This window comes from Papio anubis, chromosome 14, assembly GCF_008728515.1.
Source record: "Papio anubis isolate 15944 chromosome 14, Panubis1.0, whole genome shotgun sequence".
NCBI classification, from domain to species: domain Eukaryota; kingdom Metazoa; phylum Chordata; class Mammalia; order Primates; family Cercopithecidae; genus Papio; species Papio anubis.
The window spans coordinates 42,997,647-43,067,814 of NC_044989.1; the positions used below are offsets into that span (position 1 = coordinate 42,997,647).

General features: G+C 47.6%; 3 protein-coding genes and 1 non-coding gene across 14 annotated transcripts in view; 2 read left to right on the forward strand and 2 right to left on the reverse strand.

Moving 5' to 3' along the window:
- MTA3 (metastasis associated 1 family member 3) overlaps positions 1-2,423 on the forward strand; it is a 267,138-nt gene extending 264,715 nt beyond the window's left edge. For all 9 annotated transcript variants that reach the window (XR_001894059.2, XM_017947467.3, XM_017947463.2 and 6 more), the window contains one exon: positions 1-2,423. This exon is cut by the window's left edge and continues 1,153 nt beyond it. The gene's annotated coding sequence lies outside the window, so the exon portion shown is untranslated.
- Positions 2,424-5,488: 3,065 nt separating this feature from the next.
- On the reverse strand, positions 5,489-12,183 carry OXER1 (oxoeicosanoid receptor 1). Its single transcript, XM_003919521.4, has one exon. It carries the CDS (start codon positions 9,954-9,956, stop codon positions 8,685-8,687), a length of 1,272 nt encoding a protein of 423 aa, XP_003919570.1. The 5' UTR covers positions 9,957-12,183; the 3' UTR covers positions 5,489-8,684.
- Positions 12,184-12,575: 392 nt separating this feature from the next.
- HAAO (3-hydroxyanthranilate 3,4-dioxygenase) lies at positions 12,576-38,208 on the reverse strand. 3 transcript variants are annotated; one of them, XM_009184093.4, is made up of 11 exons: positions 38,049-38,208; positions 34,417-34,537; positions 29,688-29,771; positions 29,212-29,318; positions 15,985-16,074; positions 15,635-15,678; positions 15,198-15,343; positions 13,350-13,418; positions 13,085-13,167; positions 12,897-13,005; positions 12,576-12,763 (listed from the first exon to the last, which is right to left on the reverse strand). In XM_009184093.4, exons 1-10 carry the CDS (start codon positions 38,126-38,128, stop codon positions 12,930-12,932), a joined length of 900 nt encoding a protein of 299 aa, XP_009182357.1. In that variant the 5' UTR covers positions 38,129-38,208; the 3' UTR covers positions 12,576-12,763; positions 12,897-12,929. The 3 variants fall into 3 exon arrangements, with proteins under 3 accessions (XP_009182357.1, XP_003908613.1, XP_009182358.1); XM_003908564.4 differs by having other exon boundaries at positions 12,576-13,005; positions 34,417-34,495; positions 38,049-38,198; XM_009184094.4 differs by lacking the exon at positions 38,049-38,208 and adding an exon at positions 37,791-37,910 and having other exon boundaries at positions 12,576-13,005; positions 34,417-34,495.
- An 18,509-nt stretch (positions 38,209-56,717) lies between these two features.
- On the forward strand, positions 56,718-56,810 carry TRNAI-UAU. The gene is given in 2 exon segments: positions 56,718-56,755; positions 56,775-56,810. It is a non-coding gene; the product is annotated as a tRNA-Ile (tRNA).
- The last annotated feature ends 13,358 nt before the right edge of the window (positions 56,811-70,168 follow it).

Genomic DNA, 70,168 nt, shown 5'->3' on the forward strand with positions numbered 1-70,168 from the left:
GTGCTGGCAACTGCAAGGATAGGAACAGCTCAGCGCCCGATGAACTCCCTGGGCAGATGTGAGGCTGGCAACTCCCCTGCCCTCTGTTTGTAGGCATAGGCCATGGGGCACAGGGTCACAGTCCCATGAAAGACAACTGGAGTCTGACCTCCCAGCCATCTATGGGGTGACTGGGAGACAGCTGGATAGCAGGTATGAGAGGCCCAGATAGCCAACTTGTTGCAAGACAGAGTGGCTACAATTGAATTGACCCCCTGGGAAGAACGAGGTAACACAGTAAGGGTAATGATGCTCTAGATGTCTGTGTCCTCGGAGGCTGGGCTCCGCTTGGCAGAGAGAGCGTGGTGTGTGAGGTGGAGGGCGGTTTTGCAGACATCTCAGCTGCTTTTCTCAGGAGGAGTTGGTTCTCATCTCAGGCTTCTGCAAGGGCGATCATGGGATGTTTCTACCACCACCCACTCTTGGAGCTGTACTGGGTCTTGGCTTGGGGCCCCGAGGGTGGGGCCTGTGTCAGAAGCGTTTGGTGAGATAGGTAGAGGTGGCAGGCAGGTGTTCTCAGGGTTCCCATTGACGGGTCCCTTCACCAGAGACCTGGGAGGAGGTCTTTGCTCTCCAAGTGCCGCACCATGTGGGATGTTTCTTCCCTAAAGAAAAAGACACAGGAAAGTTGTCTGTCTGTGCCCTGCTCTGGATTTATTGTTGTACTTGGACTCAGAAAGGGAAATGCTTCCCTCACCCTTTCACTTTCTTTCTGAACCCCTGTTAAGTGATGACTGCAGATTCTGGAAACAATTAACTACCCATGACTCAGCTGCTCTGCCTTTTGGGAGAGGCCCTCTCACCCAGGCCCAAGAGATTTGGAGACAGGAGTCAGGCCAGGTCTGAAGCAGGAGAAGGGAGGCCCCTCCTGTCTACCCAGTTGAAATTTGGCTTTGGGAAAAGCACAGCTTGTTCGAGCTACATGTGCCAAGCAGGCTTTTCCTTCCTCTTGTAAGTAAAGTTCATGGTTCTGCAGTCCCATCATCCTAGGAGGGTTATATTGACTGAGATTCAGGCTCCCCCTTTGTCTCTGGAAACTGCCCCCTGGTTCTGACAGACTCCCCCAGGCAGTGGAGGAAGGATGCTAAGGCGCCTCTAGTCCGTGCCTTTGCTGTGGGAAGCATTTGGTGCTGAGAGGGTTTCCCAACCACCCCGTCCCTTTCTGGGGCCACGGTGTCGCTGCTGTGTGTCAGTGGCATGTCACTGTGGTTCAGTGAGCACATGGGTGGACGTGCAGAGACTGTCTGCTCAGCCCCCAGCAGACATGCCCCTGGGGTGAGGACACAGGCTCTGCAGGGCATCTCCCCCTCTGGCTCAGTCATCGCCTGCCCACCCTTCACTTCTTAAAGGTGCACAAGAGAGGAGGGCTGGCTGGAGGGTGTTGTCGGAAGGTTTCAGCCTGTCCTTCACAATTCCCCTTGTGCACAGCTCAGTTTCCATCGCTCAGGGCCCACCCAGGAAAATGGATTTCAAATGGTGGTTTTCATCCAGAGATTTGTTTAACACAAAACAAGAAAAGCTGAGAGGCAAAACAGGGGAGTGAGGGGCAACCCAGAGGTGGGAACAGCAACAGCAAGCTGCCCCCATCCTGAAACTGGCTGGGCACCATGGGAGGACGCGTCACCAGAGCCTGGGGCCAAGGCCACTGGGGGACCTGCCATACCGCGGACCTGTCTGGTGGGAGCTGGAGCCTTGAGAAGCCATGGTTCTTGTCAGAAACATTTCCCCAGGCAGAGAGAGGGGGCCCCGGCCTCTCCCCTCCTCTTGGCCTCCAGAATCCTGTAAGTGCCTCACAATAGTGAAGCCCAGTTGGAAGCAGCTGCCCTGGGAGCCTGGGACAGGCAACCCACCAGGTCAGTCCCCTGCCACTCAGAGCAGAGCAGAACAGCGGGCTGAGGGCAAGCAGGTGGGGCTGTGCGTGGCCTCGGTGCACTCGGTGTCATGTCTGAGCCTGGTGTTCGTGCCCCACTGCTGTCCTAAGTCCCTGGCGAGGGGAGGCGGAGGAGCTGCCCCGTGGGTGTTTGGAGATTCTGTTTTACTCTGCCATGGAGGAAACGGTTTTGGGGAGGGAGGCGGAAGCCTTTATTCTTTACTGTTGTCCCTGTTTTCCTTTGGGGGAATTTACCCAGTTAGCAGCCCCTCCTCACCATTCCCCCCAGGAAGGCCATGTCCCAGTTTTCTGTCCACCCCTCCTGTTCCTCTGCACCATGTCTCTGATTTTCCCTGCCACGGAAGCTAACGCAGAGCACACACCCATGCTCATGAGTGTTTCCCCAGGATAATTTGTTCTGAGCATGATACCGCAGTGTGGACTGTCTGTCTGTAAGAAGATGCCATCTACTAACTAATTTGTATTGTGTTTCCAATAAATTCCTGGAAATTTTGCCTGGTTTTACGCTGTTCTTTACTAGGATGGTGACTCAGGTGTAAGACTGTGTGTGTGTACCCCTAGGCCCAGCATCAGGTGGTCCTTGTTTCAGAACCTTGAGCTCCGAGGGCCCCCGGGAGGTAACAGGCCAGGCCAGTTGGTCTGCTGTGCCCCGGCTGCACTGAGACTCTCAGATGCCTTTCCCCAGGGTCTGCATCTTATTCTGCTGTCTCATAAGCCACATCCTAGGGACATGGAAGTTTCACGAGGCCAGGTCATCCCAGTAGAAGGCCTTTGATCCTGTGCCCCCAGGCCTGGAGGTATGAGGTGCAATAGGCAGCCTTTTTCTTGTGAACTACCCTGCAGTGTGACTCGTGCCCTGCTGTGGCCAGTGCTGGGTTGTGCGGCTGGGTGCTGGGGTGTTCGGGTGGTGCGCTGAGGAAGGCTACTGTGCCCCAGCAGAGGGTTTGCTCTTTGGCTGGCTGGCTGTGTAGACTGTCTCAGCTGCTGTGCCAAGGTCATTATGGGGGTGGGGGGGTGAAGCTTGGCTCCCTTGGGACCCCTCCAGCCTGTGTTTGTGAAGTACATATATTTGTGACTCTTGTTTACTGGGCTTTCTGAAGTATTTTCTTAAAAGGAGACACTAAGCTTATTTTTTTTATTTTTTTTTTTTTGAGACGGAGTCTCGCTCTGTAGCCCAGGCTGGAGTGCAGTGGCCGGATCTCAGCTCACTGCAAGCTCCGCCTCCCGGGTTCACGCCATTCTCCGGCCTCAGCCTCCCGAGTAGCTGGGACTACAGGCACCTGCCACCTCGCCCGGCTAGTTTTTTGTATTTCTTAGTAGAGACGGGGTTTCACCGTGTTAGCCAGGATGGTCTCGATCTCCTGACCTGGTGATCCGCCCGTCTCGGCCTCCCAAAGTGCTGGGATTACAGGCTTGAGCCACCGCGCCCGGCGCTTATTTTTTTCTTTTTCTTTTTTTCAGACATGGTCTTGCTCTGTCTCCCAGACTGGAGTGCAGTGGTGTGATCTCAACTCACTGCAACCTCCTCCACCTTCTGGGTTTAAGCGATTCTCGTGTCTCAGCCTCCCAAGTAACTGGGGCTATAGGCGCACGCCACCATGCCCGGCTAATTTTTGTATTTTTAGTGGAGATGGGGGTTTCACCATGTTGGCCAGGCTGGTCTCGAACTCCTGACCTCAGGTGATTTGCCCTCCTTGGCCTCCCAAAGTGCTGGGATTACAGGCATGAGCCACTGCGCCTGGCCTTCTTAGTGTTTGTTTGGTTGGTTGTTTAATTAAGGCTTTTAATGCAAAATCAAATATCACCTCCCTTTTTCTGGAAGCTCCTCTGTAGCTTGGAGTGTTGCATGCCATACCTCCCAAGGGGGCTGACCTTAAGCTCCATACCAGGACTGGGTTTTTACCATCAGCCTTCCTAGGAGGTTTCTTCTGCCCCTCCTTGGATAAGTTTTACCCTTGGTTTCTTCTGATTCTGCTCCTGGGTGTAGAGGTTGCTGGAGGAACCACACCACCTATTCACGACCTCACAGCTTAACTCATCAGGGTGCTCAACTCACCAGGCCCCTTTGATCCACTTGCTTAGTGACCCTTTTCTATGTTCTTTGGGAGCTTGTTTTCTTCTTTCCAGAACCAACTCTTCCAATCCTTTGCCACTTTTTAAGCTCTTATCCCCTGAGAGCTACAGCTTCTAAGAATCCCTTCAGCTTTATTCCCTCTGTCCCAAGACCTACTGAAATAGTGCCATTGCTCCAGCTCAAGGAGGCAGCCTTCTATCTTCTGGGGACAGACCCTCCTGCCACCCATGAGCTGGATTCATCCTTCCGCCCCCTTAGGGCCTTGCAATAGTGTCCTGACTCAGGCCAGACTGCCACTTACTAGCTGGATGACCTTGGGCAAATTATTCAACCTCTTTGTGCCTCAGTGTTTCCATCTGTAAAATTGGATAATAATGCAATCTCCTTCATCAGGACTAAAAAAATTAGTAAGTATAAAATGCTTAGAAGAAGGCCTGGTACATACCAGTCCCCAACATCATTCCCCTCCTCCCCAATATTTTTCTTTTCTCCCTTCTCCTCCTGTATTTAAAATCTCTTCATCCAATCCACCAAATAACAGAACAGTCAAACCACCAAAACATCTGTCCTCTGCTTAGTTTCATCTAAAGCTATTATCTTCTCTCCTTTTACTGGCACATTTGTTGAAAGGGGAAGAGTTGTCTCCATTACTTCAAATCTCATTAATTCCTCAACCCATTATAGCACTTTATGGCTTCCATTCTGCCCCCACCCCCATCCACTCACTGAAATTGCTCTCAATAAAGTCATATTTAACGACCTTCTAATTGTTAAATCCAGTGCTATTCTTAAGTCATCCTCTTTGAGCTTTCTTGAGCATTTGAAACTGTTGTAGCCATATGAATTTTCTTCCTTCGTTAACACTGATCCCTTTATTCTCTACCCAAAGCAATGCTAAGTAACATGCAGATGTCACTCATCGTCGTTTTTCAGATTTTTTTTTACAAAGATAATTTCAGATCTAGTAGTAAGTCACCTGTGTGCCCCTTCCAATTTTCCTCCATCTCAGAAGTAAGTACTCTCTTTAATTTAGTGTTTATCATCCCATACATGATTTTATACCATTAATGCATATGTATGAATCCATAAATGATAGAGAACATGTTTTGCATATGATTAAATTTCATACAATGACAACCTATCACTTTTTGAAAAGCTTTTAAAAAACAGACCCAGACAGTGCATTGTTAATCCAGGTTGTCCATCCAGTGTTAATTGACCAGACAGTATCAGACATGGACACTGGTTTTCAGATCAACTCTCTTTAATATGTAATTAGGAAACACTTTTGAAAATGCTCTGTTCCTGCATGATGCTCTGTTCTTGCAGGAGGCACTTTGCAGACTGTCTGGGTATTTTATGTTTGGCTTTTACCTTCATAAAAGATGGCTTGATTCTGTTCTTTTTAGTGGGCAGTCTCTTTACTTGGGTGAAGATTGCCTTGACTTCTTTTCTTCTGCAGTCCTGTTTTTTTTCCTGCTTAAAGGTTTTTTGTGTGTTTGTTTGTTTTCTGAGCATTTCACTGGGTTTTCCTACATGCTTCCCTTACTTGCAGGGATTTTTTAAAGGATGGTTCTTGATTCTCTTCATTCTCAACAGATGACCACATTCTTTCCCAGAGCCCTGGTGAGTGGAAGATCCTTGCTCCTATCTCCAGTCCGAAGGGTGCTACTGTACATGTTTGCCTGGGTGTCTTCCAAGCCCCTACAACTTGTTTTACCTCCAAACCTGCTCCACCACCTGCATTCTCAGTGTGTCACCCACACAGCCTCCCCATCTGGACCCTCTGTGGTCTCTGCTGCTGCCTTTCTTCAGGCCTTTGCTTGGAATACAGACATTTCCTACATAGGTCATCTCCCACGTCCCCTACTCTCATGTTACTGCCAAGAGTAACTGAAGAAAATGCAAACCAATCATCATCTTCCACTTAACACCCCTCTCCTGCCATATTGTCTGCAGGATCAACCCAGACTCCCGGGCTTGGCACCAGGGCCCTTCTGGGTCTGGTCCTCTCCCTTTCCTGCCTGTCCTCTAGCTCTGTGGTAGGCCTCCTCCTCTCTTGCCTCAGTGATCTCCTCCCCACGCCCCTGCACACTGAGTCTTCTCACAGCTGCATGCCCTGGCCATGCTCTTCCAGTACCAGGGATGCCTTTCTCTTCTCTCCTTCCTCATCCTCTAAGATCCAGCTTATGTGCATCACTTACCTGACAGCCCAGGCAGAGTCAGCTCTTCAAGCCTCTGCTCTCAGGGTGCATCACCACCTAAAAGACCCTGACCTTCCCTGGGTTGCATTGCACTGGTTCCATTTGCAGGTCCGTCTCTCCCCGGCTTAGCCTGGGAGGCTCAAGGTGAAAGTACAATTGTCTGCTTTTGTAGCTTAGTGTCTGGCCCATGGCAGGTGCCCAGTAAACACTGGCAAGTTAGTGACTGCTGGCCTGTGACCCAGCCCTGCCTGCTTGCCCGTCACCCAGCCCTGCCTGCTTGTCCCCCTGCTCAGGAGTCCCTGGAGGAATGTAATGCATGCCATCTGATCCTCTCTTAGCGTGGCAGTTTATGTTAGGAGAAAGAACAGAAAAAAAGGTGGAAGACGCTGCCCAAAATTCACACTGGATAGTGCAGCCTGTCCCTGAGACCAAAATGCCATTTAGAACCCAAATGTAGGAAATGGGGCCTCAGCCTGTCCCCAGCTCCCGTTATACCACCACGGGTACTACTACATCTCTAGGAAACCCTGCACTTAAACACAGTTTTCTTTCTCTTCCCACTCCTCTTCCTTCTGCCCTCCCTGCTCCACATAACTGCCTTCCTCACCAAGTGCTCTGGGCATATAGTTACTCCCATCCCCAGCCCCTGGAGCTGGGCAAGGGCCAGGATCACTATTCCTATTCACAGATGGAGAACTAAGTCCAGAGAAGGGTACAGTGGGCTGCGGCCATGGTTAGGACCAGGGAGTCAGTCCTACCTCCATATGGGGGCAGCCTGAAGCCTGCTTCATGAGGGAGCACCCAGCCCCCTTTACAGAAGGCCTTGCAAAGGATGGAGAGGCGGGGAAGGGTGGCGTGCCCCAACATCAGCAGAGGAGCAGTCCTCAGGGTCAAGATGGGGGGCAAGGAGAATCCAGGGCAGGTTAGGAGTGCCGGCCTGAACCCTGTGACCAGCATCTACCCAGGAACTCCTCAAGGGCGGCCTCTGCTCCCTCCCTTGATGGGAAAAGACAGGACTACAGACATGCCTGTGAACCATGGGAGTATCTGCCCATTTCCCTTCCATCAGGTCATGAAGAAGTGAGTGCAGGTGCTGGGGGAGGTGGGAGGACTTGAGGGAGGAGTTGGTAGGAGAAGGGTCCAGGGAAGAGGAGATTGAGGAAATGGCCCGTGGAGCTGCCCTGAGCCCAGGTGGGCACATTCGGAGGCAGAGATGGTACCAGAGGAAAGGTGCCTGGTGTTGAGCTGGCAGCAAGTGTTGGCACCCCAGGTGGGGATCTGCCCGAAGGAACCGCTCAGTCCCCACCCCTCCAGGAGTGTGTGGGCCTTTCCTAAAAGACCTGACTCAGGCTGAGGCGGCTCACGGAGGGCGTGGAGAAGCCCCTAGGCGTGGCTCCAGGGAGTAAAAGGGAGCAGTAGGAGTTGAGGGGGCAAGAGGGGCCCCATGGGGAGCCGAGAGACAGAAGAGCAACCCTGGAGGGGGTCCAGGTGGCACCCCAGTACCTCGGTAGGTTTCTGAGTGCAGCAGGTAGATTTTCAGAACAGGGGAGTGGGCTGCAGATATACGGTGGAGGTGGGGTCCGGTACTCACCTGCCCATCCTTCCCAGGCCCGCCTCCCTCTGCCTGATACTTTTTCTCTGGCTCCCTCCCCAGCATCCACACGGACCCTTGACACCACCCTCCTGGTCTGTGTGCAACACTCCGGGGCTTTCACTTCTATTCCTGACGACTTTAGTAGCTGGGGTGCATCCTGTCCATGATATGAGAGGGTTGGGCTAAGTGGATTAAGGGAACTGGGGAGGGATGTTAGGTCCTCAGCATCAAACTGTACCTGAGGGCCTGGAGCCCTGGTGGCCTGAGGCCCTCACCCAGGAAAGCAGTTCTGCTTTTCAGGGCATGCCAGGGCGTCCCAGAAGTTCTGGGAAGGACAGAGCCCCCTGGGACGGGGCTGTGGGATGGCTTCCCCACTCTCTCCCAAGTATCCCTTCGTCTTGGGGCACTCACTTTGACGCCTACTGACAGTCCCAGGTTAGAATTAAAGACATGTATTTGGTCTTGCAAATAAATATATTTAGAAGGGAAGTTTATTCATATTGGAAGGGACAAACTGGAGAGCACAGAACATGCAGCTGTCCAATTTCTAAGGCGACTCTGCTGTGACAGTGATTGGCCTCTGGCCCCTGCAGCTGCGCAGGCCCCTGTCTGAGCTGGCATGCCCACAGCGCCCTGCCTGTCTCCTCCACCTGGCATCCTGCTCTCCCCTGCATTCTGGGAACGCCATCCTGGACACACTGAGAGTCCCAGGCGGGTTTCTCTGCCTGTCACCCACCTGAGTCCTGCCAGTGCTTTGGCCTGGACCCTGGCCTGCTGCCATCCCTTGTCCAGTTTCTTGAGGCACCGTGTGCTGGCCTTGTCCCTCCAGGCCAGAGTGCAGCAGCCCTTACCCCCACAGCACTGCAGTCCTGCAGCTGGCCCTCAGCCCTGGGAGGAGCCTTCCTTTTCCAGAGAGACCTCGGCCTGCACTTCCAGCTTTCCTATGGCCTCCGCCTTCCTAGAGGCCTCCCGGTGGCGCCACTGCCTGGAGGGTTGGTAGGAGCTCTCGTCACTCACTGGGCCCTGCCGGCCCCTCGTAAGGCCCAGCAAGGCCCGGCTCTGGTGGAGGAAGTTGGGGCTAGAGAAGCAGTAGAGCACAGGGTCCAGGACGCTGTTGAGGTAGGTGAAGGCCAGGGAGCCGTGGAAGAGCTGTGTGCAGACGTCCAGGGAGCGGCAGGCAGACAGCCAGAAGGCCACCATGGAAGCCATGCCAAAGATGATGCTGGGCAAGAAGCAGATGGTGTAGACGGCCACCACCACGGCCAGCACGCGCATGGCCCTCTGTGGACCTGCCTGCCCGCCCAGGCCACGACTCCGGATGGTGAGCCCAATGCTCACGATGGCGAAGAGGATGAGCGCCAGTGGCAGGAAGAACTCCAGCAGGTACAGCGCCTGGTGCCAGCGGAGTGAGGCCGAGGGCTTCGTGCCCACCCTGTAGCTGAGGCAGGAGGGGCCGGAGAAGGTGCCCAGGAGCAGGTGCCCGTTAAGGAGCAGGATGCCCACCCAGAGTCCCCCGGCCACCCGGGCAGCTGCCCCCACGGAAGCACGGCTCAGTGCGTGGTGGGGCTGCACCACCTTCAGGTAACGGTTGAGCGCGATGGCTGTGAGGAAGACGACGCTGGCCGTGCGGTTGGTGGACAGCATGAAAAGGTTGATTTTGCAGGCAGGAGCCCCAAAGCGCCAGGTCTCATGGAGGAGGTAGTAGTCCACGCGGAGGGGCAGGTTGCTGATCAGGAGGAAGTCAGCGGCCACCAGGCTGACCAGGAACACCGTGTTGGAGGTCCAGGGCCGCGTGTGGACACAGAAGATGAAGAAGGCCAAGCTGTTCCCCACCAGGCCCAGGACAAACTCCAGGGCCAGGATCGGTGCCAGGAAAGCAGACACCAGCGAGGAAGAGGTGGGGTGGCAGGGCCCTCCAGAGGACCCCCCCACAGTGGTAAAGGCAGAGGGAGCGGAGGAGGGTGAGGGAGGGAAGGAGGGAGGGAGGACAGAGGAGGAGGGAGAGGGAGAGGGAGAACTCAGGTTATGAAGTTCCATGGGCTGCTTGAGCCAAGGACCTGAGAGAAGGTTCTGGAGTCTTCTACCCCTGCAGGAGTGGCCAGGACAAAGTGGGATGATTGACACTATCAGCCGGCCACCACGGTGACACAACATCCGGGGGGTTTCATCAGTATTCTCACAGCCACTGAGAAACACCCTGTGTTCCTGTTTGTAGGCCAAGGGGAACCCTGCAGCCCTCCCTCCTTCCCTCCCCCTCGGGGCACTGAGTGACCACACGAGGTCTCTGAGCCCAGCCTGGGGGTTGTGCTGCTGGTAGAGGAAGAAGCAGGGCTCAGCAGGGGCAAGATGGAAGCCCAGAGACACCCTGAAGTGGGAGGAAAGTCCAGTCGGGTGAGGTGCGGGAGAGTATTTGCAGCCCTGTGTTCTGTGGCTCTCAGGATCATACAGCGCTCCCTGAACGCCCCCTCCTCCACTACATATAGAGGCTGGTGGCTGCCTCCCTGCCCCCACCAGCTCTGGCTTCAGGGACCGTGGAGCCAACAGGACATTGTCCCGGGAGAGGTGGGCAGGGAGTCAGTGAAGACCTCCACCGCCCTGCTGGTGGCCTGGAGGGAACCAGTCTTACTTGTGCTCTGCCCGCCTGCTGTGTGTCTGAAAGCCCACTGCAGTTCAGCTTTCAGTTGCTCCCAGATTCCTGATGGTTCTGAAGTCTGTGATGGTTCCAAGTCTGGGTACATGGTGAAGTAAGCCCCATAGGAGATGCCCCTGCCAATTTCTACTGCCATGGCATGGGGACCTGGGGGCATCTCCCGCAAACAGAACAATCTTGATTTCCCCTCTCTGTGCCTCCCCATGGCTCCTTGTCCACCCCTCTCCCTGCCCCCATTAGCATTGACTGTGGAATGGGGAGTGGGAGGCTGGCGCTAGCTCCATACAAGGTACAAGTCCAGCTGTCCCATGGTGAAGTATTCTCATGAACCCACGGGCTGGTCCTGTGGGTGGAGATGAGGGCTTCAGGCTCCTGATTACCCGGGACAGCAGGGCCAAGGGAGGCGGTGGTTCTAGGCTCCAGCGCCTGACCCCATCACTGCTAACTGGCTGGGGTCAGCAGTCTGCCATGTGTAGCCTGGCCTCTGTGTCTTAGACACAGTGGCCCCTGGCCTCTCTTGGCTGTCCTGGGCTCCCATTTGGTCGAGGCTGAGGACAGACATCCCTGGGAGAAGCAGGGTGGTGAGGCCCAGCCTAAGCTTCATATGCAAACGGGCCTGGGTTAGAAACAGAGTTGCCCTACTTCCAAACCTCTCTGAGCCTGATCTGTAAAATCAGGCTCTACCACCTTCTTGGAGAGTTGTGAGGATAAAATGATATCATTTATGTAAAAACTTCCAGGGGATTCCTTGGGACAGAGCAAGTGTTCACAAAAACAGATCTAATTTTCCTGACTTTCTCTCTAGATTAGGCTTGCCCTGTGTACGAGAGTAAACTGTTCTCCTCATGGCTACCTGTGTTCTGACCTGGGGCCTTCCTGGAACATTCTGTGTCCTCTTCTCAGGTCCTGCACGGAGCAGTGCATTGCTACAGGCCAGGAACGAGCCGCGCGGAGCCTCTGCCCGCACCTGTCCTGGACCATTTGTGTTTGGAGGAGGCTGATGGTGTTTTTTCTTTGCTTGCGGGAGAGGAAAGCCCTTAGGGGTGAAGAGGTGGGTGAAGGTCCCGATGTCTCTCAGGGCCAGTAGCCTTTTCAGCCAAGGCAGGTCTTTGCTCCCAGTGGAGTGTAGGAAGGCAGTGAGCCACTGGGCTAGGGCTGCGGGAGACAGGGCTCAAGTTTTCTTTTCTAGAGGAAGCTTTGAGTCCACACAGGGACCCGTTCTGTCCAGATCTGTCACTCTCATGTGCATGCCCTCATTGACTTCTCACGGAAGTCCCAGGAAACTGAACTGTGCCCACTGCAGGTTCCACGTTCTTGTCTCTGCCCACTGGTGCCTCTGAGGCCTCCAGCATCCCTAGACGCCCACAGCAGGCTCAGGGGGCCCTCTGGAGTCTTTGAACATGGCACCTGTGCATGACAGGGGAGGGCAGGGGGCACAAGGCCAGACCCCCCACCGACACTGCTGAGCTCTTGGTACAACTACCTGCCCCTCCCCAGGCTGCTCACAGTCTTTAGGTATTAACAGTGGTTAGTTCTGGGTGGGGGGTTTTGTGTATTTCTGGGTTTTCTATAGTTAGCACAGATGACTTCTGTTATTGGAAAAAAACTCAACAGATGCTAGTGTTTTAAAGTTATGTAAAAAGACAGCCTGGGCAACATGGCGAAACCCCCATCTCTACAAAAAAGAAAAACTAAAAAAAATTAGCAGGATGTGGTGGCGCATGCCTGTAGTCCCAGCTACTCAGAAGGCTGAGGTGGGAGAACCACTTGAGCCAGGAGGGTCAAGGCTGCAGTGAGCTGTGATCGCACCACTGCACTCCAGCCTGGGTGACAGAGTGAGATCCTATCTCCAAAAAAAAAAAAAAAAAGGTAGAAAGAATTAATGAGAACAGAGAAGGAAGTGGAGAGATGACATTGGCTGTGCTCCCAGGACCAGGCATGGAGCATGCGTGGATCAAGTCACACACACAGTGAGGAATGCCCATCCACAAACAGGATGCCCAGTAACAGACCCTCCAACACGTCCATGGTCACCTGGTGCCCTGATGCCCCAGACACACCACATGGTCCTGGGGGCCACATGGGAACGCCAGCGATGACTGCCTGCAGCAGACCCACAGGTGTGCGTTCACCAGGAAGCCTTTATTGAGGGCCTTCTTGGCGGGGAAGTGCTGCACTGAGTCTGCAGGGACAGAGGAATGGTCAGGAGCTGGGCCAGGAGTAGACCACCTGGTAAGACTGGCAAGGCAGTAGGCTGAGGCTGCCGGAGAAGACGGGGAGTTGCTGCCCGCTCAGGGGCGTGGCATCTGGGCTGAGAAAGGCAGGAGGGTGGGTGACGACAATGTCCAGGTCTGTGGGGGACACAGCAGCAGTACACAGAGAAGCGGTGGGGCTGGCAGAGTTGTTCGGCAGGGATGGCACTCGAGGGTGCTTGCAAGGCACACCTGTGGCTGCTTCAGGCCATGGCAACAGGGTCATCACAGGGGCTTCTTGCAGGCAGGGTCCTGGGTCACAGACAGGGCCACAGAGCCTTGTGTTCGCTCCCAGGCATACCTGTGGACAACACAGATGAGCAGGGCTCACACAGAGCTGGACCCTGAGCATCCCAGGGAAAGCCTCCCCGCGTACTCACGAGGTCCCAGCTAGCACCAGGAGGCTGTCATCAGGGGCCAGGCTCAGGTGCCGTCCCCCCATTGTCACCACCGAGGAGCCCTCCTGGAGAAGAGGAGCAGGAGAATCAAATGGAGACTGTTGGGCCTCAACACCTGGGTGAATGTCTGAGTCTGCCTGGGCACCAAGGCCCCAAGAGTGGGCCCCGTGTGGGAGTCCCAGTCCCAGGAGTGGGCTGATGCCCTCCGGCAGGGGGTTCTGCAACCCTGTCCCTGAGCCCCACTTGCCAGCTGCCACAGCCACACGTCCACATTCTGTCTCAGGCCTTCGCTGCTGCCTTGCCCATAGGCGGTCACCTGGTGGGAGGTGAAACAGAAACTTCTGGTGCCTCTTCCCCCACATGGGAGATGGTCTTGAACCTGCCCCCAGACACCAGGCTTGCTTGGAGCAGGGTTGAGGCCCATAAAACAGGCCCATCGCCATGTGCTGAGCAGAGACCAGGACTTGGAGAGGAGGGCTGCCTGGGCTGCAGGCCTCCCTGTGCCCGCCACTGCCAAAGGCAGGCATGTATTTGGGATCACACATGCCTGCCTTTCACGTGCAGTGCACCCATGGTCCCTCTGATGTGTGCTCATGCAAAGGCATGCCCACCAGGGCACACCAGAGACACATTTACATCAGCTTCCCAGAGGGTGCAACCTCCCTTTCTCCGAGAGAGGTTTTGAGTTTGGCCTCAGGAGGCGGGAGGGACCAGGAGGGTGAGGCTGAGGCCTCTCTGACATGCACCAGCCTGGAAGCACGCAGCTGCTGTGCAGGGCCATGCTCCTGCTGCCCCGGAGAGGGCGCATATTCATTAATGTAAATCGAAGCAGGTAAGAGCAGCGTATGGCAGAGGTGGGGTGCAGGGCTGAGTGGCACTGCTGTGACATGTGCGCATGTTCTCGAAGCCCTGTGTAAGCTCAGGACGTCCCTGGTACCCAGGAGCAGCAGGCCGGGCCTCTACGGGAAGCCTGTGGCCATGAGCATCCCTGCACAGACTGACTCATTCAAAGCCCACGGGACGTGCCAGTGGCAAGCCGTAAAGCACAGGTGAACACAGGTCTCCCTGCACCACTCTTGCCCTCCCAGCCTCGTCCCCACACATGGTACAGAAACACCACTCTGGCCTGTCACTCCCTGCTTCAATACTTGGATGGAGCGCTGTTGTCTTTAGGACAAGTCCTCCCACCTTGCCTAACCCAGCAGACCTACCAGGACCTGGGCCCTGCCTGCTGCTCCACAGTCCACCAGTCACACTTGTTCACACTTGTACCCCCACTCCCCAGCCCCGCCTCTGGCTAACTTCAGCTACTCCCAGTGCCAGGCTGTTTCAAGCCTCAAACAGCTCATGCTCATGCTTCTCCCTCACCTAGAATGCTCTCTCCACCTCCCTTTCTTTCTTTTACAAACTCCTACACTAGCTTTAAAATGCAATGTGCACATCTCCTCCTCCGGGAAGCCTTCCTTGACTTCCCTTTCAGCCTGGATTCCTCCTTTATCCTTCTATAGCTTCCTATAGCTTTTCTATCAGATACTTTATCACGTGATTGTGGCAATTGTTGATTAACTTGTCCATCTCGTTAACAAACTATACATTCTTTAAGGTAGCAAGTCTATCCTACTCTCCCACTAAAGCCTGAAACATAACAGGCATTTAATAAATGCGGAATGAAAGAAAGTCAGCCTTGTTTGAATCCCTCTCTCCACCCAACCCTCACTCCCAAACAATTCTCTCCCTTTTGGCTTCCAAGGCTGTGACTGGCTGAAGGCTCAGGAATTCCTAGTGAGGGGAAAACTGCAGACCCCCAGGAAGCTGCCAGTGAGTGGGGGAGCCTCCAACTCTGAAAGTGAATTCAGTTCTTAAAATTGCTTGGGACCATATAGCCTCCACAGACTTTGCCCGCAGCAAAGCCATCGCCCTCTGCGTCAGGGAGGGAGCACAAAGGCCTATGCTCATGTCTACAACCTCTGAAATGTGGCGTGTGTGTGTGTTTGTGTGAGTGTGTGTGTGAAAGAGAGAGGCAGTGAGAGAGAGACTGGTTCCCATTTTCCAGGGCTGCTGGGAGGATGCCCCGGATGTCCCAGGACTGCATTACCTGGGTCTCATAGGTGTCCCCAAACAGGCTGAGTGGTGCGCCTGCCTGCAGCTCCCTGCGGTGGCTGTCCAGCCAGGCCTCCAGGGACATGGGCTCCATGATGGATCGTGTGCTCAGAGGGAATGGTGGCTCCTTGAGAAGCTGGTCTGCACCCACAGCATGACTACAGTCGGTGTCCTCAGGACCCAGGACCCAGCCCACCCAGCCCCAGTGGGCTGAGTTCCCAGGGGCCCCAGGTCTCAATTGCGGGAACAGGCTCTGGATCCGGCTCAGTGATCAAGCAGCCATGTAGGGGGTACCATTGGCTGCCGTCTTCTCAGTACCTTGAGAACTGGGCAGAATATTCACAAAGAGACTCCCCGGTCCCCTGGACCAAAACCTATCCTATTTTGGAAGAGGAGGGAGGGAAGGAGAAGGGCAGTTCCCAGCGGCCTCACCAGGGATGGGCTTTCCTGTTCTGTACTGCTCAGAGCTGAAGAACCTGCAGGGACGAACAGGGAGGAGCAGGAGTGGCGAGCACTCCCATTGGAGTGACCAGTGACACACACATACACCATACTCACGGTCAGGTGCAGGAGCCCACAAACACTCATAGGGCCCTCACACAGCTGTGTGTTTGCCATCCTTTCCCTCCCAGCCCCGTGCTGCTGCTCCTCCTTCCCCCCAGCGGCACTGGGCTCTCTGGGCCAGGCTCCCCACCCTGGGAGGGGAGACTTTCTCCCAGGCCATCAGGTGCTGATGCAGAGCCCCAGGAAAGCAAGAGGCAGGGGCTGGGCTGGGCGCTCACTCCTGGATGATGGGGGCCAACTGCGTGCCGAGGTCCTTGCAGTAGAACCACTTCTCAAACAGAACGTCCATGGTGTCGCCCACATAGTACCTGCCAGGGCAGAGGACAGGCAACCCTGCTGTCCCCATCTGGGTGGCTTCAGGGCAGCCCCACTCAGGCCTGGCTCTGCTGCTGTCTGCTCCACCCGTGTTAGCACACCCTAGTGGTCATTGGTCACTTAACACCTTGCTCTTCAGAAGCACATGTGCGCCCCGAGAGGGGTACTATCCCCAGAATTCACACGGCTCTGTCCGGTTCCCAAAACTAGACCCAAACTAGTTCCCGAAACTCGACAAAGCAGGTAGAAGTCTGAGGCTCAGAGAAGCTGAGCAATCTGGCAAGGATTACACAGCCTGTAAGTGGTGGAAGCAGGCCAGTCTCAAGACAATCTTAGAAACTTAGAGAGCTTCTAATCGCAGTGCTTTCGTTTTTCCCAAAGAGGAAGCTAAGGCTGAGCCTGAAACCAGGGCCAGTGGCTGGACGCTCTGCTGGCTTGCAGTGCTGTAGGCCAGAGTGCACGGACACTTAATAAACCAACATGGCTGAGCACAGTGGCTCATGCCTGTAATCCCAGCACTTTGGGAGGCTGAGATGGGTAGATCACTTGAGGTCAGGAGTTCAAGACCAGCCTGGCCAACATGGTGAAACCCTGTCTCTACTTTTAAATAAATAAATAAATAAATACAAAAAATAGCCAGGCATGGTGGCAGGGGCCTGTAATCCCAGCTACTTGGGAGGCCGAGGCAGGAGAATTACTTGAACCGGGAAGCGGAGGTTGCAGTGAACTGAGATTGCACTGCTGCATTCCACCCTGGGTGACAGAACAAGACTCTGTCTCAAAAGTAAATAAATAAGTAAAAAAAAAAAAAAGAAGCCAACACGCAGAAGATGTCCCCCAGTTAAGGGGTTCTTCTCCTGTCAGCGTCATGATTGCCTTTGAGAGTTGGAGCAAAGCTTTGAACTCTTTTCTGGGGTAAGGCCCACGTGCATGTATGTATAGCCTTCAGTAGACCCCTACAGCCCACCCCAGCCCCCAGCCTGGCTCAGTGAGCTCCTCCCCTGGCCTGAGGAGCGCCTGGTAGGCTGGGATGGGCCCCAGGTCCCTGTGTGTGCTGCACATGGTGGGTGCCAGGAACGCCTGTTGACTGAATGCCTAATGCCCAAACCCAGCTCCTGGGCCCAGGCCAGCTCTGTCTGCTCTTAAAAGGGATGTGGTCCTGCTGATGGGAGATGCTTTACAGACACACAGTGCATCCACCCACCTGGCAGCCTAAATCCTAGCCTGGGATGGAGCTGGCCCCGGAAAGCTTCATAACTGGATGGCAGTGCCCTCCGGGAACTGCCTTTGGAGTGGCATTTTAATGTTGAGTCCCTGGCTTTTATTAAAGGTCAAAAGCAGCCACATGAAATGTGTTATTGAATTTGCTATAAAATGATATTGAGGACACCATCCTCTCCATCAGACTCCCTATATTAAAGTCCCTTGGGACAGATTTTTTCTAGACGATAAGACCATGTCTGTCTCTACAACAGACTGTTACACAGTGAATGATTATGTAGCCATTGTGTTTTTTGAAAAGATTTAATAGTGTAAGAAATACTTGGCTGAATGTGGTGGCTCACAACTGTAATCCCAGCACTTTGGGAGGCCGAGGTGGGTGGATCACCTGAGGTTGGCAGTTCGAGACCAGCCTGACCAACACAGTGAAACCTCGTCTCTACTAAAAATACAAAAATTAGCCAGACATGGTGGTGCATGTTTGTAATCCCAGCTACTCAGGAGGCTGAGGCAGGAGAATTGCTTGAACCCGGGAGGCGGAGGTTGCAATGAGCCGAGATTGTGCCACTGCACTCCAGTCTGGCGACAGAGTGAGTCTCCATCTCCAAAAAAAAAAAGAAATACTCATGAGTTTCTTTTAGGTAAAAAAAGATATAGCTATGCATAGAAATAAGACAAGACAGAAGTTTAGGTTTCATTGGTGACATGACAATTTTTTTGTTTTCCCTTTTTTATTATTTTGTTTTCTTGAGATATAATTCACATACCATCAAATTTATCCTTTTATTTATTTATTTATTTATTTATTTATTTATTTATTTATTTTTTTGAGGCGGAGTCTGGCTCTGTCGCCCAGGCTGGAGTGCAGTGGCCGGATCTCAGCTCACTGCAAGCTCCGCCTCCCGGGTTCACGCCATTCTCCGGCCTCAGCCTCCCGAGTAGCTGGGACTACAGGCGCCCGCCACCTCGCCCAGCTAGTTTTTTGTATTTCTTTTTTTTTTTTTTTTTTTTTAAATTTATTTATTATTATTATACTGTAAGTTGTAGGGTACATGTGCATAACGTGCAGGTTTGTTACATATGTATACTTGTGCCTTGTTGGTGTGCTGCACCCATCAACTCGTCATTTACATCAGGTATAACTCCCAGTGCAATCCCTCCCCCCTCCCCCCTCCCCATGATAGGCCCTGGTGTGTGATGTTCCCCTTCCCGAGTCCAAGTGATCTCATTGTTCAGTTCCCACCTATGAGTGAGAACATGCGGTGTTTGGTTTTCTGTTCTTGTGATAGTTTGCTAAGAATGATGGATTCCAGCTGCATCCATGTCCCTACAAAGGACACAAACTCATCCTTTTTTATGGCTGCATAGTATTCCATGGTGTATATGTGCCACATTTTCTTAATCCAATCTGTCACTGATGGACATTTGGGTTGATTCCAAGTCTTTGCTATAGTTTTTTGTATTTCTTAATAGAGACGGGGTTTCACCCTGTTAGCCAGGATGGTCTCGATCTCCTGACCTCATGATCCGCCCGTCTCGGCCTCCCAAAGTGCTGGGATTACAGGCTTGAGCCACCGCGCCCGGCCAAATTTATCCTTTTAGTAACAAGTAATTTTAATTTTGTTCACTTCACATTCCTGTACTTTTCCAGATTTTGAGAATGAATGTGTATGACTTTGATAATCAGAAAAACAAGTATTTTTAAAATGCCTATTATACAAGACATATGGGCCATAGTATCCTGATCCTGGTAACCTGACGGGAAACTTGAAATTTTTTTTAGTTAAAAAATACAACAAACAATGATAACGCCACTGCATTCCAGCGTGGGTGACAGAGTGAGTCCCCTTATCAAAAAAAAAAAAAAAAAAAAAAAAGAGAGAAACAAAACCAACCAAACAAAACACTGTTGAGCTTCTGGAAAATCTCTATTTCCCTGAGCAATAGGTTACTTCCTCCTTTCAGAGGAAAGGAACTGGATGACTGGTCAGAACCAAATGAGAACCCTGGCTATGGAATCAGAATGTCGACAGCAGGGCCTGTGTTCTTCCCCTCTTTGGTGTTGACTCCCACTTCTCTTTATACTGTCCTGGCCCTAACTCCGTATTTCTCTATAATGCCAGATCTAGCAAGTAACGCGTTAACAACTTTAACTTCTTTGTAATGATAACAGCACCTCCCCCATAGGATCGTTGGGAAGACTCAATGAATAAATACATGCAAAGTCCTTAGCCAGGCATCTGGCACATAGCAAGTGCCATCCAGATGTCAGTGTGTGTTGTGGAATGAGCTGGGGTAGAGAAACTAGCTGAGCGAGGCACTGGCCGTGACTCTAAACTCTGGGGGGAAGCAGCAGTTCTGGCTGCACTGGGGGAGGTGGGTGTGACTTTGGAACCCCTCTGGCCCGCTTTCCACATCCCACCCCTCCCAGAAGACCTTGTGAAAGGAAAATATCTTGGGTCCCTGAAATCACTAAACTAAAGGGAAATGTCAAGCTGAGAACCGCTTAGGGCAAACCTGCCCCTCATACTTTTTTTTTTTTTTTTGAGACGGAGTGTCGCTCTGTCGCCCAGGCTGGAATGCAGTGGCCGGATCTCAGCTCACTGCAAGCTCCGCCTCCCGGGTTCACGCCATTCTCCCGCCTCAGCCTCCTGAGTAGCTGGGACTACAGGCGCCCGCCACCGCGCCCGGCTAATTTTTAATATTTGTAGTAGAGATGGGGTTTCACAGTGTTAGCCAGGATGGTCTCAATCTCCTGACCTTATGATCCACCCGCCTTGGCCTCCCAAAGTGCTGGGATTACAGGAGTGAGCCAGTACGCCCGGTTACCTGCGCCCCATTCTATTCAAAGTGCCCCTCTACTCACTGAGATAAATGCGTATCTGATTGGCTCCTCTGGAGAGACTAATCGGAAACTCAAAAGAATGCAACCCTTTGTTTGTTTTCTACCTATGACCTGGAAGGCCTTCCCTGCTTTGAGTCATCCTGCTTTTGCTTTGAGTTGTCCGGCCTTTCCGGACCGAACCAATGTCCATCTTAGATATGTTAATTTGATGTCTCATGTCCCCCTAAAATGTATAAAACCAAGCTGTGCTCTGACTCTCTTGGGCATATATCAACAGGACCTCCTGAGGCCGTGTCACAAGCACGCGTCCTCAACCTGGCAAAATAAACTTGCTAAATTAACTGAGACCTGTCTCAAATTTTTGGAGTTGATATTTTGATAACCTCAGAGGGATTCTGAGTGGAGGTGCCCCTGACCTTTGACAAATCTCCTAAGGGTGCTTGGTACTGGCGTGAGCTAACTTTATGGCTCAAACCAATAGGACAATTTGCTGAGGTCTGGGAGCACCCGCTCTAGAGAATCCCTGATCTCCCCAAATTTGGTTGAGATCTAAAGTTTATTTCGCTGTACAACTCCCTCTTTCTTTTTGCGTTTTACTTGTTTCCAACAAGGAAGGCAAGTTTTCCTGTTTCCATGACAATGGAAGGCAGGTAACTCGTTTATGAAGTTTGAGTTCGCTTCCGATAGGAAAAAGGAGGTTTTTTTCCTGCTTCTAGGATGGTAGAGAGCTGTCTTGAGCCTGAGACCCACCCCTAGGTAAGTAGCCGAATTGAGGGTTTGTCTTGACTAAAGTTAACGATCAGCTGCTCTTAATTTCTGCTGACCATTAGAGTGCTCAGTGATCATGGAAGCTGTGCGATCATTTGTTTTGCTTAACTGTTTGTTGTTGTTGTTGTTGTTTCTGTTTTGTTGTTGTTTCAGTCTTTTTCCCATTGGGTTTGATCAGCTCTGCCTGACTTGATCAAATCCTAAAGAAGTTCCAAATTATGGGAAACAAGGCCTCTGGAGTGGCTAAATTCCCCTCCACCCCCAACACACACACACACAAAGGGCCGAGCACAGTGGCTCACACCTGTAATCCCAGCACTTTGGGAGGCAGAGGCGGGCAGATTATGAAGTCAGGAATTCCAGACCAGCCTGGCCAACATGGTGAAACCCCCTCTTTACTAATAATACAAAAATTAGCCGGGCGCAGTGGCGCGCACCTGTAATCCCAGCTATTCAGGAGGCTGAGGCAGGAGAATTGCTTGAACCCAGGAGGCGGAGGTTGCAGTGAGCTGAGATTGTATCACTGCACTTCAGCCTGGGTGATAGAGCAAGACTCTGTCATGGGGAAAAAAAAAAAAAAAAAGCTGGTCTGGTGGGGGGAGAAAAAAGGCCAGCAAAAGGAGAAAAAAAAAGATGAAAGATTTTTTATTTTGACTGCTAAGGGGCTTGATTTACATAACAAGGCCACCTTTTGCTAACCAGGCAAAACTGAAAGAGCAATGGCTGTACTTCTGAAACAGCAGCATTTGTTTTCCTGCTGAAATACAGTAATGAGATTTAAAAAGATTTTTTTAAAAGAGCTCAATGGTTAAAAATCAGCTTAATTAAAAGCTAACATCCAAGGGGTGTGTGTGTGTGTGTGTGTGTGTGTGTGTGTGTGTGTGTGTGTGTGTATTTAACCTTCAAGTTTTTGTTTTTGTTTTTCTCCTAGGACCTTGTCTTTTTTTTTGAGCAAAAGTTTTTTTCTTCTCAGTTGACCGAATTCTGTTTTCTTCATTTACTTCTGCTGTCTCTCCTTTCTCTTGCACCCTCTGCTGCATGAGGGACCTAAAATAGTTTATAGTAGCCTGCGGTTTCTTAAAGAAAATGAAGAAGGCACTAGACTCCTTTTAGGGGAGAAACCTGTTTTTCCTTATCAAGAATGTAAAAAGATATATTGGTCTCAACTCTTAAACTGCTTACTTTTATATTGGTATCTGGATTTTTTTTTTTTTTACTAAAATAGTTATTGTAACTGAGGTTACTCTTACTCTTGAGTTTTTAAGGAAGAGTGTGGTTTTATTGCTTCTGGGCCTTTGACTGAGATCAAGTGTAGAAGAGTGTGGTTTAGACACTTAGAAATGTCTTTGTTTAAAAAAACCTTTTTTTAAGTGCACTGTAAAAGCAACATGTGGTCTAAGCTCGTAATAATTCTCCCTTTTTGGAGACCCAGGATTCAGTGTGGGCTTTGCCCAGAGCTCAGAGATCCAGTTAAAAGATAGGTAGTCCCGATCTAAATAAAATTGGTCTCCTTATACAATCCTATGATAGATTTCTATAATTTTATGTTTGACTTGGTATCCATCTTTTTTTTTTTTTTGACAGAGTTTCGCTCTTGTTGCCCAGGCTGGAATACAATGGCATGATCTCGGCTCACTGCAACCTCTGCCTCCCGGGTTCAAGTGATTCTCCTGCTCAGCTTCCCTAGTAGCTGGGATTACAGGTATGTGCCACCATGCCTGGCTAATTTTGTATTTTTAGTAGAGATGGGGTTTCTCCGTGTTGGTCAGGCTGGTCTCAAACTCCCGACCTCAGATGATCCGCCTGCCTCTGCCTCCCAAAGTGCTGGGGTTATAGGCATGAACCACCATGCCCAGCCAGCATCCATCTTTAATCTCCCTCTAGCACTATCAGACTTATTCTCTCTGTACCTTATGATGTAAATTTTGCTATTTGATTTTTCACCTGAGTTGTTTCCTTTTTTTTTTTTTTTTTTTTTTTATTGAGACAGATTCTCACTCTGTCACCCAGGCTGGCGTGCAGTGGCGTGATCTTGGCTCACTGCAGCCTCTGCCTCTTGGGTTCAAGCAATTCTCTGCCTCAGCCTCCTGAATAGCTGGGATTGCAGGCGTCCTCCACCATGCCCGGATAATTTTTTTGTATTTTTAGTAGAGATGGGGTTTCACCATCTTGGCCAGGTTGGTATTGAACTCCTGACCTCGTGATCCACCCACCTCGGACCACATCTGGTGAGTTGTTTCCTTTAATACGCAACTTTAAGGCTATTTAGCTGACAACTGCCTGTGGTTGTAAAACAGGTTATCAAGAATCTGAAAGTCTGGCTGGGCATGGTGGCTCACACCTTAATCCTAGTACTTTGGGAGGCCGAGGTGGGTCGATCACCTAAGGTCAGGGGTTTGATACCAGCCTGGCCAACATGGTGAAATCCTGTCTCTACTAAAAATACAAAAAATTAGCTGGGCGTGGTTGTGGGCACCTGTAATCCCAGCTACTTGGGAGGCTGAAGCAGGCGTATCACTTGAACCTGAGAGGCGGAGGTCGCGGTGAGCCAAGATTGTGCCACTGCACTCCAGGTCAGGTGATAGCGCAAGTCTCTATCACAAAAAAAAAAAAAAAGAAAAAAGAAAAAAGAATCTGAAAGTCTAAGATAGAAAAAAAAAGTTGTTATGAATCTATAAGATGTACTTCTATTAGCATGCCTAAAACATCTATATATGTGTTGTATACACAATGTTTCACTGCTGAAAATATAAAAAGGGGCTCTAATTAACTAAACTAAATTCCTCTCAAAGTTAGTTCAGCCTATACCCAGAAATGAACAAGGAGAGCTTGGAGGTTAGAAGCAAGATGGAATCATTTAGGTCAAATCATTTTCACTGTCTCAGTTCTAAGTTTGCAATGGTGGTTCTATAACTTTAAATAATGACTATCACAATTTTTACAAATAATCTAAGTAAATGATTAAAATAAAATAATTATGTAAATGCAATAGGATAAATACTTGTAGATAACCTTGTCATAATTTAGAATCTAAAGTTAAATTAAATAGTAGACATTTCATTATTTGGGTACTTTCCAATAAAAATATATTTGTAGGAAAACATTCTTTCTAAAAAAAGGTGCGTCCTTTTAAAAAAAGTGAACCATTTTGTCTAATTTAAGGCTTATTTAAAGGTCATGTATAAAACAAGAGAAAAGGAACCAGGAAATAAAAGAGATGTAAAGAAAGTTATAAAAACAAAGAAGTTTTTTTGTGGTAAGAAAGCTTAAAGAGAAATAATTTCATATGAGAAAGACTCTCGTACAGTAAATTTAGTTGTAGAGTAAAATGACTGGTTGTTGAAGAAGGAGGGATGTTCAGGACAAACCAGAAAGTCCAAGCATAGCATGAATGGTCTGTGTAAGTCACAATAAGAGGACTTATTTTTTTAAAAAACCCAAAAACTTTTATATGATCAAGTTGTCACATTATTATTAAGTTTGGGTTGCTTAGGAAAAAAAATGAGATTAAATTTTTTCAAAAGTTAAGGTTATTACATTTGTGTATCTCTCTGTATGTGCTTTTAATGTCCTTGTGACATTAAGTTACAGGGCTTTGACTCCTGGGTCTAAAAAGGACACCAGGTCCTGCTAAATTTTTTTTTTTTTGACCGGAGTCTCGCACTGTTGCCCAGGCTAGAGTACAGTGGCGTGATCTTGGCTTACTGCAACCCTCCACCTCCTGGGTTCAATCAATTCTTCTGCCTCAGCCTCCTGAGTAGCTGGGATTACAGGTGCCTGTCACCATGCCCAGCTAATTTTTTGTAGTTTTAGTAGAGATGGCGTTTCGCCATGTTGGCCAGGCTGGTCTCAAACTCCTGATCTCATGATTTGCCCACTTCAGCCTCCCAAAGTGCTGGGATTACAGGCATGAGTCACTGTGCCCGACCAAGTCCTGCTAAATTTTAGACACTGGCATCAATTAAAGCGCCATCTTCAGGCCCAGTAGAAGATGCCAATCAAAATAAACTGCATTCCTGAAACACAGGGACAGAAATTAAAACTATTCAACTCCTTAAGGCCCAGGGACTATCATGGAAGAGGTGGGCATGGGAGATTGTAAGGACCAATTTTGAGAGATAAAATAAGTTCAGTTTCTTGCTGGGTGTGGTGGTGGCTCATGCCTGTAATTCCAGCACTTTGGGAGGCCAGGGTGGGTGGATCATGTGAGGTCAGGAGTTTGAGACCAGCTTGACCAACATGGTGACAGCTCGTCTCTACTAAAAATACAAAATTAGCCAGGCATGGTGGCACATGTCTGTAATCCCAGCTACTTGGGAGACTGAGGCAGGAGAATCCCTTTAACCCAGGAGGTGGAGGTTGCAGTTAGCCAAGATCACACCATTGCACTCTAGCCTGGGCAACAATAGCAAATTCCATCTCAAATAAATAAATAAATAAGTTCAGTTTATCTATAAATTAGTCATTAATGTCAAAGGTACACTGATGCAAGACCAGCATATGGGCCCCTGTGTCAGATTTAAAAAGTTTTCTTGAAGCATTAACTGACTCCTAAGTAAAGGTTATGAAAGGTTTATGGAAATTATATCTTATCGTCAAGATATAATTTTTAAAACTATATTTAGTTGGGTTCATGCTATTTTTTTGTTTGTTTTGAGACACAGTCTCACTGTCACCCAGGCTGGAGTGCAGTGGCGCGACCTTGGCTCACTGCAAACTCCGTCTCCTGGGTTCAAGTAGTTCTCCTGCCTCAGCCTCCTGAGTAGCTGAGATTACAGGTGCACACCACCATGCCCAGCTAATTTTTGTATTTTTGGTAGAGACAGGATTTCACCATGTTGGTCAGCCTGGTCTCGAACTCCTGACCTTGTGATCCCCCTGCCTCAGCCTCCCAAAGTGCTGGGATTACAAGTGTGAGCCACCATGCCTGGCTTCATGCTATTTTTATTAGAGCTTATTGTTTGGAACAGTAAGTCTCTTCTCAAAGAATGAAGGTTTTCATTTCTTTGAAATCCTCGAGTTATTACTTTGGTTAAATGAACGATCCTATATTGTGATATCAAGAGTTTTAAACCTTTGATATTTGACAAACTTTCCAAAATCAAATGATAAATTATATCTTTTTCTGACCTAATTAATCTGTTAAGATATTGGGTTCCCTAATGTCCAAAAATGACATAGTTATTTGGTATAAAAAAGCATTGTCAAATATGAAATGGTGTTTGGTTTTCTTTGGGCTGTATTTGTATAAATATATTATTGGTATGTATTCCAAAATTATGGGAAACTCCTATAATCCTGATAAAACTTAGTGCACATAATCAGTAATAATCATAATTGTATTAAATTATTGTGTGCCACAGAAGTAACAAATTTCCTTGCCAACTGTGTCTTTGACTATGGCTGCCTTAAAACTTTTTGTCATTCACAGACAATGGTCCTGTTTTGCTTCTCTTTAGGAGGTGGCTTTAAAATCAGCTCTAGAACTCAGGTGCTCGTTTTTTTGTTTTTGTTTTTGTTTTTGTTTTTTGATGGAGTCTCACTCTGTTGCCAGAATGGAGTGCAGTGGCACAATCTCGGCTCACTGCAACCTCCGCCTCCTGGGTTCAAGTAATTCTCCTGCCTCAGCCTCCCGAGTAGCTGGGAGTAGAGGTGCACACCACCACACCCAGCTAATTTTTGTACTTTTAGTAGAGACGGGTTTTCAACATGTTGGCCAGAATGGTCTTGATGTCTTGACCTTGTTATCCGCCTGCCTCGGCCTCCCAAAGTGCTGGGATTACAGGCGTGAGCCCCCATGTCCAGAGAACACAGGTGTTCTTAAATGCAGGTTTCTGATAACTTTGGAGATAGTGACATTAGAATAGAGAAGAAAAACTTTCAGGACTCTCATGGAGGGCTGAAATGTTCATGAATATCAAGCATAACAGGAGTAAACTATGTAAACTGAACTCATAGAAGACTAAAGTAATCTTTTTTACTTTTGCTTTAAATGTTGCTGATCCTTTGTTTTGTTTTTTCAGAGTCAAGGAAACTTTTTTTTTGAACTATTGACAGTTTTGAACAATTTATTATACTCCCATGAACAAAATTTGGAGCATATTTTTTTCTCTCTACCTGATTTCTCCAGAATTTGGAAGCTATTTGTGAGTATTCTTAACTTATGGCAATACAGTTATGTGCATAAGTGCAGTAAGAATCTGTTTTCATTTTGCAACAGGACGTAATTGGAGAAACTGGCTATTTTATTAAGGCTTTGACTGGAATGGTGTGCTTTCCTTTAAGGAATGAAGCTTGGTTTATGGAGCCAATAAAGACCCCTTAGGGAAACTGGCCTCATACCTTCCCTGTATAGGGTTCCTGACCTCTGATAAGTAAAGGCCCTGTCTTTGGTGACAGGCCCAAAAGCCCCAAGTTTACCTTGGAACCTCAAGAAGATCACCCAACTCATAGGTATTTAATAGCACATATCCATGGCTAGGCTTGGCTTTAAAAATAGCTCTTGTCTGAGATTCCTTCTATGGAAAAAAGTTCCATCAAAGTCAATTTAAAAGCCTATGTAAAAAATAATTATTCTTGGCCAGGTGTGGTGGCTCAAGCTTGTAATCCTAGTACTTTGGGAGGCCGAGGCAGATGGGTCACCTGAGGTCAGGAGTTCAAGACCAGCCTGGCCAACATGGTGAAACCCCATCACTACTAAAAATACAAAAAATTAGCCAAGTGCGGGTGCCTGTAATCCCAGCTACTCAGGAGGCTAAGGCAGGAGAATCACTTGAACCCAGGGGGTGGGGGTTGCAGTGAGCTGAGATCGTGCCATTGCACTCTAGCCTGGGCAACAAGAGCAAAACTCTGTCTCAAAAACAAAAATTATTCTTGTTGCACTGTATACAAATAATTAGGCCAAGTATAATAAAGCAAATCAGTCCTACCATGATTTGTCTTTAAAATGGGAAACTGGAGAGAGAAAAATTATGTTTTGAAAACTATAGTATACCTGTTGTTAGATTCTAGTCTTGCCTAATGTTTCTCAATTTTTATTATTTTTCTATGATTTGGACTGAATTCTAATTTTTCTTGACTACAAGTTTTCAAAATAATGTTTTCAATTTTTTTACTCTTTTTTTTGTTTGTTTTTCCTAACTTGGAGTTACTGAAAGCTGAGCTGTGCTTTCTTAAAGCCCTGAAAACTGAAGCCAGACAACTTAAACTTCAGAAGAAAATATCAACAACCTATTTACATACCTAAACCACTCTCATACCTGCCTACTGATGTGTGAACTTCAGAGTAATGTGGCCTATATAGATTTTCCAGGATTGCTCTTTCGTTGGTTGTTGTTTTTCTTCCTTCCTCCCCATATTTTCTCTTTGTAAGACATGAGACTTAACAACTTTCTAAAACTGAACTTCCCTAATAACTTGGGATCTACCCGTCTAGGAATAAACCATCCTAGCCATGAGAGATCAGACAAAACCTGGGACCAGAGACTCAATTTCTTCTAAAATGCTTTCTCCAAAAGATTTTTAAAAAGAAAAGGGGGAAATGTGAAAGGAAAATATCTTGGGCCCCCAAAATCACTAGGTAAAGGGAAATGTCAAGGTAGGAACTGCTTAGGGCAAACCGGCCCCCCATTCTACACAAAATCACCCCCCTGCTCACAAATGCATATCTGATTGCCTTCTTTGAAGAGGCTAATCAGAAACTCAAAATAATGTAACCATTTGTCTCTTATCTACCTGTGACCTGGAAGCCCCCTTCCCACTTTGAGTCTTCTCACCTTTGCTTCCAGTTGTCTCACCTTTCCAGATGGAACCAATGTTTATCTTACATATGTTGATTGGTGTCTCATGTCTCCCTAAAATGTATAAAACCGAGCTGTGCTCTGACCACTTTGGGTACATGTTGTCAGGACCTCCTGAGGCTGTGTCATGGGCACATGTCCTCAACCTTGGCAGAATAAACTTTTAAATTAACTGAGACCTGTCTCGAATTTTCAGGGTTCACAACCTCATGCAGAAAGCACAGATTCTGATTCCAGCCAAAGGTCATCAGGCTGAGTGGGCTTCCAGGGGGTCACAGAGAACAGAATCCACCCCACCCAATCCACCCCACCCTACCCCTCCACCATCAGCCAACAAAGACAGGATCTCCACTGCCTCTGCTGTGAAGCCCTCCTGCCCACTCAGTGGCCAGCACATGCTTTCTTGAGTCTATCTAGGATCCTTTTAGCTGCAGTTTGGAGCTGTGCTCCTTTGCTGTTTGCCCTTTCTTTGCCCCAGCCCTCCAGACAGAATTTACCTAAGACCATCTAGCTCGGTCTCCAGCCGCCTTCGCTCAACCACCAGCCCCACAGTATTGGCAAACCTCTGTGGTGAGTGGGGCACCCTGGCAGGCAGGAGGAATATCTGCAGTGGTAGAGATAAGGTGCACAGTGAGGCCACTATCCCTCACGGAGACCTTAGCGCCCCCAACATCCTGGGCATCCGCAGCTGACCCCTGGGCAGCAGAGTGGTACTGCTTGTCCACCCTGGGCCCTCTTCTCTGCCCAGCCTCTACACCGGGGAACCAGAGGGAATGTTGGACTGTGCTGAGGATGGAGCAGCCTGGAAGAGGGAGGATGGGGGGGCCTGGAAGAGGGAGGATGGGGAAGGGGCAGGTTGGCAGGTGGGGTGTGGGAGAGCAGGAAAAGGTAGGGAGGATAAGACCTCAGCCAGGGCCAGGATTCCAGCTGTGGCTGCCTTTCTCTTCCCCACCCTGCTGGGATCTGGCCTCACCTCTCCCTGCCGAATGACCACATCCCGGTGTTTGCCTTGCTCCAGGACTCGGAGAACCATGTCTCCCTCCAGCTGGTAAAATACCTGTGGGACAGGAGAGAGGCTTGGACCCTCCCCACTTTCTCTTCCAGGTCCTTGGCCACTGCCCAGGCCCTGAATTCTGACTGGGAAACCTGAGAACTTTCTGAAGGCCTCGGAGTTGATGGGCAGCTCTGTCACTTCTGTCCCGAGGCCCGTCTCCCCGGTGCATACCATGGAGTGCTGGGGACACACGGGATCATGTCTTGGACATGCAAGTGATGATCAGAGTACCCAGGATGCAACGGTGGTTACCTGGCTGGCGGGCAGGAGCTGGATGAAATGCTCACTGGGGAAGTGAATGAGACAGCAGTCAGGTAGGGGACCCACCCATTTACTATGTGCCAGGGGCTGTGCCAGGCACTTTTCCACCAGAAACCTCACAGCAAAGCCTCCAAAGGTATCATTAACCCCGTTCAGCAGAGAACAAAGGAAGAAAACCAAGGCTCAGAGGGTAAAGCAGCTGGCCTAAGGTCACATAGCTGGTTACTCTCCAGCCGGAGCCGCAGCTTGGACCCAAGGCTGTATGTGGCTCTGGAGCCTCTGGCCAGGGTGATGCCTTGGCAGCAGGTGGGGCTGTGGAGGTTGCTGGCAGCCTGGGATGAGTTAGGTGCTGTGGGGGATGGGAGTATGTGCCTCTTGTGCGCTCCCAGGCCGGGGGGCGGGGGCTCCTACTGCATTTTTCCGATTTCATCCTAAGTCCCTAATTTACTGAGATCACCCCATGGAATTGGGAGGAAGAGGAGGAGGCAGACCGGTTTTCTCCCCACCCGTCACACATTGCCTAGGTGTTAAAAGCCCCAGCCAAATAGCTGAAGGAATGTTATCAACAGCGTCTACTCAGAGAAACCAAGCTGACCTGGAGGGACCTAGAGAGATGTGGCTCTGCAGTCTGCCACTAGGCACAAATAGTCACCACCCTTCTGAAGGGCAACTTGGCCATGGGCGTGAAGTGCCTTGGCAGTTTACACCCCTGGAGGGACTGTAGGGTTTCTTGGGATGCAGGACCCTCAGTGCTAAAACTGGGAAAGTTCTGGGTGAATCCAGATAGCTGGTCACCGTACAACCTTGACCTCAGTAATTCCACCTCAGGAATGAGACCTCAGTTCATCAGAGACATACCTGCCTAGTGGTGTATGTTCAAGGCTGTTTTTAATGCAGTGCATAGTTAAAAGCCCTCAGCTCTGCCAGGGTGCTGTGTGCCCTTGGTCAATTCAGTTAGCCTTTCTGTACCTTGGTTTCCTCATCTACAAAATGACAGTTATCTACTCAAAATGGAGATGTGAAGATGCCAGGGATGCTTTACACATATGTGCTCAGCACATAGTAAGTGCTCAATGAGCCTCTAGCTATTAGTATTGACGATGGTAAGAATGACAAAAGTAATGCTAATATAATTATGGGGAAGTGTAAATATTTGATGGTAGATTCAAAATATGGAACATTATGCAGCCATTAAAAACTATGTTTTTGAATAGCTGTTAATAGAAAGGGAAAATGGAAAATGCTAAAGTTATGTTAAAGATTCAAAACTATACCCAGCAGGGTTTTAGTTTGTAGCAATACACATATAACAGAGGCAGCCTGTTCACAGCGGCCCTCTGCGTGGTGGGATTACGAATGAGGTAAGGATTTTTCTGTCTATATTTCTCATATTTTCTACAAGGAACAATATTTACTTTCCTTATTAAAAACAACCCATAGACTGGATGTGGTGGCTTATGCCTGTAATCCCAGCACTTTGGGAGATGGGAGGATCACTTGAGGCCAGGAGTGGAGACCATTCTGGGCAACATGGTGAGACCCCATCTCTACAAAAACTAGAAAAAATTAGCTAAGTATGGTGATGTCTGCCTGTAGTCCCAGGGACTTGTGAGGCCGAGGTGGGAGGATTGCTTGAGCCCCCGAAGTCGCGGCTGCAGTGAGCTATGACTGCACCACTGTACTCCAGCCTGGGTGACAGAGTGAGACCCCATCTCTAAAAAACAAAAACAAACACAAACAAACAGAAATCCCATACACATTATTTCATACAAATAATAAGAAACCTACCAGGTTCTCTTCTAGGGGGCATTTCAGTATGCTCTTCTCCCTCACTCTCCAAGCTGGGAGGAAGCCTGTGTGAGAGAGTATGTGAGTGTGTGTGTGTGTGTGTGTGTGTGTGTGTGTGTCTAGGGTCCTTTCACAGTGAGGGAGGGGAGGAGGGGCAAAGGAAAAGTTGGCAGGAAAAGTTGGGAGAGGGGAGTCTGGAGTGACCCTCTGGGCCAGATATAAACCCTTACAAGGCAGGCTACACGGTATTTTCTCTATTTTCTTGCTCTTGTCCCCTGCTCAGAGGCCTTCCCTGTGATGAGGGGCAGGCCTGGCCTGGAGCAGAGGTACAGATCACTGAACAGCAGAAAATCCCAAACAGCTGTGGGCAATCCTAAAGGAATTATGCTCAGTTTGGAAGTAAATGATGTTTGGGGGCCTGGGGCAGGCTAGAAGATTAACTGTACTGGCTCAGGCAGCTAATGAATAGAATCTGGCTTTCTGACCTGGAAAGGCCTTTCAGGCAGGCCAGGCGGAAAGGGCGAGAGGTGTAGAGGAACCATGCCTATCAAGCACCAACTCTGCACCAGGCTCTGTGCTCATACTCTATGCACATTGAATTATTCCACCAGACAGGGGCCGTTGTCCCCATATGCTTATGGAAACAGACTTGGAGAGGTGATGTGATGTGCCCTGTCCAAGATCCCAGGGTTAGTAAGCGGCAGAGAATTCCCCCATTGCAAGTTCATCTGCTTCTGGCCCCCCTGCACCTGCACGCTCCAAGAAAGGAGTGAGGTAGGTGGAGTATAGGTGGTAGGTGGCGCTGGGGACTGGGGAGCTGGGTCAGGGAGCTGGAGGTACCCTGACTGTTATTGCAGAGGCAGAGCTCGGCGAGGAGGAAAATGGGGTTTGGTAAGAGGTGTGATTTGAACCCAGGTCTGAGCGACTCCCCTTTTCTCACTATTCAGGAGGAGCCCGGACCCTGAGTTACACTGCTTCCATAGCACAGCCTGGAGTTTTCCCAGGCTCCAGCTGGGTGAGGATAAGCAGGGACAGAGAGGAGGCTGACCCTTAGCCCTGAGGCTGCGCAACTGCTGCACCACCCTGCCACCAAAACCTCAGCAGGGTGGGACCAAGCCCTGTCACAAGCCCACCTCCAGCCAGATTCCTCCCAGACACCTGGGTGTCCCTTCAGAGTGAGGACACCTGTGCTGGCCAGCCCTCCTCATCGCTCAGCTGCCATCTGAGTCAGGGAATGGGCTGCTGGCCAGGCCCCTCAGGGGACACCCAGCCACCTGAGCTTGGAGAAACCACGGGATGGGCATGGGGCAGAGGCAGCAGGGGGCGAGAAGGGAAGCAAAGACAGAGGGAGACAGGAGAGGTGGGTGCTGTGAACAGGGCTGACAGAGAAGGCCGAAGTCTCTGGAAGACTCCGCAGTCAGCTGTGCCTCCCATACCATAGCCACGCCAGGTCTACCCACCTCCTCAGTATAGTTTTAGATTTTCCTATTGACTTTTTCCACCAAGGAAACAGTCTCCAGTGAGGTGTGTTTGTGAGAAGGGGGTGGCCAGGAGAGGTGCAGGGCCCCTGGAGCATGAGAGGTGAGGGGTTGGCTGGTTCTGCTGGCCCGGGGCCCATCGTTCCTCCGCACAGCCTTGCGTGTCCCAGTGCACACATGAGGTGTTCAACAAATATTTGTTGAACAAGTGATTCTCCCATGCTCACTACAGTCCCTGGCTGTGGCCTGGATGCCCTCAGTGGGGACAGAGGCTGTTGATCAAGCTGGACTCTGGATCTTGAACCCCCAGAATCAGGCTCCCTGAGAGGACGGGGAGCCCTACTGATCCTTTCCCACTAGAGGAGATTCTGTGTCTCTTCTGAAGGGGACACACCTTTCTCTTTAAATTTTGCTTTTGTTTATTTATTTTGGGGTAGGTAGTAGGGAAGCACAGTCCAAACTTCAAGGTGCAAAAGGTGATTCAAGGCAAATTCCCCCTCCCACCTGCCCCAGCCACAAGCCACGAATGGGTTTTGCAGCCTCTAGTTAAGGGAGGGCCACCCAGCCCCAACTCCTCCTTCAGCTCCAGACACACCCTACCATGCCTACCCCTTAGCCACTAGCTCCTCCTCCCTCAGCCCCTCCCGCTCCCTCCGCCACCCACTCAGCCCAGGCCTCACTCACGCTATTTTTGCACTTTGCCCCTGTCTGCAGGGGAGGATCTTATTTTGGAGACCAATTGAATCTGTCAAGTTTGTGGGGAGGGGACCAGGACATCCCCCCGAACATGGCCAGCCCCTATATCCAAGGGGAGGATGCCCCACAGCTAAAGCCTCTGTCACCCGCAGGGTGTGGGCTGTTTCCCGGGGCTCCCCCAGCAAAGGTGCTGGCTGTGGAGGTGTCACTGCCTGCCCACCAGCTTGGAGGGAGCAGTCATGCCCTATGATTTCAGCTGTGCCCCCTCCACTCATCAGCCACATGTCCACCCCTCTCCACTTACAGCCACATGTCCAGCCCTCTCCAGTCCATCATCTCTGGGCCTCGAGTGGGAAGCGCCCCCTCCCCCCAGGGCCAGGCTCCTTGCCCACAGGCCTAGATCTAGGGAGACCAGTCAAACCTACCTCTTCACCCTCTTCGATGTGATAGTCCTTCCTGGTATTGGGGCCTCCAACGAACATGACTTTGAGCTGCTCCTGGTGCCTGCAATGCGCGCAAAGTAGGGGAGACGTTCTAAACCATCTCCTACGAGTGAAGAGAGCAGGGGTCCTTTGGGGGCCAGGAGGGAGCCTGAGGGCCCCTGGGAGAAGGAGCAGGACTGTTTTGGCCTCACTGTCCCTGTCCCCCAACTCTCATCCCCAGTTCATGCCTGCGTGCATCTAAGCGTCTATGTGTCTGGGATGGTGTCTGTGTGACTGTCCCTGTTTGTGTGTCCCCCCACATCCTCTGACCCAACAAGGGGAATGACATGGTGGTGAATCTATGGCTTTATCAACCAGGATCCTGGGCTGTGATCAAGATCTCAAATTACAGGAGAGTAGCAAATTGGAGGCCCCTTCCCAGGATGAGGCAGTGTAGGGGCAAAACGACCTTGACCTGCCGCTCACTCGTGCTGTCTGACTATGGGATCCTGCACTCTGCCCTGGCTGGAGGCATGGCTTCGTGGGTGCAGGAGACTATAACATCTAGCAGGGGCCTCAGGCAGTGTCAAGTCAGTGTGGCATGTGTTTACAAGTATAGGCCCTGGGGCATGTTACTAACCTTATCTGTAAAATAGAGGAACAGTTCTTACCTCACAGAGTTTAAACAGAATACATGAATTAATATTTGGAAGCTCTCAGAATGATGCTTAGCATGTAGTAAGCACTATTTAAGTATTTGATAAAATAAAGAAACCCGGCCGGGCATGGTGGCTCACGCCTGTAATCCCAGCACTTTGAGAGGCAGAGGTGGGTGGATTGCTTGAGGCCACTAGCCTGGCCAACACGGTGAAACCCCGTCTCTACTACAAATACAAAAATTAGCCAGGGCTGGCGGTGGGCACCTATAATCCCAGCTACCTGGGAGGCTGAGGCACGAGAATCGCTTGAACCTGAGAGGTGGAGGTTGCAGTGAGCTGAGATCGCGCTACTGCACTCCAGCCTGGGTAACAGAGGGAGACTGTCTTAAATAAACAAATAAATAAATAAACTCAATACAGCCCTCTCATTTTACAGCCAATTTAGCCCGCCAAGAGAGGGTCACATAGCCAGGGAATGACCGAACCTGAGCCAGGTCCCAGGCTCCTTGACTCCCACGCGGGCACTGGGTCTGTGGGGCATCTAGTCAGCTGTTTGGAACAAAAGGGTGCCCAAACTCCTCAGTCTTTCTGCTGTTGATGTGGTGTTACCTTTTTATGGGAAAAATACCTCAGCACCTCCTGAGAACAGCCCGCCCCACCCGCACAGCAGGGTCCCCTTTCAGGGTGCAGACGCTGGGGTGAATCAGCAGCAGAATGTGTCTGGGTGCGGCTTCAGGGTCTTCTCAGGTGGCCCTGCCACAGAGGGCAGGGGTGAGGGCTTTCCTCTGGGAGGGGAGGTGCTGGGTCTGGGACCATTTGTACACACAGGGCACAGCATTCTAGAGGCTGCCTGCATGGATGATAATGGTGTGGATGGCAGGGGAGGGGCTATGGGGGAGGTCTGAGCCCCCAAACTAGACTGGCAGGTCCTTTCTGAGTGTCCTCTCCTGTGGGCTGCTTTCCAGCCCAGCTGGGAGGCATGGAGACAAGACGGAAGAGCCAGTCTCTTTCCTTTTCCTTCCCTTTTGGGAGGCTGGGCCCAATAAGCCAGAAACACACGTGTCGACCTGATGTTTGAAAAGGTGGATGAGGCACAGGGCAGGAGGAGGCTGTCATGAACAGTCCATGCTTAAAAACTTAAAGCTGCATAGAGCTTCAAGGAAGGGAGAGAAGCTGCAAGGAACTTGACTGGGGAAGGGTATGCATGGGAGAGCTGGGTGCAGAGGCTCTGAGACTAGAAGCACCGGGGGTGACCTTGGGAAACGATGTTGAGAAGGCTGGACCAGGAGGGTGGACCAGCCGTGGAGTCTGGTCTTGGTCTAAGGAGTGCCGGGGAACCTGGAAAGTTGTTTTTTAAAATCAACTTCACTGAGGTGTAATTTAGATATACACAGACAATTCTTAAACAACTCCACTCAAGAACTCTTTCAACCCATCAGTCAGGATGCACAAACCAGACCTGCCCCTTCTCTGCCCAGAACCCTCAAGCAGCTTCTCACCTTGCTTAGGGGTATTATGGGCTGAATAGCAACCCCCCCTGTCAAATTTATATGTTGAAGTCCTAACACCCAGTACTGCAGAATGTGACCTTATTTGGAAATAGGGTCCTTGAGATGTACTTAGGTTAGGATGAGGTCATCCTGGAGTAGGGTGAGCCCCTGATGCAATATGTCTGGTGTTCTTTTAAAAGACGGAAATTTGGACACACACACACACACACGAGGAGATCGCCTTGTGAAGACGAAGGTGGAGGTGGGTGTGGTGCAGCAGAAGCAAGAATACCAATGATGCCATCAAACCACCGAATGCTAGCGAGAGGCCTGGGCAAATGGACGCGAGACCTCAGGGAGCGATGGGAGGACGGAGAGGGAGCGACCACAGACGGGGATGAAGTGGTGGAAGGAGGCAAAGACAATGCTACATCTTTGATTGGGGTGGGCAACAACAGTGGCCGAAGAGATCTTTGGGGAGCTATTGACTGTTGGCCATGTGGTATTGCATGGTAACCAAAAGTGAGCGTGGACTCTGGAGTCGAACTGCTCCATGGGTTGTCTGGAGCCTATCCCACAGGCGCTCTGTGACATTAGAAAAGTTACTTATGAAAATCCCCCCCCCCATGGCGCTACTGTGAGAATGAGATGAGATGACGTAAAAACACTCGGCATAGTCCTGGGCCTGCTGTTTGGTTTGAGGTGCCACCCTACTGACCATGTCCTGTGGACACAGCAAAAATGAGGAATGTGAACCTTGATCTAGCCGGCATGTGAGGCCCTGCCATGGAACTGGGGGGGTGAGGGAGGTGACCGTGCCACAGGGGAGGGCCTGAGAGGTCTGCCTGAAAAAGATGGCAGCTGGACGGCCAACCCTGTTGGGTGCTGCAGGCAGAGGCTACTGGCAGAGGTAGCCTAGGGAGGGTCTGCTGTGGTGTGTGTGTGTGTGTGTGTGTGTGTGTGTGTGTATTCGTGCACACCTGCAAAGAGGGGCTCTGGAAAGAGCAAGAAATCAAGATCTTCCCAAAGGAGCGGATTCTCTGCCTTCCCCTTTGCCTGTGGCTTCTGGCACAGGGTTGGGGTGTATGATTTGGCTGCCCCCAGGCCTACATTCTAGTGCAATTCTGGGGCCTTGAAAACCACCCTCCCCACACTTTTGAGTTTTCCCAAAATGCACAGTGTTACTTGGGTTGGAGTATTGTTTCTCAGCCCCGGAAGGAGGGTGCACCTTGTCATCTCATCTCCCACAGCCTCAGACCCAGCTCAGCCTTCTTCAGAAGTCAAGACCACAGTCACCAGAAAGAGGAACAGACTGATGTGGTGGAACCGGAACAGCCTGTCTCCATCTTCCCCCAAGAACCAAGAGATTGAAGCCGCCCTTCTGCAGGCTTTTGGGTCCAGGAACTCGGAGCTGCAAGGTGAGGGCGCAGATGGAGGAGGGGGAGGAAGCAAGGGCAGGGGGAGGCCATGGGGGTGCCGGACTCACATGAGCTTGTTGCAGACGGGGGGCTGGAAAGAGCCCCGGTTCTCCTCCACCCAGGCCCTCACTCCCACGCGGCGCTCCATGACTGTCCCGGGCGCCTCCTCGCAGCGCCGTCCTCCCGCCGTCGGAGGCCCCTGGCTCCGCCCAGTCGCCTTTTTAACCAGAATCCCAAGCTCACGAGGCGGAGCAAACCCCCGCGACCCCGCGGTGGGAGCTTGGGGCCGGCAGACTTTGGCCCCTGGTGGACTTTGGTGTGAGCCCCCCGCCCTCCGCGCCATCCCAGACCCTGGCGAGCGCGGCGGCCGCAGCGCTGGGGTAACGGCGGCCCGTGCCCCCTGCTTCTCCGCGGGGCAGGGGCTCGGTCCCCGCCACCGTCCTGGGGGCGCCCCACACACTTGCGCCTGCGGTGGGGCCTGCTCCCGGCGGAGGACACAGAATCCAGACCCTTCCTGGGCGCTTGTCCCCAGACGTTCCTTCCCTCTACGCCCCGGGGGGAACCCCAGGGAAGGTCCCCAGAAATACTACAGTGGGGAGATCGCGGGTTGGAAGTCCCAGCTCCTGAGAACACGGTGCTGGCTCTGGGCTCAAGATTTGGCTTTCCCATTTGGAAAAGGGGAATGACTGCCCGGCCACTCAGGGCTGCCGCGCGCACCCAGCGGGAAGCCGCACGGTGGTCCCCGCAGGCCCCGATTCAGGGTGAGCCCCAGACCCGCTGCGTGGGGCCCGCAGACTCCGCCGCGGGCTCGGCGAGGGGAGCGGTGCAGGCGCCGAGCTGCGGAGTCCGGGCTCAGGGCAGGACGGCGACCCCTCCCCACCCGAGGCCCAGCAGAGCGGCCGCTGTCCTCCGTTCAGTGTCGCAGTGGACCCCGAGCCCCGTGCTGAATTCCTTAGGCGTCTTAGGAACATACTCAGCTCGCACGCAGCTATGGGAGGAATTTGGCAGATGTGGACACTGGCCTCAGTGTCCTAGCCCTCGGGAATCTGGAGGTGTTAATGATATTCCTGTATGAGAGACTCTTAACAGTTATCCTGGGTGTGAGGGGCTGGGGCGCTGGGCGTGGACGTGCAGGTATGAGGAAAGAGAAACCTGCGCAGGTGTGGAGGAGGGAGAAGCCTGCCTTTCTGCAGGACTCAGAATTCTTAGGAAGATTGGAGGAAGTAGAGTGGGAGCTGGGAGGTAGGGGAGGAGGAAAAGGGCTCAGGCCCCTGACACCAGAATCCAGACTATAGAGTTTAAGAAACGAAACGCTTCCAAATCCTGCCCTCGCAGCCCACCTGGCGTGGGCTGGCTTTCTCAGCATCCCAGACATAAAGACTCCTCTGGTGCAACTCAAAATAAAAACCCAGACAGATAGGAAGCCGAATTTCCCCCTGAGACCTTCCCATTTCCTCTCTGCCGCTCTTTTTTTTTTTTTTTGTTTTCTCTTTCATTTCTCTCTCTCTTTTTTTAAAGTTATTTATCTAGCACAGTTTTAGCTGAGCACTTCCTTCTAGAATATCGTTTTGCACCCAAATAACTCACACCACCTTCTTTATTTTTCTCACCTATAAGTAATCAGAGGAGACGTAAACAATGACACATGAAGCACTGAGGATCTGAGATGTGTTAAGTTTGCTTTGAGTGTTAGTTAAATGGAGGGATGGGTGAGTGGGTGGATGAAGGCATCAACGAATTCACACAAAAAGGAGAAAAACTGATTTCAGCCCAACAGATGTTCTGTTACCATAGTGCAAAGGAAAGAATGATAGGTACTCTGTATTTTAACTGATGTGATCAAATAATGTGAATAATTAATGCCACAAGTAGAATTTTGGGGGTCTGAAATATCCCGAGTAACCCTCTACACAAGCTAAATGACTGCTATGTTATCACTATCAAATATGCCCTCTGATTTGTGCTGTGTAGCGCAAATACCATGGCCGGTCTACCGAATTGGCAGGCCTCCTGGCTCAGGCACCATTGGACTCCAATGTTCAGAAAACGGACAGTTGCCATGTTGTGAGTATTCTGGCATTGTTGAGTTGGAACCATCTGGAATCCTTCTGAATACTGACTGTTGGACCCCTTGTAGTTTCTGGAATTTAACTGCCTCTAGGATCCACCTCTCTCCTCTGCACACAGGAGCTCATCTGCACTAAAGGATCAGAAGCAAATAGAATCTACCCTGGGATCCAAGCTCAAAGGATCTGGCCTGCTTGCTGGTGTCATGCCCTGGCCTCCCCTGGGTGGTGTTTGCCTGCCCAGGTCACTGAGACCAGCAGATCCTTCCAGGCTTTGCTGAACCTGGCTAGTAATAACGACCTGACCCTTCAATTCTTCCATACACTGAACTAGTTGCTCCAGTGAATCCCTTTCCTGGCCCACCTTGTTTTGTTTCTGCCTTTCTGTCTTTCCCACTTTCTCACCGTTTCATAGAATTCAGCAACTATTTTAAAACAAATAGCTTTATATGAACAAAAGGGCTAGATCATGAACTGCACTGGTTATTTGGAAATCTAGGTTCTGGTGCTGCTACCCCTTTAACTTGAGTTATTTACAAGTCTGTTTAAAAGTTTCTAGACTGGTTTGTTTTTTGTTTGGCTATTATTTTGTTTTTCATTTTTTTTTTTTTTTTTTCAGACCGAGCCTTGCTCTGTGGTCCAGGCTGGAGTGCAGTGGTGCGAACTCAGCTCACTGCAAGCTCCGCCTCCCAGGTTCAGGCCATTCTCCTGTCTCAACCTCCTGAGTAGCTGGGACTACAGGTACCCACCACCACACCCGGCTAATTTTTGTATTTTTAGTAGAGACGGGGTTTCACTGTGTTAGCCAGGATGGTCTCGATCTCCTGACCTTGTGATCCACCCGCCTCGGCCTCCCACAAAGTGCTGGGGTTACAGGCGTGAGCCACCGTGCCTGGCTTTTGTTTTTCATTTCTAATTGTATTGCATTGTGGTAAGAGAAGATGGTCTGTGTTGTATTATTTTTGGGTGGGGAGATGTGTTAAGATTTCCTTTGCAGCTTAGCTTATGGTCAATTTTTGTGAATGTGTATATTCTGCTTAGAATGTAGTTCTGAATATTTATATTAGGTCAAGCTATTGTGTTGATCTTTATTTTTTATTTACTCAAATTTACTGATCTTTATTTACTCAAATAGTCTTGATCTTTATTTTTAAAAGTGCTTAATATTTTAGTTTCCAAGAGAGATATGTTAAAGTGTAACGCTGTGATTTTTTTGGGTTAATTTCTCCTTTTTTTTTTGAGACTGGGTCTACTGTGTGCCTAGGCTGGAGTGCAGTGGTGCGATCTTAGCCTCAACCTCTCTGGGCTCATGTGATCCTCCTGCCTGTCCTCACTGTAGCTGGGACTACAGGCTCACATCACCACACCTGGCTACTTTTTGTATTTTTTTTTTTTGGTAGAGATGGGGTTTCACTGTGTTGCCCAGGCTGGTCTCGGACTCCTGGGCTCAAGCAATCCTCCCCGTAATCACAAAGTGCTGGGATCACAGTTGCGAGCCACTGTGCCTAGCCTCTCCTTATTCTTTAACAGCTTTTGCTTTACATATTCTGAATGTATGTCATTAGATGAAAACATGCTCACGAGTATTTTATCTTCTTGTTGTAGTGTTTCTTTTACCTCTAAGAAATATTTCCTCTTAGTTTCTTTTCACCTTGACTTCAACTTTGATACTAATATTCCTATACCCACTTGGTGTTAGTATTTTCCAGATATAGTAAGTTGACAAAAAAGATGACACAATAACTCCTTCCCTTCCTGAATCCATACCCCTTGCCATGTGACTTTGCCACTGTTCTAATAAGATGTGAATTCCACTTCCTCATATGTTGAATCATGGTGGGCATTGTGACTTGTGAATACAGAAGGCAGCAGAACTAATGCTATGGGACATCTGAGTCTAGTCCTCACCAGGTCTCCCAGCTGCTGATCTCATCACCTGGAACGCTGCTCCCACCATGTGCAGAAGCCTGGGTTAGTGTCCTGGAGGATGAGAGACCATGTGGAGGGCAAGGTTGACCAACAGCCTGCACCAGCCGTGTAAGACCATCTGAGATGACTGTAGCTGCATGAGTGACCCCAGGGGAGACATGCAGAGACGTGTCCAGCTGTCTTACTTGTTACTTTAAGCCATTCAGTTTTTTCTAAGATAAAAAAGTTAGTTTATCTAGGCAGAAATAGTATGTAAATAATTATACAAGTAGTACGTGGATTTGACCAAAACCTTGAAGCTGATGTGCAGTGAGCTAAAATTTGGAAAATGCTTAATGAGAGAATGGCCTAAAGAGCTATTTGGTACTCTGAATTCCCCAAAGGCAAGGACCAATATTTACCCACCTCTGATATCTCCCCTGGAACTTTACACAGTACCTGGAACACAGTGGACTCTCTACAAATACCAAATTGGGAATTAACTCTTACTATAAACACTGGGCATCAGCCCTGGTTCTTCCGGGCTCCAGAACTAACATATGAGTAGATTTCTCCAGGTAGATAGGAGTGAAGTAAACCCCAAAGAATCAGGAACTAGAGCTAAGTAAAGAATAAACCCCAAGAAACTTTGAGTAAAAAAGGATACTATTTGCACATTGCATATTGGAAAACAAGTAGAAAGTCCAAAAACAAAATAAAAACTTACAGCAAGAAGAAAAAAACAAAGCCCCACAAACTCTACAGCTTAAGTTAGCCTAACCACAGCTGAGATACTCTCAAAGAACTAAATGACAAGTTGAGAGACAGGCCCCATTGTCAGGTCAGCTGTTCTTGAGAAGAAACTAAATTCAAAACTAGACAAAACTCTCTCATTACTAAAAACGTATATAGACCGGGAAGCATTTTTTCAAGTTATACTAATAAGTTGACTTGGATGCTTTAATAGCTTTCATGAAGAATTCTGAAAATTGTGTAGCATATTTGAGGAACTCCACAACTACTTAGAATAAAAAGAAAAGCAACTTTTTAAAGTTTAGCAGTATCTCAAAAATGAAAAACCTAGTTACATGTTCTCATAAAGAAGTTTCACTATTAATATAAAATGCTCCAAAAGTTGAGTTCATAAGACATATTCAAAATATATACCCAATAATCTAAATGTGGACACTAGAGCAGCAATATAATTTTGGTTCTCCAAAGATTACCAAGCATGAAGTAGCAATCTCCTTGGGGTGTTGCCAAACCAGGTGTCTCTACATCCCATGAGATCTTAACACCAACATGCCAAGTATCAGGATCTCCGCCTTCAAGATGAGAATCGTCCTCACTTTCCTCTTCGGGACCTGCCCACCAGATTTTCAGCATGATGCCAGCTCACTGCCATTTTCCACATGCCAGAATAAGGTTTCTCTTTCAGGTGTGGGATTTTCAGAGGATCCATCAATTCAGCAAAGTTACGTCGTATGCTGCTCTGCTCTTTATGTCCACTTCATCTTGTCCATCACAGGATGACCCCACGCCACCACTGGGGAAATCTGCAGCCAAACACACTGGCACAGCATCCTCATTAGCCTTCTCTTTGGCAGCAAGTCCTTCCAAAGCCTAGATTATTTCTATCTGCAGGTAGTCATTGACCCTGAGGGAGGTCTGACAAGCAGCAGCTATTTCAGCCTCGGTGTATTTTATTTTATTTTTTGAGACAGAGTCTCACTTTGTTGCCCAGGCTGGAGTGCAGTGGCACGATCTTGGCTCACTGCAGCCTCTGCCTCCTGGGTTCAAGCGATCCTCCTGCATCAGCCTCCCGAGTAGCTGGGACTGCAGGTGCATGCCATCACGCTAATTTCTAATTTTTGTATTTTTTTTTTTTTTTTTTTTTTTAGTGGAGACAGGGTTTCACCATGTTGGCCAGGCTGGTCTGGAACTCCTGGCCTCAAGTGACCTGCCCACCTCGGCTTCCCAAAGTGCTGGGATTACAGGGCATGAGTTACTGCACCCGACCCTCAGTGTATTTTATATTAGACCCTTTCACTGGCCATAGTACTATAAAGAACCTAGTGTTCAGGTACTTGTAGGTGCAGCCTGGATTACCAATGAGGATGGCAGATACTGGAGTGAGCAAATCTTTGCCTTGGATCCTAACCAGGTCACATGCTTGTGCAGGGTGAGAAAAGCTTCTTAAGCCTCTTTTTTTTTTTTTTTTGAAATGGAGTCTCGCTCTGTCACCCAGGCTGCAGTGTAGTGGTGCGATCTCGGCTCACTGCAAGCTCTGCCTCCCGGGTTCATGCCATTCTCCCGCCTCAGCCTCCCGCGTAGCTGGGACTACAGGCGGCCACCACCACGCCCGGCTATTTTTTTGAAAAATATTTTTAGTAGAGACGGGGTTTCACTGTGTTAGCCAGGATGGTCTTGATCTCCTGACCTTGTGATCCGCCTGCCTTGGCCTCCCGAAGTGCCGGGATTATAGGAGTAAGCCACCGTGCCCGGCCTCTTGAGCCTCTTTATGGAGCTCCCCAGATACACTGCCGGCTTCTTGGAGAATTAGTTTAGGATATTTCTTTTTCTTTTTTTTTTGAGACGGAGTCTTGCTCCATCGCCCCGGCTGGAGTGCAGTGGTGCTATCTCGGCTCACTGCAACCTCCGCCTCCCAGGTTCAAGCAATTCTCCTGCCTTAGCCTCCCAAGTAGCTGGGATTACAGGTGCCTACTACTACACCCGGCTAATTTTTGCATTTTTAGTAGAGACGGGGTTTCACCATGTTGGCCAAGCTGGTCTCGAACACCTGACCTCAGGTGATCCACCCGCTTCGGCCTCCCAAAATGCTGGGATTACAGGCGTGAGCCACCGCGCCCAGCCGAGTTTAGGATATTTCATCTGCCACTGCTGATAGAATTCATCATCTTTGGGGGTCAGATGAGGAGGACAAGTGTCTTCAAATGCTTCAAAATGCCTCAGTTTCTTAGCTTTGCACTCTTGTTCCTCGGCAGTCAGGTTCATGCTGGCAGTTCATGCGGCCACTAAAGCCACCTTCCTAAGTCATTAAGGTTTTGTTTTTTGAGACAGACTCACTCTGTCACCCAGGCTGAAGTGCAGTGGGCACAATCTTGGCTCACTGCAACCTCCACCTCCCGGGTTCAAGTGATTCTCCTGCCTCAGCCTCCCGAGTAACTGGGATTACAGGCGCATGACACCATGCCCGGCTAATTTTGTATTTTTAGTAGAGACAGGATGTCACCATGTTGGCCAGGCTGGTCTCAAACGCCTGACCTCAAATGATCCACCTGCCTTGGCCTCCCAAAGTGCTGGGATTATAGGCGTGAGCCACTTCGCCTGGCCCTAAGTCATTAAGTTTTGAGGGTGGTTTGCTACACTGCAATAGATAGCTGAGACAACAGGTGTATAGTTTCCCTGCATCATTTTGTTTTAGATATACCTTTCATGAAGGGCACCTACCCGGAGTTTAGAAAAATCTAATTTGTATGTTATATGTTTAGTAGCCATTGGATTCAACTCTTTCATATCTATTTAATTATTGCTACATTTGTACTTATTCTTGGCATCTTCTTTTGGGTTTTCTAATTACCATGCTATGTTAGTTTCCTGTAGCTGCTATAATAAATTACCACAGGCCCAGCACGGTGGCTCGAACCTATAATCCCAGCACTTCGGGAGGCCAGGGAGGAAGGATGACTTGAGGCCTGGAATTTGAGACCAGCCTGGGCTATATAGCCAGATGCTGTCTCTACAAAAAATAAAATAAAATAAAATAAAATAAATTGAAAAAATCACAAACTTAGTGCCTTAAAACAACACAAATGTATTGTATTATAGTTTTGAAGGTCAGAAGTCTGAATGGGTCTTATGGGCTAAATCAAGGTGTTGTCGGAGCTGCATTATTTCTGAGAACTCTAGAAGAAAATCTGTTCTCTTGCCTTTTCCACCTTCTAGAAGCCACCTGCATTTCTTGGCTCACAGGGTGCCTTCCTTCTTCATTAAGACACATCATTTCATCCTCTGTTTTTGTTGTCACATTTTCTCTGTAACTAATCCTTGTGATTACATCAGGCCCACCCAGATAATCCAGGATAATATTTTCATCAAACTACTTAATCACATCTGCAACATCCCCTTTTGTTTTGTAAGGAGACATACTCACAGATTCCAGGAATTAGGACAGGAGATTTTTGGAAAGAACCAAGAAGGATTATTTAATCTACCACACATCCCTTTTCCTGGTTTCTTTTTTTATCCTCTTTTTTGCTTTTCTAATCTATCAAGATGCTCTTGGCTGCAAAGTAGCAGAGGCCTTAGTTAAACAATGCTATAATCAACAGAAAGACAGAAGGCTTACACAACTGGACACCCAGAGGAGAGTGAGTCTGTGACTCAGCAGCACCATTATGGACCCTGGTTCTTTCCATCCCTCCCATCTGCTACCCATAGTAGCATCAGCTTCATCCCGAGGCTGGTTCCTTGAGTAGCCAAGGGATGAGGCTGGAAGTGTCCTTATTCACACCCACTGAGGGATAGAGTTGAGTATCTATCACTTTCCATTTGGACCAGGTTTCACAAGCTTGGCACTATTATTAGTAGTAGTAGTAGTAGGAGGAGGGATGGGGGTCTCACTCTGGAGCTGTCTCACTCTGTTGCTCCAGGGTGGAGTGCAGTGGTGTGAGGACAGCTCACTGCAACCTTGAACTCCTGCACTCAAGCGATCCTCCTGCCTCAGCCTCCCAAGCAGCTGGGACTACAGGTGCACACCACCACACTGGACTAGTTTTTAAATTTTTTGTAGAGATAGGGCCTCAATATGCTGCTCAAGCAGGCCTCAAAATCCTAGGCTCAAGTGATCTTCCTACCTTGGCCTCTCAGAGTGTTGGGATTACAGGCGTGAGCCGCTGAGCCCTGCCTTCCTTAGCAGTTTCCAAATCCACCCTGCAGTTTTCCCAATACCTGCAGAACCAGCTCTAAAGTGACCACAGCAGAGATGCCAGTGCAGATGCTGGAGCCCTTCCTCAGAAGTCTGAGTTTCAGTTATGCAGAGGGCTCTTCCTCCAACTTCTAAGCTTTAGTGGTTCAACTTCTTCCTTTGTTCTCTCAGCCCAACAGTGGGTAGCTGCTTCTTGCAGTTGCTCACTTACGTGATACGGCAGATTTGTTTTTTTGACTTTTCAGTTATCTAGTTCATAACCGTAAACCTAGTTAACAGTTCTCTGTATTACATTGTCTCTGTTAAATAATTGGTATAGTTTCTGTCCCCTGACTGATATATCTTTATAAGCTTAATTCTCTGTCATAATACGTTTGTTCATGGTTGTGATTTGCATCTCTGGGAGGGTTAGGTTCTAAGATCAGAGTATCAAATAAGAAAACTTGTTGGTCCTCCAATACGCTACCTCCTTAATGTAATCGAAATTGGCTGTTGGCCCTGGGATGGAGCCAGCTACCCTAGCTAAGACCCTGCTAGGCAGCACTGGGCAGAATTTGGCAGCTGAGGAGAAGGCCTCTCATCTGGGTGTGGTCAGTGTCAGTTCCTCAGGGCTCTCTGCAAACAGAACTGGAAGTTTATGCTCCCTTTTACCCTACAGAGAGAAGGTCCCTCTGGGAGAAATTCATAGACCAGCTCTGTGCTGAGATTTCAGTGTAGCTTATAGATCTGCTACATTTCCATTTTCCCCCGCTCCAGGGCTAGCTGGGCCACCCTTCCCTCCCTCCTTCCCTCCCTCCTTCCCCATGAAGACATTTTCAGCTCCCTCGTCTTCTTTCTCCTTTTTGCCAGGGGCCATTGAATGCTACCTCATTTCACATCACTCTGTGTTAGTGCCCTCCTCCCAGCCCCCATATCCTCTGGCATGTGCCTCATTCTTCCTGGCATGGATCCCGCATGTCTTAGATGGGAGAAGGCATGCATGGACTCTTACTAGTCCCAGGTACTGTGAGCAGTGGCCAAGCTTGGCATTTCTTGTAGCCCACATGTCATGGAGGAACTCATACTTGCTACCTACAGATAAAGAAACAGAAAATCAATGACTTACCAAAGGCCTTTAGCCACTCCTACTACCTAATTTTAAAAAAAGACCAAAACTCAAAAACAAAAAAGAAGACAAACAAAAAACAACAAAACAATGGGCAAAAGGTTTGAGCAACCATTTTATAAAGATACACAGATGACCAATAAGCACACACAAAACATTGCTCAACATCATTAGTTTGGCAATTAATGACATGCTCAAATTAAATATACAATGCAAATTAACATGCAAATTAAATACATAATGAGATACTATTACACACCCGGTAGAATGGCTAAAATTAAAGACTGACAATATGAAGCATTGGTGAGGATGTAAAGCAACTGGAATACTCAACATTACTGGTGGGAATATAAAGTGGCACAACTAATTTGGAAAAACAGTTCCATAGTTTCTTATAAAACTAAACATAGGGGCTGGGTTCTGGGGCTCATGTCTGTAATCCTGGTGTTTTGGGAGGCTGAGGTGGGAAGATCCCTTGAGGTCAGTAGTTCATGACAAGCCTGGGAAACAGGCAAGACCTCATTTCTAATTAAAAAAAAAAAAAAAAAAATTAGCTGACAGTGGTGGCGTGTGCCTATAGTCCCATCTACTGGGGAGGCTGAGACAGGAGGATTGCATGAGCCCAGGAGCCTGAGGTTGCAGTCAGCTATGATCGCATCATTGCACTCCAATCTGGGCAACAGAGATAGACCCTATCTCAAAAACATAGCCCCAAACAACCACCAAACATAGGACCTTTATCAAAATTAAAAACGTTTGTGCATCAAAGGACACCATCAAGAGAGTGAAAAGGCAAGCTACAAAATGGGAGAAAATATTTGCAAACCATGTATCTGATAATGGGTTAATATCCAGAATATAAAACAACTCCCCAAACTCAACAACAAAAAAACAAGCAACAGGATTTTAAAAATAGGCAAAGGACTTGATAGACATTCCTCCAAAGGAGATATATAAATGGCTGATAAACCCATAAAAAGATGCTCACATCACTCATGATTAGGGAAGCGCAAATCAAAACTACAGTGACAGAGTGCTTCATTTCATTAGGATGGCTATTATAAAAACAGCAGCAGCAACAACAAACCAAAACATAAAATGGCAAGTGGTGGTGAAGATGTGGAACTCTTGTGTATTGCTAGTGAGAATGTAAAAATGGCACAGTATGGTGGCTTATCAAAAAATTGAACATAGAATTAACTATATCTTCCAGGAATTCCACTTTTAGATATACACCCAAGAGAACTGAAAGCAGGGACTCAAACACATATTTGTACACTGATGTTAGTAGCAACATTATTCACAATAACTAAAAGATGAAAACAACCCAGCGTCTATTGACAGATGAATGTATAAAGCAAACGTAGTATCGCATATAATGAAATATTATTCAGCTTTAAGACGAAATGTTTTGATAGATGTTACAACATAAATAAACCTTAAAAATATTACGCTAAGTGAAATAAACCATACACAAAAGGACAAATATTGTATGATTCCACTTTTATGAATATTTAGAGTAGTCAAATTTGTAGAGCTAGAAGGTAAAATAGTGGTCATTGGGCTCGAGGGAGGAGGGAATGGAGAGTTACTGTTCAACCGGTATGGGGTTTCGGTTGAGATGAGAAAAAACTGGCGTGGTCAATCGTAGAGATGGTTGTACAACAATGTAAATGTATTTAATGCCACTGAATCACACACTTAAAAAGGGTTAAAATGGTAAATTTTATGTTCTGTATATTTTACCACAAAAAAAAAAAAAAAAAAAAAAAAAGCCAGGCGCGGTGGCTTACGCCTGTAATCCCAGCACTTTAGGAGGCTGAAGTGGGTGAATCATCACTTGAGGTCAGGAGATATACAAAAATTAGCCAGGCGTGGTAATGTACTAAGTGCCACTGGATTGTACAATGTAAAAATAGTTAAAATGGTAAATTTTATGTTATGTGTAATTTACCACAACAAAAATGCTAAAAACAAAGAAACTATACATAAACATATATTATGACCCAGCAATTCCATTTCTGTATTTATCCAAGATAAATAAAAATAAAAATACTTGTACACATATGCTCCTAGAAGCTTGTAAAAGTCCCACACGGGAAAGAGCCTAGGATGTCCATCAGTAGGAGAATGGCTCAGTCAACTGTGGTATATATGATCAATGGACAACTATTGAAGTCACTCAACCACTTGGTTGAGCAGAAACATGGACTTAGGTTGTTTTACTCCAGTTTCTTGTCTTTCCTCTTTCCCACAAGGTGGGCTTTCCTACTCGCCCAAAAAGTTTGACCTAAGGAACACGTTGAGTGTTACTGAAACCCCAGAGCTCCCTGGCGGGCTCTGTTGAAACTCTTCCTTTCTCCTCTCACAGGAAAGTCTCCATCATAATCTGTGCTGTGGCCTCCAAGACCTCTATCTGGTCCAATAGGTTTGGGTCCATCCCTTGCCAGGATTGAGAGAGGAACCCTCCCCATTCCTCAGCAGTGGGGAATCTAGGCACAGCGGCGCCCAGCATGCCTGGGTCGTGGTTTTCACCTCTCTAGGGGTCAGAGTTCTAACTCGTCTTTCCCATATTTCAAGTTGGAATGCTTTGGCCACCATCACGCAGGCTTCTGTGAGCCTGACAAGAGCTCTGTGCCTCTCTTGAGGGTGACCCCGAGAGGCACAGAGTTGTCAAGGCCAGACATGCTCACTGTTCTCCAGGTGGCAAAATGAGCCATCTACTCCATACCGTTTGAGGGCATGGACTCTTCAGTTGCACAATCTGTATTTGAATCTTAGCTTTACCACTTGTTTTGGTAAATTGCACAGCCTCACTGTGCTGCACGTTCCTCATCAGTGAAAGGAAACGAGAATGCTACTTCCTTCATAGGGTTGCTGTGAAGATGAAATTGCTTCATAGGGTGTCAAGTTCTTGGAGTGGTGCCTAGCATATGATAAGCACTATGTAAGTGTATTATTTTTACCCACCAACCACCATGTTCTCCATGTTCTTTGAAGGCTGTTGTTCTCCAACAAGTGAAAAGAAATAATTAATGCATCCTGTATCAGTCAGGATTCAGACACACCAGTAGTTTGAATAGGGAAATTTTAATGTAAAAAATTATTAACTAGTAAAGGAGGATTAATTACTAAGAAGGGTAAATGGAACTCTAGTTAATTCAGGAATAACAAAAGGAGCAGCCACTACCTCTAGGGCTGACATAGGGAACCCAAGGAAGCAACAAACTCTCCCTCCCATCCAAGGCTGAGATTCAGAGCTCACTGGTGAGGGTGGCGACGGGGCCTGTGGATGCTGGAGGAGTTTGCTGAGGTGCTGCAGGCTGAGGATGGCAAGCAGGAGACACTGTTGGGTGTTGGCAAAATCTCACCGGGAAGCCGCCCACTGACAGCTGTGCTGTAGGAGCCAGAAGAAAAGCACTGAGCTAGGAAGAGAAGCACCTTCTAGTGTTCCTCTAGCACTTTCTACTGACAAGACCCAACAGTGGCACCAGCTGACAAGACAAATACTTTCAGGGTCCAGCTCCAGGATCACAAGGCAGGGCCAAGAAGGGCGAATTGGGAGCAGAGCAGTATGAAATGGACTGGTACACACCCCATCCGTGTTCTTATAGAGACATTTAACAAGGAGTTTTTCCTAATTATGGTTTATATATTTATAGTAATACAAAAGGGAGCTAGGATTAGGGTGACCATATGTTCCAGATTGTCCGGGACAGCACAATTCATGCTTGTTGGTCCAGTATTATTAATAGTGCTCCTTTTGACTCTCAGAAATGTCCCTGTTTGGAGGATAAATTATGTGGTCACATTATCTATAGATGCATCAGCTTCCATCAAACTAACCTTCCCACTGCTAGTAGCTAGAAATTCTGTAAATACTCCACCCTACCCCCAATCTATCTGAATGCAGCAATGAGCCACCAAGGCAGCAGTCTAAGGGCTAAGGGGCCAAAATTTCATGGAGAAGTGCATTCAGGTGAGCTCAGCACCCTGAGCTGCTGTCCTCCTTGAAGTGTTTGTCAGTGACAGAAACTATGAGGCTGAAAAGGTGGGCAGAAAGCAATGGCTCTCCAGAGGAAAATATGATTGAAAATACATTGAGTCATAGGAGAGATTTTTTTTTTTTTTTTGAGATGGAATCTCGCTCTGTCTCCCAGGCTGGAGTGCAGTGGCACGATCTTGGCTCACTGCAACCTCTGCCTCCCAGGTTCACACCATTCAATCAGCCTCCTGAGTAGCTGGGATTATAGGCACCCACCACCACGTCCGGCTAATTTTTTGTATTTTTAGTAGAGACGGGGTTTCACCATGTTAGGCAGGATGGTCTCGATCTCCTGACCTCGTGATCTGCCTGCCTTGGCCTCCCAAACTGCTGGAATTACGGGCGTGAGCCACCGCGCCCGGCTAGGAGCGATCTTAATGAGTATAAAATGCAATTCTAAGTGATATGAAAGGACTGTGTCATAGTTAAAGCGGTAGGTTTTGTTTTCTTAATGGTACATAAAATAATAGCACATGTTACAATTTAGGGTGTTTTAGATTTGATGAAATATGGTATATTTGTTCACAAGTATGGGTGTATCTGTAAGACAGAATCCTATAGAAACTGCTAGGTCAAAAGATACATCCATTTAAAACACTGACAGATTCTGATGAACTATCTTAAAAACAAAGCCAACTATAGAGTATCCATTTCCCCACACTCTCATCAACACTGGACATTACCAATCTTTAAAATTTTTCTCATCTGACAGGCTGTCACCAATTCTTCATTTTGGTGTCAATCCGGGTAATTTGATGGGATCCCTCAAATTATCGTATGTTCCACTGTGTGTGTAATTAGTTCAAATCTGCATCATACTTCCCTAGAGTGTGGGCCTTGAGACCTACACCTCTTTCTCCTCCTAAGGGAAAATAAGGGGTCATTTTCCCATGGGGTGCTGTTGAGCATCATGGACTATCAGGACAGGACGGGACATCAGACACTGACAAATGGAGGGGGTTCTGAAAGGCATTCAGGAAGGTCCACAGTGTTGCACGTGGCAGTGGCATCTTTTACTTTTCCATTTGGAAAAATAACAATTAAAATAATCCTTTAAGATCCCCTGCTACCCATTAAAATGGAATCACTTTGGAAGCCTCCGAATGCGTGCTCACCGGTACATGAAGCATTCATTCCTTGAACACCAGATATGCGTTCATACGACAGCTGCTTGGGTGGCTTCTCATGTGGGCTTTGACTACTCTACAGCAATATTTTTAAAAGTCATATGCTGCTTAATATATATCCATAATGAAATGCTGGCTAAAAATAGAAAATATAAAACGTTTGCTGGAATAAAGTAAATGAGGACCATCAAATGAGAATTCTACAATTTTGAACCAAGACGATTTTCATTCACTAGACCTACACATTGCATTCAGCTCATCAAACTGTTTATATGGCTCCTCACAGTGTCTCTTGTATATCTGAAACCAAAGTCATAAAGAGAAAATATAGTGACCATTAGATCTGATTTGGCCTCTCATTATTAGAAATAAAGACCAGCCATACCCACATCATGCTATTTGCAGAATGTCACTTGCATACAGCAGTCTGAACCCTTCTGTTTTATCTCATCATTTAGACACAAAAAATGAAATAAAAATAAACCAGTTTTTTTAAAAAAATGCAAAAGGCATAAATTCCAAACATTCATTTAGGAAAGCAGTTTTTGTCTATTTTTGATGCTACAATGAGTCATTAAGTTTCATACATTTTAATATACATTTGTCCCAATACCAGATATATGTTATTTTAAAAGATATTTGTTAACAAAGCATGCTTTCCCCTTACATAATTACTTTAAACATTCTGCATTACTTGGAAAATGTGAAAAGGTTGAAACTCATCTGTTAATAATATAGATATTACTGCTGTATTTTTTTATTTACTGAGACAGGGTCTCTCTCTGTCGCCCAGGCTGAAGTGCAGTGGTGTGATCTCAGCTTACTGCAACCCACACGAAGTTTCGCCATGTTGGCCAGGCTGGTCTCAAATTCCTGGCCTCAAGTGATTCACCTGCCTCGGCCTCCCAAAGGGCTGGGATTACAGGCGTGAGCCAAAGCGCCCAGCCGATATTACTGTTTTAAAGTTATACATGGATCTAAAATAAGTTTTATTTAACAATCCCTTCTCTATTACACATCATACACAAATCATTGCATGATAAAATAATTTCTAGGTGTTGGCAAGAGTATACATGGTAAAAGGGGTCCTCTATCAGTCAAGCCAGGCTGGAGAGCTCTTATCTAGTCTAGATTCTTCAATTTATAGATGAGCAAATTGAGGCCCGGAGAGAGTAAGAGACTTATTACAGTCTCTTACAAACTTAAGAGGACCACAGCGAAGACTCTTAGTTCATTGTTCTTTAGGCAGTCTGGGTCAGGTTAAGTGCCTTTCAGGTCCCAGGAGACTTTTCCTTGCTGGAAAAGATTTCCAGCAGCGGAGTTTCTGACCCCGCCCTCTTCACCAGGTGCAGCCTTACCCGCACTAGGCTCCTCATTAGAAAACCAATATTCTTGGGGGCTAAGCAATTTAGGTTCCCTTTATGAGGTGCTGCTTTCCCCTTACATACTGTTGGGGAATCAGTATCTGCGGAACCAGTAAAGGAGTAGATACATGAATGGGGCTAGTGGGAAGGGACGCTGGACCACCGAGAGTCAACTCTGCTGCTCGTGGTTCACCAGGTGGGCTCTGCCTGAGAGACTCCGGAGGAAGGGCAGATTCTGCAAACGCTACGGGATTTGAGAAGACGCTGTGTATGGGTCCACAATGTACTTGTTTACCAAGAATTAACCCCTTTCAATTTAGAGGGGAAAAAATCATCCCCACCCTGCACAAACCATGCATTTACCTTTTCATCCTGTTCCAGCTGCCAGGAAGAACTTATTTAACAGATCACTCTCTGTGGCCTTGATTTACCCTGGCCTCACCCACAAAAGCTCCAAGGAGCCCAATCCTGGCATGCTGTAAAGAGCCCTGCATCCCACCACCTGCCTGGTGCGGGATGGGATCTTGCGGAGTTGACCATCCCTGTTCTGAGTTCCTGAGTCTCCATGCATGTCTCTCAGCTTACACCACCATCTGGAAACAGCCTCTCCTGGCTTCTTTCTAGGGAGACCTTCCTAAAAACTCCTTCGGGAGGCCGCCTTACACAGAATCTTTTGCTACCTCCTCCCGGTCTACCTGATCACTTTAACTCTTCTGCTTGAGTTTCAAGGCCTTCTACAGTCCAGTACCATCCCACTGCTTGACATTTGTCGCCCTAACACAACCTGTTACTGTGGCCAAGTCATTTGACTACACAAATGACCTTCATTCTGTCCATCGCTTGCTCATGCAGTTTCCCCCATTATTGCAATAATCACTCTGTTGTTTGCTCGGCGCTCTCCTAGGAGAGTGGAAGTCACCAAACAGGTGATCAACATGCCAACAGGTGCTCAGAGACCATCAAGATGAGTGAGACAAGCCTGAAGGAAGAGACGGGGGGTGGTGGGCACTCGGGAGGCTGCTGGCACTCGGGAGGTGCCTGCTACCTTCCCCAGAGGACCAGGTTCCTGGCAGGCTTATCAATTAGGTACAACAGGCACAGTGCCTAGACCAGAAAAAAACATTTAAATGTTAATTTCTTTTGAAATGAGAAGAAAACAAATATAGTAATAACAAATGAAAAAATAGTAATAATATAGCAATAAATTCAGTTTGAATTACATTCATTTTTATATCATCACAGTGGTAAAATATAATTATTCAAAACTTTTTTTTTTAAATGGAGGACAGGAGCCTACGAAGACAAAAGTGCCTACGGCCCAGAACAGTCACAACTCAGCCTTGGGTGAAATGGTTAGATTTTGTTTTTAAATGGATATCTAGATATTTGTATGAGATCTCCTCACTTTAAATACTGGAAATTAGTTTTAACATCATTTTGTGGCCCAACAAAACACGCAGGGTTTGGGCTGCAACTTCTCCAAAGCCCGAGCTATGTCCGCGTCCTCCGCTTGGGGTGGCCTGGCCAGGTTTCGGGTCCCCGCCTCCTGCCTGGAGGGCCCAAGGGCCGCGGGAACCTGGCGAGTCAGACCAGGCGCCAAGCCACAGCCGCGCGCCGTCCCCGGCCCCTGGCCTCGCCCAGCCGGGGCGCCCCCTGACAGCCGCCACTGGGGGGCTCCGGACGCGCTCCTTCCGGGGGCCCCGCGGGGAGTCGGGTCGGGCCTCCCCGGGGCGCGGGAGCAAGGCCGCCCGGCTCATCCCCATCCCCAGCCCCACCCCCGGCTCGCGTCACCACCGCGGCGAGGACCGCCTGCCGCTCCCCGGGCCTGGGCCCTGCCCCTCGCGGGCCGGCTCCGGGACGCGAAGCCCATAGAGGGGGTTTTCCGGCCGCAGGCGCTGGGGCCGCTCCTCCTACGGCGAGGCCCGGGGCTGCGCGCTGCGCTCTTTGCAGGGCCCCCGTGGCCCTCCCGTCACGGCCAGGCTAGGCGGCTCCTCTCCCGAGGGCAACACTCGCAGGCTTCCCCTGCTTGCTCCGCAGGGGGACAGCCGGGAGCTCGGCGCGAAGTCGCAGAAGGCTCGGGCCTGGGCTCGCGCCGCGAACGCGCATGCTCCGCCGAGGCCCGCCGCGGGCGCCAGTACGCCCTGATAGAGCCATCGCGAGGCCCGCTCAGCGGAGCTCCAGTGGCGCAATCGGTTAGCGCGCGGTACTTATACAGCAGTACATGCAGAGCAATGCCGAGGTTGTGAGTTCGAGCCTCACCTGGAGCACGACCCTTTTGGATGTCTGCAACCCCTTTTGTGTATCTCCTTGCCAGAAGAAAGGAGTTAGTCTTTCTTTAGACTTCTCTCTTCTTGTCTCTAATTGCTGTGTCGCACGTCTCCATTGGCCGCAAGCAGAAAGCAGCTCGCAGTGGACTCTCAATGCCCGTTTTCCGAGCTACTTGTTGCCAACGCGCGACATCCAGCCGTTCGAACCCGGACATCCACCGACTGCGTCCTTCTAGTGCACTTCTTAGGCGGGTCCTGCAACTGCACCTAGTCCCGGACCACAGGAGGGCGGATGGAGGTGGCGAGGCGCTCCATTGTGGCGGGGTCCCTAGCTGGCCGTGGGGATCGAATATTCTGGGCACTTCACTCTACAGTGCGAGCCGGAGCTCCCGGTGCCGAGATGAGGCCCAGGGCCGGGCCCCTGCCTCTCGCCCCCTGGCGGGGCCCAAGCACCGCCGACCACTCCCAGGCGTTAGGGCCCGAGGCCCAGCGCGGGGCGTCCGGGGAGCTGTGGAGAGATCTGGGGCGACTGTTTTCCGCCCTTGTAACTCGTGATGAGTTCTTCCCCCTCGCTTCTGTCTGCAGAGACCAATAGACTGCGGGCCCTTCTCAACCCAGGCGCCCGGCCGTCCCTGGGCAGATTTGCAGTTTGGGGAATGTGCTCGGAGAGTTCCCCTACCCATCCTGTGCCCCTTCTCCTAGTGGCACGTCACAGATCCTGGTTCAGAAGTCCTCCCGGGGGCCGGGAAATCAGGCCAAGTTGTGGGCGGATGCGCCCTGCTCCACATCCCCAGGGGGGTGGGCAAAGCGGGCACAAGCTTAAGGGTTGGAAAGACTCCCGGACGTGTTCTTTCAAAGGGGAGATTTTCAGCTGTTTTCATGGACGGGATCGTTGCTAGATTTTGGATGCAAATATTACCCCGCGAGTGGTAAAAAGCAAGACCTAAAACGTTCAGAGAAGTGGATGGAGGGCGGAGCTCTCGTCTATCTCCTCCGCTAGCCCAGGCTTCGGTTGCTCTCACCCACCCAGCCCCCAGATGCAGAACAGGAACCTTGTGCCAACTGGAATGTGGGAAGGGCCGCCCACTTCCCCTCGTCCTGGCGCCGGGTTCCTCTCCAACCCCGGGGAGGTCGCCTCTGGCTCACAGACATCCTCAGAGGCATGGGGTGGGTGCCCTGTAGAAATGCAGCCCAGGCTTGGAAACAAATAAAATCTCTATCCATTTAATAATAATAATAATAATAATAATAATAATAATAATATAGGTGCGGTGGCTCACGCCTGTAATCCTGGCTCTTTGGGAGGCCAAGGTGGGCGGAATTTTTTTTTTTGTTGTTATGACCCAGGAGTTTAAGACCAGCCTGGCCATCAGGGTGAAACCCCGTATCTACTAAAAATAGAAGAATTAGCCGGGTATGGTGGCACGTACCTGTAATCCCAGCTACTCGGGAGGCTGAGGTGGGAGGATCTCTTGAATTCGAGAGACGGAGGTTGTGGTGAGCTGAGATGGCACCACTGCACTCCAGCCTGGGCCAGACCTGTCTAAAAACAAAAACAACAAAAAAAACCTTGCGGCCTCGCGCAGTGGCTCACGCCTGTAATCCCAGCACTCTGGGAGGCCAAGGTAGGCGGATCACGAGGTCAGGAGACCATCCTGGCTAACACTGTGAAATCCCGCCTCTACTAAAAATACAAAAAATTAGCCAGGCGTGGCGGCGTGTGCCTGTAATCCCAGCTACTTGGGAGGCTCAGGCAGGAGAATTGCTTGAACCCGGGAGGCGGAGGTTTCTGTGAGCCGAGATCGTGCCACTGCACCCCAGTCTGGGCGACAGAGCGAGATTCCGTATCAAAAACAACAACAACAACAACAACAACAAATTGCTTACTTTCTTAAAAAAACAAAAACAAAAACAAAACAACCCAATAGCTTTAATGGGATATAATTCCTGTACCATACAACTCGTCCATTTTAGAGTGTACGGTTCAATGGATTTTAGTATGTTCACAGGTAAGTACAATCATCACCACAGTCAATTTTCAAACATTTTCATCACCTCAAGACTAGTTCTCACCCTCCCATCTTCCATCCTGTTCCCCTACCAGCCCTAAGCAATCACAAAGCCACCTTTTGTCTCTGTAGATTTCCCTAGTCTGGACTTTCCTACGAATGGAATTATACAGCATGTGGGCTTTTGTAATTGACTTTTTCACTTTATAATGTTTTCAAGATTCATCCATATTGTACCATATATCACTGCTTCATGTCTTTTTGTGACTAATAGTCCATCGTATCGATTCTTTCCATTTTTTAATAATGGAGAAAGGGTTGGCATTTTCAAAAGGAAATTTGCCAAAAACTACTTTGTAAGAGGGGATTAATTTTAAAATGCACAAAGCAGAAAAGTGATCAGACTCGGTAAGTGCAGGTTTATAACCTTCACAGGTAACTCACTGACCACCAGGAGTCTCTTAGGTACTTCTCAGAGCTCAGCTCAAAGCAAGATCCCAAACAGACAACAATAAATGAATGAGAGATCATTCTGTCAACCTCCTATCACAGAGAAATTCCTTCCACAAAACCCCAGCTCCTATTTGAAAACTACAAGCATCAGAATTTCAGTTCCTCTCAAGGCAACCTATTCCATTTTCCAACAACTGTTATGGTTAGAACATTCTTCAATATTGTTTCTGTCCCTGCTGGTTACTGCTGGAATGGCAGTGGCTTTGGCAACTGTTTCTCTGTTAAGATGGTAGAGTTGGAAGGAAGCTAAACTAGTTGTTCTTTCCTTAATTTAGAAATCTTCAGCTAAGAAATTGATTAGGCCATAAACAACAAACATACTGTGAACCTATTTGTGGTCCAATGTCTTAAAATGATGTTGATAGAATTTTTTAAGGTTGCGGTGGGTGATAAAAATCAAGTCAGCAGGGCATGGTGGCTCACACCATAATTCCAACACTTTGGAAGGCTGAGGCAGAAGGATTGCTTGAGCCCAGGAGTTCAAGACCAGCCTGGGTAACATGGGGAACCCTGTCTCTACAAAAAATACATAAATTAACCCAGTGTGGTGAGGCACACCTGTAGTCTCAGCTACTTGGGAGGCTGAGGTGGGAGGCTCACCTGAGCCCAAGAGGTAGAGGCTGCAGTGAGCTGAGATTACACCACTGTACTCCAGCCTGAGTGATTCTGTCTCAATTAAAAAAAAAAAAATCAAGTCAGAATACAGGAAAATGCTTTAAAAACCACAAAGTATTACGACATTTTTATTAGCATCAGATCACAGGCTTAGGCCTGACTATACTGTGTAGTGGCTTCAAGAAGGAAGTGGGTAAGTACGAAGTGACCAAACTGGGAAGGAAGCTTGAAGTGACAACTGAACAGCCCCAGGCCCCAGCAGGAGAGAAACCTGATGTAACCCAGGCTGACCTTGGCTTTGTAGAATGCTTGGATGAAGACGAGCTCATCAGAGCTAGGGGTGACACAGCCTGAAAGGAGTGCACATTCAGTAGAATTTGGAAGAAGAGTGGAGCCAATCCAGAGACGAATGTTTCTGACAAATGACAAGATGCAGTTTTCATAGAGATAATTGTAAGTCTATGTTCAGTTCAAAGTGCCATGTGTGAGGATGCCTGGCTTGACAGCTGTTTGCATGTAAAAGATCTGGGGATCTCGGATGTGTGCAACCTTGGTCGTGCCAGCAGTGTGACCCAACTGCTAAGAATGTCAACCGATTATTAATGCATTACTATATAATGCATTACATGGTGTAGTGTCAGGGATCACAAAACAGCCATCTGTGGAACAAATCTAGCCTGCAGACAGATTTTGTTTGGCCTTCCAGCACTAACTTGCAAAGTACTGACATTAAAAAAAAAATCATTTGCCTACATATTCGGAGATTTCACAGAAATGCTGAGATTTTCAGTTTCTAATGAAAAGTCAGGGCTGGGTGCGGTGCCTCATGCCTGTAATCCCAGCACTTTGGGAGATGGAGGTGGGTGGATCACCTGAGGTCAGGAGTTCAAGACCAGCCTGGCCAACATGGCGAAACCCCATCTCTACTAAAAATACAAAAATTAGCTGTGCCTGTAGTCCCAGCTACTGGGGGGAGCTGAGGCAGGAGAATCTCTTGAACCTGGGAGGCGGAGGTTGCAGTGAGCCGAGATCACACCACTGTATTCCAGCCTGGGAGACAGAGTGAGACCTTGTCTCAAAAAAAAAAAAAAAACAAAAAAAAAAAAAACAAAACAAGTCAGAAGCCCAGCCATCTGGGGCCTTTATTCCTACATAGCAAGACTGACTGCCCAACTTGGATGTGTATGTGGCTTTTGGTTTGCCACGGTCCCTGTCACTCTCCATTAGTCTCCAACACAGAGGTAGGTGCCAGCTGCCATGATTCACTGGCTTGCTTTGCTGTTTTCTTTATCCCAGACTCATTTCAGTCATTTGTACCCTACAGATATTGAGTGTGTGGCCTCCATATGGGTAAAGGGAGGGGGTCCTGTTGAACTCTCAGTAGGTCAGAACACAGCCAGAGGGCTGTGATCTGTAGAAACAAGATCATTTAAATTCAACAAAACAAAACCAAAGCCCAATTCTTTATTATGGAAAATTTCAAACATACACAAAAGTAGAGAGAACAGTATAGTTAACCCCCATGTTTCCACTTTAAAGAATTGTCAACATTGTTTCATCTATATCCTTCCCACAACATTCACCCCTTACCCCTGGAATATTTTGAAGGAAATCCTAGATATGGTTTAATTTAACCTGTCAACACTTCAGCATATATACCCAACAGCTAATCACTTTTTTAAAAAAGCATAACCACAGTATCATTATTACACCCAACAAGAGTAATAATAATTACTTAGCTTCATCTCATATATCATCTGCATTCAAATTGCTACCCATATCTCTGAAAAATATTTTTACAGTTGGTTTGTTTGAATCAAGATCTAAACATGGGCCGTACTTGGCATTTGATCGGTGTATCCTTTAAGTCTCTTTTAATCTATTCCAACTCCCTCTCTTTCCACCCCCTTTTATGACATTTCTTTGTTGACCTTTAGAATTTCCCACAGATTTTGGCTAATTATGTGCTCAAGGTTTTCTTCAGCCCCATGTTCTTCAATCCCTCAAGGCAATTATATCTAGAAGCTTTACAGTATTCAGATTATTTTCCCCCTAAAATATATTCTAGATGGTACTGTGTGCTATTGCATTACAAAAGAAAGTACATAATGTCTGGTTGTCCCACATTTAGAAATATTACTTTTGATTGATGATTTCAGCATGGTCAGCCAAATCCATCCATTATAAAATCCTTCATCAGCCTCTAATCCTTCATCAGCATGGTCGGCTGAATCCATCCATTAAAAAATCCTTCACCAGCCTCTAACCTAATGTTTTAGCAGCCATTGATTATCTTGGTCTAAACCTATTATTTTTATTGAGGATTCCCCAATGGCGCTTTTCTATTATTCCTTCTGCATTTATGACTATGGAAGCACAATTCACATAAGAAAGACTAGATAATTGCTTGATTCTTTCTCTTTTTGATTCCCTAATAATTTCTAAAGATAACCAATAAGTTTTACATTTTAAAGCTTTTTTGAGTTATAGTTTATTTATAATGAACTGCATTAATAATGTTGAATAGCTTTTCATATGCTTATTAGACATTAATATATCCTCTTTGGTGAAGTATTTTTTTGTTTTTGTTTTGTTTTGTTTTTGAGATGGGGTCTTTTTCTGTCCCCCAGCCTAGAGTGCGGTGGCGTGATATCACAGCCTCAAACTCCTGGATTCAAGCAATCCTCTTGTTGCAGCCTCCCCGGTTGCTGGGACCATAGGTGCGAGCCACCACTCTGGGCTTCTGTCTGCTTTTTATTGAGTTGCTTCTCTTTTCATTATTGGGTTGTAGAGCTTTTCTGTATAATCTAGATATAGTTCCCTTGTTGGATATATAATATGTATATTTTTTGAGACAGAGTCTTGCTCTGTCACCCAGGCTGGAGTGCAGTGGTGCAATCTCAGCTCACTGCAATCTCCGCCTCCCAGGTTCAGCTGATTCTCCTGCCTCAGCCCCCTGAGTAGCTGAGACTACAGGTGCACACCATCATGCCCAGCTAATTTTTGTATTTTTAGTAGAGACAAGGTTCACCATGTTGGCCAGACTGGTCTTCAACTCCTGACCTCAGGTGATCCATCCACCTCGGCCTCCCAAAGTGCTGGGATTTCAGGTGTGAGCCACTGTGCTTGGCCTGTGGATATATAATTTGTAATTTCTTCCAGTTTGTGGCTTGGGTTTTCATTTTTTAATGTCTATTAAAGAGCAAAATCTTAACATTTTGATGAAGTTCAATTCATTGATTTCTTTACCCATTATTGATTATACTTTTGGTGCTATATCTAAGTAACCTTTGTCTAACTCAAGGTCACCAAGATTTTAGTCCATGACTTAGTTCTTACATTTAGGTTTATGCTCCATTTTGAGTTGACTTAATTTTTGTGTATGGTGTGAGGTAAGGGTCTTATTTTGAGAGGGGATGGGATATGTGGGTATCTAAATTATGGCACAATTTGTTGAAAAGCTTATTCTTTCCTGATTGAATTGCCTTGGCATCTTATCAAAAATAAGCTGTCCATAAATGTGTTGCTCTGTTGCTGTACTTTCATTCTATTCTATTGACCTGTCAGTATAGTGTCATGCCAACACTACACTGTGCTGATTACTGTACATTTAGAGTAAGTTTGGAAACTAGGTATTATAAATTCTCCAATTTTTTTTTTTTTTTTTTGAGACAGAGCTTTGCTCTGTCACCCATGCTGGAGTGCAGTGGTACAATCTTGGCTCACTGCAAGCTCCGCCTCCTGGGTTCACGTCATTCTCCTGCCTCAACCTCCCAAGTAGCTGGGACTACAGGCGCCCACCACCACAACCGGCTAATTTTTTGTATTTTAATAGAGACTGGGTTTCACCATGTTCGCCAGGATGGTCTCGATCTCCTGACCTCATGATCCTCCCGCCTCAGCCTCCCAAAGTGCTGGGATTACAGGTGTGAGCCACCGTGCCTGGCCTATAAATTCTCCAGTTTTGTTCTTCTCTTTCAAAATGGTTTTGGCCATTACAGGTCCTTTACATTTTCATATAAATTTTAGATTCAGTTTACCAATTTCTATGAAAAAATCTGCTTGGATTTTGATAGAAATTCTGTTAAATGTATTGATCAATACATTCAACAATTTGAGGAGAATTACCTTCTTCAAAATATGTCTTCTGCAGATCACCTGAGGTCAGGAGTTCGAGACCAGCCTGGCCAACATGGTGAAACCCCATCTCTACTAAAAATACAAAAATTAGCTGGGTGTGGTGGCGGATGCTTGTAATCCCAGCTACTTGGGAGGCTGAAGCATGAGAATTGCTTGAACCTAGGAGGCAGCAGAGGTTGCAATGAGCTGAAATCACACCACTGCACTCCAGCCTGGGGGATAGAGTGAGACTCTGTCTCCAAAAAAAAAAAAAGTCTTCTGATTCCATAAACACAGTATATCTCTCCATTTATTTAGGCCTTCCATTTCTTTAAGCAATGTTTCATAGTTTTTTTTTTTTTTTTTAAGACAGGTCTCAAAAAATGTAAATGTATGTGTTCAATGTATTGATCAATACATTCAACGATTTCAGAATTACCTTCTTAAAAGTGTGTCTTCTGATTCCATAAACACAGCATACCTCTCAATTTATTTAGGCCTTCAATTTCTTTAAGCAATGTTTTGTAGTTTTTTTTTGTTTTTTTTTGAGACAGGGTCTCACTCTGTTGTCCAGGCTGTAGTGCAGTGGTGCAATTATGGCTCACTGCAGCCTCAACCTCCTGGGTTCAAGTGATCCTCCCATGTCAGCCTTCCAAGTAGCTGGGACTACAGGCACATGCCACCACGCCTGGTTATTTTTTGTAATTTTTGCAGAGGCAGGGTTTTGCCATGTTGCCCAGGCTGTTCTTAAACTCCTGGGCTCAAATGATCCTCCCTCCTTGGCCTCCCAAAGTGCTGGGATTACAAGTGTGAGCCACAAGGCCTGGCCCTATTTCTTTATTAAATATTTTGTGAATTCATGGTGAAGTTCTGTGGGCCTACAGTTTTCCTTGTGAGAAGGTTTTTTGTTTTGAAAATCCTATAAGTTGGCCGGGCGCGGTGGCTCAAGCCTGTAATCCCAGCACTTTGGGAGGCTGAGACGGGCGGATCACGAGGTCAGGAGATTGAGACCATCCTGGCTAACACGGTGAAACCCCGTCTCTACTAAAAAATACAAAAAACTAGCCGGGCGAGGTGGCGGGCGCCTGTAGTCCCAGCTACTCGGGAGGCTGAGGCAGGAGAATGGCGTGAACCCAGGAGGCGGAGCTTGCAGTGAGCTGAGATCCGGCCACTGCACTCCAGCCTGGGTGGCAGAGCGAGACTCCGTCTCCAAAAAAAAAAAAAAAAAAAAAAAAAAAGAAAATCCTATAAGTTTAAGAGTTTAATATGTGTAAAGCTATTGAGGTTATCTATTAATTCTTGAGTATACTTAAGTACTTTGTGTCTTTCAAAAAGTCTATTTCATTTGATTTCTTACATTTATTGGCATAAAATTTTCACAATAGTCCCTCTCCTTATCTTTCTAAATTATCTGTAACATCTGTAGTGATGTCCCTTCTCTAATTCCTAATATAGGTAATTTGCGTCTTTTCTCTCTCGCTCTCTCTTTTTAAAAAAATCAGTTTGGTTAGGGGTTTTTTACTTTCATTTATCTTCTCAAAGAATTAGCTTTTGGCCAGGCATGGTGGCTCATGCCACCTTGGGAGGCCGAGGGGGGTGGATCACTTGAGGTCAGGCGTTTGAGACCAGCCTGGCCAACATGGTGAAACCCCATCTCTACTAAAAATACAAAAAAAATTAGCTGGTGGGTGGGTGCCTGTAATCCTAGCCACTTGGGAGGTGCACCACTGCACTCCAGCCTGGGTGACAGAGTGAGGCTCTCAAAACAAACAAACAAACAAAAACCAAAAACCTCTTTTTACAATTTTTTCATTTTTATTTTTTTGAGATTTTAGTTTTACCTTTCCTATGGTGCTGATAAAAACTCTTTTGTTAATGAGTATATTCTTTCCCTTTGAAAGTTTCATTCTGCCTATTCCTCTGTCTAAGACTAAGGTCTTTTCACTCATTTCCTTTTAATCTTCTTTTTTTCTTTACATTTATTTTTATCTTATCTATTTTCTTCTTCTTTTTAACTTGAACTGTAAAACTGAATTACCTTTAATTGCCTGGATTCTCCCTGCTGGTTGAGTCCCCCCCAGGGGGTACAGGCAGGCAGTTGGGGTAGAGTCTAAGCTCTGGGAAAGCCTGGTGGGGTAAGGAGCTTTGCTTCCTTATTTTGGTTCTCGGTCTTTCCCCAGTAAATCTTTGGCACGACAACTTCTGACCTTAGTGATCTAGGGGACTAGATGCCCCTCTGTTTCTTCTAACAATAGGTCATCCATGGTGACTGCGGTTGAAACTCCAAGAAACATGGATCCTGGAAAAGAGAGGACTGAGGATGGATTTCTGAGCTGCTTTCAAATATTTGTGAAAGAAGAAATAGTCACAGACAGTGTTGCTCTAGAGAAAAGAACATGAGGCCAGGCGCGGTGGCTCATGCCTGTGGTACCAGCACTTTGGGAGGCCAAAGCAGGTGGATCAGGAGGTCAGGAGTTTGAGACCAGCCTGGCCAACACGGTGAAACCCCGTCTCTACTAAAAATACAAAAATTAGCCGGGTGTGGTGGTGCGCACCTGTAATCCCAGCTACTCAGGAGGCTGAGGCAGGAGAATCGCTTGAACCTGGGAGGTGGAGGTTGCAGTGAGCTGAGATCATGCCATTGCACTACAGCCTGGGCAACAGAGTGAGACTCAGTCTCAAAAAAAAAAAAAAGAGAGAAAAGAGTATGAGCTTAGAACTAGAGTCCGTGGGTAATGACCACAAGGAGGCAAACTTATTTTTAAAGTAATTAGCACTGTTGAGAAATAGGATGGGTTGACCAATGGAGTGCATTTCCCAGATTTAAAAGTGATTGAGGCTGAGTGATTGAGGCTCATGCCTGTGGTACCAGCACTTTGGGAGGCTGAAGTTGGAGGATTGCTTCAGCCCAGGAGCTCAAGACCAGCTCAAGACCAGCCTGGGCAACATAGTGAGACCCCATCTCTACCAAGAAAAAAGTGATGGAGCAGAAGCTGGGAGAAGAGAGTCTTGCATTGGCTGGGAGATTGCTTTGGGTAGTATGGACATTTAACAATATTAATCCTTCCAATTCGTGAACATGGAATATTTTTCCATTTCTGGTGTCCTCTTCAATTTCTTTCATTAGTGTTTTATAGTTTCATTATAGAGATCTTTCATTCCTTTGGTTAATTCCTAGGTATTTAATTTTATGTGGGGCTATTGTAAATGGGATTACTTTAACAATTTCTTTTTCACATTGTTGTCTGTTGACATACAGAAATGCTACTGAATTTTGTATGTTGATTTTGTATTCTGCAACTGTACTGAATTTTTTTTTAATCAGTTCTAATAGTTTTCTTGTGGAATCTTTAGGTTTTCCCAAATCTAAGATCATATCATCTGCAAAAAAGGATAATTTGACTTCTTCCTTTCCATTTTGGATGCCCTTTATTTCTTTCTCTTGCCTGATTTATCTAGCTAGGACCTCCAGTAATATGTTGAATAACAGTGGTGACAGTGGGCATCCTTGCCATGTTCCAGATCTTAGAGAAAAGACTTTCAGTTTTCCCACATTCAGTATGGTACTAGCCGTGTGTCTATCATACATGGCTTTTATTATGTTGAGGTGTGTTCATTCTATCCCCAGTTTTTTGTTTTTTGTTTTTTTTTTTGAGACAGAGTCTCGCTCTGTCCCCCAGGTTGGAGTGCAGTGGCTTGATCTTGGCTCACTGCAAGCTGTGCCACCCAGGTTCACGCCATCCTCCTGCCTCAGCCTCCTGAGTAGCTGGGACCACAGGGGCCCGCCACCACACCCGGCTAATTGTTTTTATATTTTTAGTAGAGACGGGGTTTCACTGTGTTAGCCAGGATGGTCTCGATCTCTTGACCTCGTGATCCGCCCATCTCGGCCTCCGAAAGTGCTGGGATTACAGGCGTGAGCCACCACGCCCGGCCTATCCCCAGTTTTTTTGAGGGTTTTTATTATGAAGGGATGTTGAATTTTATCCAATGCTTTTTCAGCATCAGTTGAAATAATCATATGGTTTTTATCTTTCCTTCTGTTGATATGATGTATCACATTGATTGATGTTTTATGTTGAACCATCCTTGCTTCCCAGGGATAAATCCCACTAGTTGCGAAGAATTATCTTTCTAATATATTGTTGAATTCGGTTTGCTAGTATTTTGTCGAGGATTTTTGCATCAATATTCATCAGAGGTACTGCCCTGTAGTTTTCTCTTTTTGATATGTCTTTGTCTGGGTTTGGTATCAGGGTAATTCTTGCCTCACAGAATGAGTTTGGAAGTATTCCCTCCTCCTCTGTTTCTTGGAATAGTTTGGGTAGGATTGGTAGTAGTCTTTTAAATGTTTGTTAGAATTCAGCAGTGAAGCCATCAAGTCCTGTGCTTTTCTTTTCTGGGAGACTTTTTATTATGGCTTCAATCTCATTAGTTGTTACTGGTCTGTTCAGGTTTTTGATTTCTTCCTGGTTCAATCTTGGTAGGTTGTACGCATCTAGGAATTTGTCTATTTCTTCTAAATTTTCCAATTTATTGGCATATAGTTGCTCATAGTAGCCACTAATGACCCTTTGAGTTTTTGTGGTATCACAAAAACAGTAGTAATGTCTCTTTTTAATTTCTGATTTTATTTATTTGGATCGTCTCTCTTTTTTTCATGCTTAGTCTGGCTAAAGGTTTGTCAATTTTGTTTAACTTTTCAAAAAACAAACTTTCTGTTTCATTGATCTTTTGTATTTTTTAAATTTCAATTTAATTTATTTCTGCTCTAATCTTGATGATTTCTTTCTATGTAATAATTTTTGGTTTGTTTACTCTTGCTTTCCTAGTTCTTTAAGATGCATTGTTAGATTGTTGATTTGAATTTTTTCCTCTTTTTTGATGTGGGCACTTACAGCTATAAACTTCCCTGCTAGTACTGCTTTTGCTGTATCCCATAGGTTTTGATATACTGTGTTTACATTATCATTTGTTTCAAGAAATTTTTCAATTTTCTTTTTAATTTCTTCATTGACCCACTGGTCATTCAGGAGCATATTGTTTAATTTCCATGTATTTGTATAGTTTCCAAAATTCCTCTTGTTATTAATTTCTAGTTTTATTCTATTGTGGTCAGAGAAGATGCTTGATGTTATTTCAATTTTTTGAATCTTTTAAGACTTGTTTTGTGACTTAGCATATAGTCTATCCTTGACAATGATTCATGTGCCAAGGAAAATAATGTGTATTCTGTGGCTCTTGGATGAAATGTAGTGTAAATATCTATTAGAGCCATTAGGTCTATAGTACAGATAAAGTTTGATGTTTCTTTGTTGAGGTTTTGTTTGGAAGATCTGTTTAATGCTAAAAGTTGTGTGTTGAAGTCTCCAACTATTATTGTATTGGGTCCTATCTCTCTCTTTAGCTCTAATAATATTTCTTTTCTATATCTGGGTGCCCCAGTGTTTGTTTAAAATTGCTATATCCTTTTGCTGAATTGACCCCTTTCTCATTATATAATGACCTTCTTTGCCTCTTCTTACAGTTTTTGTCTTGAAATCTATTTTGTCTGATATAACTACAGTGACTCCTGCTCTTTTTTTGTTTCCATTGGCATGAAATACCTTTTTCCATCCCTTTATTTTCAGTCTCCATATGTCTTTACAAGTGAAGTATGTTTCTTGTAGGCAACAGATCAATGGGTCTTGTTTTTTTTACCCATTCAGCCAGTCTGTGTCTTTTGACTGGAGAGTTTAGTTTATTTACATTCAATGTTATTCTTCATAAGGACCTACCTCTGCCATTTTCTTATTTGTTTTCTGGTTGTTTTGTGGTCTTTCCTTTCTTCTTTCTTTCATTCATATCTTCCTCTAGTGAAGTGATTTTCTCTGGTGATACGACTGAGTTTCTTGCTTCTTATTTTTTGTGGTAATTTTCAAATTTCTTGATGAGAATTTTCTTTAGAAGGAAGAGGCTAAACCAAAAATTATTGTAATCTTTCAATCTGTTAAACTGGCCCAGGGATAAAGTCAGCATGTCCTTCCCTGTGCTTTTGTACAAAGCCTGGCCCCTCCATCAGCACACCTGCCATTTCCACTATGAGGACTCAAAGTTAACATA

What these genes read in the sequence shown, in the direction of transcription:
- HAAO (XM_009184093.4), bottom strand. Translation starts at nt 38,128, where the DNA reads ATGGAGCGCCGCGTGGGAGTGAGGGCCTGGGTGGAGGAGAACCGGGGC. An exon ending in CCCGTCTGCAACAAGCTCAT is followed by an intron (nt 34,538 to 38,048) that starts GTGAGTCCGGCA and finishes CTTCACTCGTAG; the next exon opens with GAGATGGTTTAGAACGTCTC. An exon ending in ACGTGTGGCTGTGGCAGCTG is followed by an intron (nt 13,168 to 13,349) that starts GCAAGTGGGGCT and finishes CCTCTTCTCCAG; the next exon opens with GAGGGCTCCTCGGTGGTGAC.
- OXER1 (XM_003919521.4), bottom strand. Translation starts at nt 9,956, where the DNA reads ATGTTGTGTCACCGTGGTGGCCGGCTGATAGTGTCAATCATCCCACTT.